The sequence below is a fragment of the Taudactylus pleione genome, unplaced genomic scaffold (assembly GCF_031769625.1).
Source record: "Taudactylus pleione unplaced genomic scaffold, aTauple2 ptg000381l, whole genome shotgun sequence".
Lineage (NCBI taxonomy): Eukaryota > Metazoa > Chordata > Amphibia > Anura > Myobatrachidae > Taudactylus > Taudactylus pleione.
This window is the reverse complement of record NW_028284782.1, coordinates 5540743-5612831: the sequence shown is the minus strand read 5'-3', so window position 1 is coordinate 5612831 and position 72089 is coordinate 5540743. Positions and strand designations below refer to the sequence as shown.

The 72089-nt window shown below is 43.3% G+C and overlaps 1 non-coding gene across 1 annotated transcript; it reads left to right on the top strand.

Annotated features, from left to right (window-relative positions):
- Nucleotides 1-36900: 36900 nt before the first annotated feature.
- On the top strand, nucleotides 36901-37007 carry LOC148507848 (U6 spliceosomal RNA). Its single transcript, XR_015869662.1, has one exon. It is a non-coding gene; the product is annotated as a U6 spliceosomal RNA (small nuclear RNA).
- The last annotated feature ends 35082 nt before the right edge of the window (nucleotides 37008-72089 follow it).

The window sequence follows — 72089 nt, the reverse complement described above, 5'->3', positions numbered from 1 at the left end:
GGTGTAATGTGTATAAGGGCTCTGCTGTCTGGAGTAATGTGTATAAGGGCTTTGCTGTCTGGCGTAATGTGTATAAAGACTTTGCTGTCTGGCGTAATCTGTATAAGGGCTCTGCTGTCTGGACAGCAACCGGTTCTAGATATTGTGGAGCTCAGGGCGAAAGTTCCCAGATGCGCCCCCCCCCCAAAAAAAAACACACGCTTCCGGAACGGGGGCGTGTCCTTGCGGTACACACCAATTCATCACACTTTGGGACATGCCCAGCACTTACAGAGGTGTTGGGCTTTCCCCAAGCTCTCCCATCAAGGTGAATAATTTCTGTGCGCAGTAATGCACCTTACACAGTATGTCTTACACAGTAATGCTCTTTATAACACATTATGCCACACGCAGTAATGCCCGGTATAACACATTATGCCACACTGTACTGCCCCATATGCACACATACACTCATATTATCCATAGGTACATATATTGTCAAAGCTGAATAATTGAGTGAGACAAGTTCAGTTTAAAATTTAATCGCAGCGACGTCATTTTGGAAATGAGATCACAAGACACCATTTTGTGTGGTCAGCATTAATTCAAGTTATAACCCATTAACTAAGAACAGATGGCAATGTTTTTGTTAACACCAAGGGCAACGGGAAAAACCAGCTTTCTAAGTAGATAAGGAGAGACAATGGGTATTTTTACATACAAATTGGGAATCCCGGGATGCAGATAAAATATAGTTGTGGCAATTGTAATATAATATCTACACAATTGGATTTGCCTGAATACTAGACAAGATGTCTCCTAATCCCATAGTTTGAGGTGATAATACATTTGCACTTCACACAAGTGTCTGTGAGAACAAAAGAGGTTTTGTTGTCCTTTGAACACAGCAGGTGGGGGCCTGCTGACAGAGGGCATGTGGAATTACAACCCTCAGCCATCCACACTGCTGGATGTTCACTTTGTGTATGAGAGATTATGCACTTAAATCTCACCCATTAATAACTAGCGTCCTTATATCAAACCCCGAATACCCACACACTACATATTCGCACATAAGGTTCCATAAGCATCAAAATGTATGATTCAAGTTGGTTAAGTTAGTTTAAATGCTAAGAAATAGAGGTTTTTGATATCTAAGGTATTATATATGATAAGCAAGGTATGTTTGATCTCGTTCTGATGCCTACGCTTTTTACAGAATCCCGGTGTTATCGGTGGAGAGATCGCATCATGCAAACTCAAGTTATGGATCGCAGAACTTATAAGCAACAAAATGTTTTAGTTGATGGAATGTTACAGGAGGCGTTACCAGAAAGACCCCGGCTGTTAGAGGCAGGAAAAGTCTATTTGAAACAACCTGTTAAATGTGTCGTTACATATGCTCCTCCTCTGGGAACCAATGAGATCAGCAGGAAGTTTCCCCTTTGTCCTGTTTCAGTCTGGGGGGGAATAAATACATGTGTCCAAACACTGGTTTGGCAGTTCATGCTGAATTTTGGTTGAGCTGAGGATATCTAGTGAGAAGTCTATCTCTGGATCCAGAGGCGCAGCGTATGTATAACCGTACTTGATCTGTATTATTTCCTTTTACGCCTAAATTATGTATGTATAGATTGCGTGTTACTGACTGTACTTTTACCTGAATAATACTTGTGCGTTGGAACCACAAGATTCCACTCCTGTCTTTATTTGCGGTCATACTGCGTACGCAATTAGCGTTGTCTTAGAGGTTTTTAGGCAGGGTTTTGTCTTAGTGGTTTTTAGGCAGGGTTTTGTCTTAGAGGTTCTAGGCAGGTGAATCTTAGAGGTTTATAGGAAGGAATATATTAAAAGGTTTATTTACGATTTAACATATATAGTTACAAATTTGCATAACTGTGCTGTACATACCATACTCGCATTGTAAACTGGCACCCCGGCATCTGGCTCCTAGAGGGGGGGAGGAGAAAGCAGGGGAGGAATGCTGGGAATGGGCGCTGCATTGGTATCACAGCAGAGCTCTCACTGTCACACACTGCTCGGTATAGGCTGCCTGTTACTGAGTCTCAGTGACAGGCAGTCTATACTGAGCAGCGTGTCACACAAACCCCTCTTCCCCAGCCCCTGTGTCTGATACACCTCCCCCTCTTCCCCAGCCCCTGTGTCTGATACACCTCCCCCTCTTCCACATCCCTTGTGTCTGATACACCTTCCCCTCTTCCCCAGCCCCTGTGTCTGATACACCTCCCCCTCTTCCACATCCCTTGTGTCTGATACACCTCCCCCTCTTCCCCAGCCCCTGTGTCTGATACACCTTCCCCTCTTCCCCATCCCCTGTGTCTCATTCACCTCCCCCCTCTTCCCCATCCCCTGTGTCTCATTCACCCCCCTCTTCCCCATCTCCTGTGTCTCATTCACCTCCCCCCTCTTCCCCCAGCCACTGTGTCTCATTCACCTCCCCCTCTTCCCCAGCCCCTGTGTCTGATACACCTTCCCCTCTTCCCCAGCCCCTGTGTCTGATACACCTCCCCCTCTTCCCCAGCCCCTGTGTCTGATACACCTCCCCCTCTTCCCCAGCCCCTGTGTCTCATTCACCTCCCCCCTCTTCCCCCAGCCACTGTGTCTCATTCACCTCCCCCTCTTCCCCCAGCCACTGTGTCTCATTCACCTCCCCCTCTTCCCCAGCCCCTGTGTCTGATACACCTTCTCCTCTTCCCCAGCCCCTGTGTCTGATACACCTTCCCCTCTTCCCCAGCCCCTGTGTCTCATTCACCTCCCCCCTCTTCCACTGCCCCTGTGTCTCATTCACCTCCCCCTCTTCCCCAGCCCCTGTGTCTGATACACCTCCCCCTCTTCCCCAGCCCCTGTGTATGATACACCTCCCCCTCTTCCCCAGCCCCTGTGTCTCATTCACCTCCCCCCTCTTCCCCACTCCTGTGTCTCAATCACCTCCACCCTCTTCCCCATCCCGTGTCTCATTCCCCTCCCCCCTCTTCCCCATCCCCTGTGTCTCATTCACCTCCCCCCTCTTCCCCATCCCCTGTGTCTCATTCACCTCCCCCCTCTTTCCCATCTCCTGTGTCTCATTCACCTCCTCCCTCTTCCCCATCCCCTGTGTCTCATTCACCTCCCCCTTCTTCCCCAGCCCCTGTGTCTGATACACCTCCCCCTCTTCCCCAGCTCCTGTGTCTGATACACCTCCCCCTCTTCCCCAGCCCCTGTGTCTGATACACCTCTTCCCCAGCCCCTGTGTTTGATACACCTTCCCCTCTTCCCCATCCCCTGTGTCTCATTCACCTCCCCCCTCTTCCCCACTGCTGTGTCTCAATCACCTCCACCCTCTTCCCCATCCCCTGTGTCTCATACACCTCCCCCCTATTCCCCAACCACTGTGTCTGATACACCCTCCCCCTCTTCCCCAGCCCCTGTGTCTGATACACCTCCCCCTCTTCCCCAGCCCCTGTGTCTGATACACCTCCCCCAGCCAACACTTACCTGCTGCGCTGGGCTGCCTGTGTTCCATCCTCAGCCTTCCCTGGCAGTGGCAGGTGGCTCTTAGACCTGGTGCGCCACTCCTCTAAATAATACTAGCAGTGGCGCGGTGTGATAATGTTACGCACGCTGCCTTGTCCCCATTGTCACTGCCATGACTCTGGAGGATCTCCTGTCACTGCAGTGACTCGTTGTGCTGCCGGGTGCCCTGCTGTGCGCAGGTGACAGAGGCAATGGGGACACGTGAACTGGGGACCCAAAATTCCAAGCCCTGATTCAGAGCGAGCACTCGCCAGCAGCGAGCGGCTCTGAATCGGACCCCATGTGTTTTTAGTTTTGTTTGTTAATTTAAAAAAAAAAAAAATTACAAAACCAAAGCCAGTCATCACAACATTTTGGCAAAACCAAAACCGGATGATGAATTGGAACCAAAACCGGATGATGAATTGGAACCAAAACTAAAACCAGCAAAAACGGTTTGGCGCAAATCTCTAGTACACACTATACGATGTGTATGATATATCTTTCCAATCCAAGTCGCAAAGATATATAGCTATGTATTGTATAGTGTGTACCCTCTTTATTGTGTGAAGAGTCACAGTGTTGGACACTCAAAGGCCAAGCAGCTCCCTTACTAGCTATATGCTAGTAAGGAGTGGCGTGCTCCTAGTCAGTTTGATGAAACATGCCAAGGAGCAGCAGATTCAACTTATTTATTTAGCACCTTTTAGAAGATAATAGATAGAATCTGATGGTTGCTATGGGCAACATTTCCAAGATATAAAAGAATAAAAAATGACTTATCTTATATAAGGGTACCCAGTCCTCTTTACATAACCAAGGATACAGAAAGCCTGGGTCTGCTTGCCTCAACGCGTTTCGTCCCTTCAGGACTTCCTCAGGAGTAGGGTGGGTCATTGGAGTCCCTTCTATTTATCCCCTGGATAGGGGGAGGTGTGCTGCTGCACTTTGGCGCCAAAAACGGCAACAAAAAAAAAGTTTTTTTCTTTCCTTTCTTTTTATGACATCGCGAATTCCCGCAAAAAACGGCAGATTGCCATGGAAGAAATGGCTCTACATACAATCGCTAGCCTGGCTAGGTATGTGTGTAGTGGAGACATTAAAAGGCAGGCTAGAAGGTCTAATTCCTTGTAGCGGCGGCCATTTTGTTGGTGGGACAGAAACTGTACCCACATGGCGGCGGCCATTTTAATAATGCAGAAAAACTGCATTTGAATAAGCAGTGGCCATCTTTTGGGTTAGAGAAAGCTAGTAAGATATAGAGACACACAGGCGGCCATTTTGTTAGTGGGATAGGATACCAAACTCACTATGTAGCAGTTAAATTGGTGCCAAAAATAATTAATGTATAGAAATCATACTTTAGGAAAAAAGGGGAATAATAACTGGTTGTTTACAGTCTAAACATAGCTAATACAGCACAAATATTAGGTACAGTAAAGCATAATCGCACTACCGTGGATTATGAATGCCATAATACATAATAACAAAGAATAAAAAAATAAAACATATAAATAAATGATACAGCAAACCACATATAAAGGGAACTTAAAGGAGAATATTGCCACCTCCTTATGTAAATGTACACTGTTATGGCAAATAGTTACAAGCCTTAAAACGTTCTGTTTAGTATGAGACCATAAAAACTTTAAAAGCAACAAAAAAGTAGTTATATCACATAAAACAGATACACATCATGTAAAATTAGAATAAAATTAGAATAAAAATTGCGGTTAAAATATTGATAGCCGTTAAAATATTAATAAAGTGAGCAATAAAACCAGGTTATAGGAATGGAGCTATTTCATAGCTATCATTTAGTCCATTAGGTTGCAGTGTATTGAGTTTGAAAATCCAAAACATTTCTCGCTGTGAGAGTTTTTTTGCGAGATTGCCACCTCTTGCGCCTACTTTCACAAGTTCAATACAGGTTGAACTTGTTTTTGCTACAGGTTCTGTTTTGGACATAGCTTTGGAAATGATGGATTCAGGGTATTTACGGTTCCTAAACCTCTCTGCATAGACTTTAAGCTTTTGTGAACATACTTCATCATTACTACAATTCCTTTTTATATGGTGAAACTGAGAGTAAGGAATGTTGTCTTTCCAGCTACTGACATGTCCACTACCATAGTTGAGATAGCTATTCGTGTCTACTGATTTAATAAAAGTGCTTGAGGAGATAGCATTCTGAGATCCTTCAAGGATAATGTCTAAAAATTCTATTTTGTTTCTTTGTAGGTTGGAAGTGAATTTTAAGTTAAAATCATTGACACTAATACAATCCATAAAATATTTAAAATCCTCTTCTGAACCTTTCCATATACTAATAATATCATCGATGTAGCGTTTATATAGATGTATTTTGTTTTTGAAAGGATTTTTATCAAAAATGAATTCTGATTCCCAGTTCCCCATAAAAAGATTCACATAACTAGGTGCAAAGATCGTGCCCATCACAGTACCACACATTTGTAAAAAAATTGATCAAAAAATTTAAAATAATTGTGAGTTAAAATAAATAAGATCAATTCACAAATAAAATGTTTGTGCTGGGTATCGATCAGGGGATCTTGATCTAGGAATTTTTTACAAGATTCAATACCTTTGGAATGTTTTATGCATGTATACAAAGACTGAACATCAATAGTGGCCCATATAAAATCATTACTCCAGTACATCCCTTGTATTAAATTTAAAAGACTTGTGGTGTCTTTTAGGTATGATGGCAGTTCTTTGACATATTTGTTTAAAAAAATATCAACATATTCTGAAGCATGTGAAGTTAATGAATCGATGCCAGCTATTATAGGTCTGCCAGGTGGATTTTTCATATCCTTGTTATTTTTTGGCAGGTGATAAAAGATTGGGATTACTGGGTTAGGTTGCATAAGATATTGGTATTCGTCTTTCGTTAGTATATTCATGTGTAAGCCCTTTACTAATGTATCCCTTAAGGAGTCTACAAAGTCCTCAGTTGGATCTCTAGTGAGGGGTTTATACGAATTCTGATCCCCCAAGAGCCATACAGCCTCTTTGGTGTAGTCAGATGTATTCATTACAACCAAACCTCCTCCTTTATCTGGTTGTTTCAGGACTATATCTTTATTAGTTTGGAGAGATTTTAGGGCCTGTTTCTCAGATTGTGTGAGATTATTCCTTAAGGGGATATCTGATTTAGTGTCAATTAAATCCTTCTTAACCATATCATAAAACATTGAAATGTTACTGCGCTTGGATTCTAATGGTAACATTTTGAAGCTGGTTTAAGACCAGATTTTGAGAATGGGATTTCATAGTTGGACATTACCGCTGTGTCTTTTCGCATGAAGTGTCTTTTCAGCGTGAGTTTTCTAACAAATATGTTCAGGTCTATATATGTCTGGAATTTGTTGCTTTTATGTACTGGGGCAAAATTTAAGCCCTTGCTGAGGAGAAAAATTTCTGCATTTGACAGTTGATGATCTGATATATTAAAAATGCCCTGTTTTTTGACTTGACAACTTAAAGTCTATGCAGAGAGGTTTAGGAACCGTAAATACCCTGAATCCATCATTTCCAAAGCTATGTCCAAAACAGAACCTGTAGCAAGGGAAGATCTCCTACAATATAAAGATGTAGATAATAAGAAAAAAGAGGATATGATCCCCTTCATCACTCAATTCAGTAATGAGGAGAGCAGGATTAGACAGGTCCTCAATAAACATTGGGGCATCTTACAAATGGACCCGGTTTTATCTAGTATTTTACCCCAAAAACCCATGATCATTTTTAAAAAAGCCAGAAACTTAAAGGACATTTTAGCTCCAAGTATGCTGAGACACACGGTCCCCACTAAACAAAACGTATTGAAATGTGTTGGATCATATAAGTGTGTAAAGTGCAATATGTGTAAGCATCTCCATCCTAATAGAAAAACTGTCATCAACCTTCAAAGCTCAAGAACTTACAAGATTAAAGATTTCATCAATTGTAACAGCTCTTCAGTTATCTATGTACTGGAATGTCCTTGCCAATTGAAATATGTGGGCAAAACTAAAAGAAATTTGAAACATAGAATCCAGGAGCACGTAAGGAACATAAGGAATAAGGTTGAAAGTCATTCAGTGTCCAAACATTTTAAAACGTGCCATGATTCGAATCCAGAACTCTTAACCTTTAAAGGTATTGAACTTGTGAAAGTAGGTGCAAGAGGTGGCAATCTCGCAAAAAAACTCTCACAGCGAGAAATGTTTTGGATTTTCAAACTCAATACACTGCAACCTAATGGACTAAATGATAGCTATGAAATAGCTCCATTCCTATAACCTGGTTTTATTGCTCACTTTATTAATATTTTAACGGCTATCAATTTTTTAACCGCAATTTTTTATTCTAATTTTATTCTAATTTTACATGATGTGTATCTGTTTTATGTGACATAACTACTTTTTTGTTGCTTTTAAAGTTTTTATGGTCTCATACTAAACAGAACGTTTTAAGGCTTGTAACTATTTGCCATAACAGTGTACATTTACATAAGGAGGTGGCAATATTCTCCTTTTAGTTCCCTTTATATGTGGTTTGCTGTATCATTTATTTATATGTTTTATTTTTTTATTCTTTGTTATTAAAATGCAGTTTTTCTGCATTATTAAAATGGCCGCCACCATGTTGGTACAGTTTCTGTCCCACCAACAAAATGGCCACCGCTACAAGGAATTAGACCTTCTAGCCTGCCTTTTAATGTCTCCACTACACATATACCTAGCCAGGCTAGCGATTTAGTCCCTGACAAGTATGTAGAGCCATTTCTTCCATGGCAATCTGCCGTTTTTTGCGGGAATTCACGATGTCACTGATGACATCATAAAAAGAAAGGAAAGAAACACTTTTTTTTTTTTTTGCCGTTTTTGGCGCCAAAGTGCAGCAGCACACCTCCTCCTATCCAGGGGATAAATAGAAGGCACTCCAATGACCCACACTACTCCTGAGGAAGTCCTGAAGGGACGAAAAGCACTGAGGCCAGCAGACCCAGGCTCTCTGTATCCTTGGTTATGTAAAGAGGACTGGGTACCCTTATATAAGATAAGTCATTTTTTATTCTTTTATATCTTGTTTTATGTTCCCCCATACCCTGTAAACCTAATAAAATCCCCTGTTTGGAATATACTGATGAGAGATTGCATATGTATTCAGCTCTCATACACTGAACATCCAAGCACCTAAGAGGGATTCCTAGAGGGTACTAGGCGGTCCCTGGAGTAGAACATACTACGGGCTATTTACTCAGCATTATCCGGTACGCAGCCTCTACTTATAATTATTACATCATTTGCAAAAATATACGACACTATATATACTCTCTCTCCCATGAGCTTATATAAGCTCCCCCTAAGGTGATCAAGTTGATGACATCCCATCTAAACTTCTCCAGTGTGGACTACTCATCCCTGGAACACAGATAAGCTTAAAAGTGTTTATTTTCGGTATGCACACGCACTCGGTACTATTCTTTTAAATACTACACTATCAGGCACATGTCTTCTTAAACCTTTTTTCCAGAACCACTTCACCCGCTAGCCAAAACGGATCCCAAGAGGACTGCAGCCACCTTTTAGTTAAGGATCAGTGACTTTGAATCAACTCTTTTACCGTTCACATATTGCACTAGTTACACATTCTTTTGTATTAATAAGGGAATCATCTTTTACTGTGCGCTACCCTCACACTCCTTTCACCATATATATATATATATATATATATATATATAATTATATATATGTTCTAAGGCATAAAGAATAGGGATGGTGTGCCTTGTTCCCCGCTCAGTGGTAGGGAAATAAGGCTACCCCATTAACTCCAGCATTTTAGCAGAAAAGCAGTGCAATAGGGAACTCTACTGTATCTTATCAATAGCTGCTGTGAACTTTATTTGACCACAACCTCCCCAGAGGCTACTGAGCATGTGCATCTCTAGGGGAGATAGTCTCAATCCCTGGACACCCATTGGTACAGAGGGTTGCAAGGCAGATGGGCCCGGAGGTGGGCTACTGCTGGGACCCTTAAGCCAGTTAAAGGAGCCAGAATCAGGAGAGTGAGGTGGGCCTACAGCGGAGCCTGTGGAGAAAAGTAGTAGCCAGGGAGGGAGAGGGGAGTTCACGGATGGGAATGTAACTGTGGAGCTGGTCCATCATGTAGCACCCCAGAGATCAGAGTGCCAGCGAAGAGTATGCCCAGTATTTAGGAGAAGGCAGTCTTTATCAGAGGTCTGAGGGGTCAGCGGCTGTGACACAGGAAGCAGCCACAGTAAAGAGAATACTAGCTGCATTTAGCTGGTGCTGAATGCTTGTCAGGACCCTGGCTATTATGTGTTGTCTGATCACTGGAGGGAGTGCTGCGGTCAGGCTGCTGTTGCTTACCTCTGGAAAATGTGCTGTTGCTGGATGCACAGGAGGTTCCTGCACACATCGTCTGCTTGCCCCAGACAGGGTGCTGCTGGTGATGACTGTGTCTGCTATTATTGACGGCTGCCAGTGAGTGTATCAAGTGACAGCAGCTGGAGAGGACATGGGTAAGGCAGATGGTGTGCTCTGCCCATGGGAGAAGAAACCAAGTGCTTCCTTGCTGAGGGCCAAGGAAAGGAATCTGGCCAGCAGCACTGCTGTGAAGGAGCTGAGAGCCTGCCTCCTGCTTAGTACAGATGCCACTGCAGATAGGACCTCTGCTGCCAGCCCAGAGGAGTCAGACACCAAGAAAACAGCCCGACAGTGAGGGAGCCAGGCATTGAAGACCGGTGAAGCTGAAACCTGCAGGTCCTGGGAACTATATCCATCACATCCCAGCAGGCACAGAGCATCAAGTCACAGCTGCGGAGAGGCCCCGTAGGGAGTGCCAGCCCGATGCAGTGCTCAGCATCCCGGGTGGCACTAAAGTTTATTGGAAGACAGCAGCGATCCGGACATGGCAGAAAAGTCTCTGCAAGGGGTGAGACTTAGAGACCATTCCCCTCGACAGTGCTTACTATTGCCCCCCCCTCCCTTGCCCTAAGCTAGTGCCTGGGGAGGTGGGAGGTATAACCGCCTTAGCTGTTAATGTTGTAAAAAGGGGGGCATTGGGAGGTGGTAGAGTTGGTCACCCTTGTCCACTGCATAAAAGTCACAGAAAGTGTTTGTAGTCTGTTCCTGGGGGGGGGGGGGTAGAGCCCCTTATCTGTCCTCTTTCTCTCACTCCCTCTCTATGCTGTTTGAGCATAGTCTGTCGGAGGACAGTAGTTGGTGTTGGTGTTCGAATTGACAGCTTAACCTCCATTCCCATTCTTTATGTTATGTTAAATGTGAACACTCATCCAGCCCCTGATTGCTGTATACCCCTATGTCCCCAAGATCAGAGTGGCCTTGTCTCAGGACGATGTTGTGGAGCATACTGCAGGCATTCATAATGTTCTGGCTTCATAAAGCAGGATCCCACCCAAACAATCCAAACAGCGGAACATGACCTTTATATATTCTGATGGTGACTTTGTCACTCTGCGGATGGCTATGAGAGCATTATTATAACTATACTGTGGAATGGATAATGGTTTGGCAGAGGTGTCATGAGCCAGAAAGCAGTTTACATATAGTACCTATATTACAGCAGGCATGATTAAGGTTGAACATTATTATTATTATTATTATTATTATTATTATCATCCTTTATTTATATGGCGCCACAAGGGTTCCGCAGCGCCTTACAAAGTACAGAAACAAATGAGCACACAAGACAACAGTTATTAACGGTGCAGACAATGCAGGACAAGTACATGATTTATAAACAATGCTGCATAACACCTAAATAAGCAGCAGGGTGTCAGTAACCAAGTTTTAGGTGCTATTGTAAATGAAAGTAAAAGTAAGGCAAGAAGAAGCACATGAGGGAAGAGGGCCCTGCTCGCGAGAGCTTACATTCTAAAGGGAAAGACCCTATAACATTTCACCCCTTGTTATTAAAATCTCTACATATAATTCTGTATTATGAAAAGGTAGATATCTTTGTGGTGTTTATTAAAAAAACATACACATTTGCTTTTCGCTCACTGTATTGATAACATTTTATTTGACATGTTACAAAAAAATTAATTATATTTTTTTAAAATGCAATGTCTTCTGAAAAAACAAAACAAAGGTATAATTTGTGTGAGTGCTGCTTAAAGAAACTAGTGATATTGATATTGAATCAGAGATGTGCGCCGACCCTCGTGTTTTGGTTTTGGATCTGGATCTCCCCTGGTTTTGGATCTGGATTGGTTTTGCCAAAACCTCACCTCCGTATTTTGTTTTCGTGTTTTGGTTTTGGATCTGGATTTTTTTCTTAAAAAATAAAATAACAGCTAAAATCACATAAAATGGGCCTTTTTTGTTCCTCCAGTATTAATAACCTCAATAACATTTATTTCCACTCAATGCCAGTCAATTTTGACCACCTCACAGCTCATAATATTGATTTGATCATCTAGTTTAGGCCCAAGATAGCTTGCTGACTAAGCTAAGCTGCAGCAGTGGGCAGCACAAACACATGGCAGTTCAACTTCAAACATGGCACATCAGGAAACATTTTTATTATTCAAGAGAGGCCTGAGGGAGTTGGAGTATGTATGTAGTTGAAGGTAGGTCAGGGACAAGAAGGGTTGTTTGGGTTGTTCGGTAGTAAATTTTATTTCATTTTTTGATTCAAAAGAAAATTTATGAGGGATAAGGGGAGGGGAGGAGGCATTTATAAAAAAATGTGATACAGTACATTTACATCAGTCCTTGCCACAGAAGAATCCTTGAGCATGGCTGCTGCTGCTGGGAGTTGATTTTTTTTCATCCCAGAAGGGTACCAGGAAGCATGCTTTCCAAAAATAAATAAAGAATTTACTTAAATAATGCTTTGGAAATCTTCTGTAAAGGCATTTTCCAACCTGTACAGGGACATAAAAAAATCATAGTTAGTGGCCTTCAAACTGCTGTTGTTCCCACTGTCCACTTAACCATATGAGATATGTGAACAAGCTGAACAGAGCAGCAAATGCAACATTTCAGACTTAAGGTTTAAGTCTTACGTTGTGTCTTTCTTGGGAATTCTTTCTTGAGCGCCATGCCTGCTTGCTGGGAGTTGATTTTTTCTCAAAACTCCAATCCAGTGGTAATTGATTTTATAAGCAACAGTCTTTTAGTAATCAACGGCAGCCAGTTACAGGGTAATAAAGTAGCAATGGCGAGTCCGGGTATAATTACCCAGCTCTTTCTCCACTCGAAAATCTGCAGAAGAGATGCTGGTCTGGAAACAGTGCTGGTCACACTCGTAGCATACCTGTTTAGAGAATAGAAGAGTGGAAACATTGAGAACCTGCATTTTTTCTAGTCATAGTATATTTCACTATCCAAGAGAGTTATTACCTATTATCTATTGCCTAATTGTCACCATATTGCAAAACTACTATGTGATATTTGCTACAGATCTGCCCATCTTGCGGTTCATGAGCTTTCATCTCTATGATCAATGTAGTATATAAGGGACCACGCGACGGATGCCATTTCACTCCGGCTGTGGAGACTGAACAGGGAGGGTGGGTAGTGTAGAGCTGGGAGACTGTGCTGTCTGCTGTGTCCATTTGGGCTGTTGCTGATCCATCTGGGCTGTCTGTGCTGTCTGCTGTGTCCTGGGCTGGTGGTGCTGATCCATTCTGGGCTGGTGCTTTGCTGTCTGCTGTGTCCATCTGTGCTGGTGCAGAACTGCAGATACATCTTGGCTGGTGCTGTGTCCATCTGGGCCCAAGTCCTGGACTCAAAAAAAAAGTCGGCAGCACTAGCTTGCGTTGCCGACTTGCTAGATCTTGTGCAGCTAAGCCTAACACGCACAGACACAGACAATTATTAGAAAAAAAGACAATTGATTTTCATTTTTTTTATGCTCCAGAACTTGGGCCCAGAGCACAGATTGATCATGACTGGAGTCGGGCAGCACTAGCTTGCGTAGCCGACTTGCTAGATCTTGTGCGGCTAAGCCTAACACGCACAGACACACAGATAATTATTAGAAAAATAGACAATTGATTTTAATTGTTTTTTGATAATCCAGAACTTGGGCCCAGAGCACAGATTGATGACGACTGGAGTCGGGCAGCACTTGCTTGCGTTGCCGACTTGCTAGATCTTGTGCGGCTAAGCCTAACACGCACAAACTCACAGACAATTATAAGAAAAAAAGACAATTGATTTACATTTTTTTTATGCTCCAGAACTTGGGCCCAGAGCACAGATTGATCACAACTGGAGTCGGGCAGCACTAGCTTGCGTTGCCGACTTGCTAGATCTTGTGCGGCTAAGCCTAACATGCACAGACACACAGACAATTATTAGAAAAAAAGACAATTGATTTACATTTTTTTCAGCTCCAGAACTTGGGCCCAGAGCACAGATTGATGATGACTGGAGTCAGGCAGCACTAGCTTGCATTGCTGACTTGCTAGATCTTGTGCGGCTAAGCCTAACACGCACAGACACACAGACAATTATTAGAAAAAAAGACAATTGATTAAAAAAAATTTATGATCCAGAACTTGGGCCCAGAGCACAGATTGATCATGACGGGAGTTGGGCAGCACTACTTGTTTGCTGGATCTTGGTAGGTACTGCGGTTAAGCCTAACACGCACACACACACAGACACAGAATAATATAATTCGACACTTATTTATGTTTTTTAGCATGACTCTAGTCGGGCAGCAGCACTACTTGCGTTGCTGGCTGGATCTTGTGCAGTACTGCGGTAAGTCTAACACGCACGCACACACACACACACAAAAATATAAAAGACACTTTGATTGATTTTTTTTTTACTATATATATATATATATATATATATATATATTTTAGTCCAGAACTTGGGCCCAGAAGTACACAGCACCAGCCAAGATGTATATGTACTTCTGCACCAGCCCAGATGGACACAGCAGACAGCACAGTCTCCCAGCCCTACACTACCCACCCTCCCTGTTCAGTCTCCACAGCCGGAGTGAAATGGCGTCCGTCACGTGGTCCCTTATATACTACATTGATCATAGAGACAAAAGCTCACGAACCGCGAGATTTCAGACTCTATAGTTTTGCCTCGGTTTGAGATTCGAGTCAGGTGGGAAAAATCGAGCCTGCTAGGATCCGACTCGGATCTGCTATATTCGGGTGGATTCATATCTCAGAGATCCAAATCCGCTCATCTCTAATTGAAATGTAATGAAAAAATAGCTTTGCACAGGACTGAGAAAACAGTCTGTAGCGAATGGGTTAAACAAGCATTTGATTGTGACCAATCAAAATGTTATATAGGACATGAATCAGGAGAGTCCTTCCCCACCCCCTTGACTCATAGGACCAAAGTTGTGCTGGCATAGTGGAGGGTGGCCAGGGGTTATGGTAAATGTAGTTCCTGGCATATTGGTTCTTCCTGTTGGTCAGTCTAACCCCAGTGACCAGCCACTCTATTAAATTTGTCAATACCTGACTGGCTTATTTCAGTATTTTCAGCCTAGATTAGGAATCTTAGACTAACAGACAGAGTGTAGAGGGCTTATTCCCTCTAACCCTCCATCTTTCACTTTGTAGTATGGTGTACTGGAATATTACTGTATTGTAATTTATATATGTATGGGTGGTACCCCTGGTGTTGGTGTGGGCACGGATGAGTAGATGGTACCCTACAGAAGAGACAATGGCTCCAGTGGATCTTTCTTCTTCTTTGGCAACAACTCCACAAGTTTTGACCTCCTCAGGCTCTAACAGAGAGGCTAGCCCTATACACACAGTAAAATGACATAAAGTAATAGCCTTGATAAATAGAATAATTAAGTAGATTTATCAAAGGGGGATAATAGGATGTAAGTCCAGTGCAGGTTACTGCATGAAGAAAATAATAATCACCATACAAATAACCGAAAATTACAGCACAAAAGGGATATACAGATGCACCCATTATGCTAGGGTGCATCCCCAATCACGGGAGTGCTTCTCCATTCAATCCTATGGAGACGATAGAGGACGGTTCTGTTCGCGGGAGTGCATCTCCCATTATATCCTATGGAGATGCGAATGTGTGACTCTGATCGCGGGAATCCGCCTTGCACCATGCATAGCGCAATTTGCTGCGCTATGGACAACAATGTAGCTGGGCAGATCTGTAGCAAATATCACATAGTAGTTTTGCAATATGGTGACAATTAGGCAATAGGTAATAGGTAATAACTATCTTGGATAGTGAAATATACTATGACTAGAAAAAATGCAGGTTCTCAATGTTTCCACTATTCAATTCTCTAAACAGGTATGCTGCGAGTGTGACCAGCATTGTTTCCGGACCAGCATCTCTTCTGCAGATTTTCGAGTGGAGAAAGAGCTGGGTAATTATATCGGGACTCACCATTGCTACTTTATTACCCTTTAACTGGCTGCCGTTGATTTCTAACAGACTGTGGCTTATAAAATCAATTACCACTGGTGTGGAGTTTTGCTATATAACCTGTATCTTCAGGAGGAATTATTATAACTTTTCAAATATTATTATTGGTTTATACAACCAGAGGCAATCAATTCTACTTGGAAATAACATAATTCTAAGGAGGCATTTCATTGAAGTGAACTTTCTTTAAAATATTAACAGATGATACAAATGTAACTAATTGCGTGGATTACAATAATACAGCTTTATAGTTGCTGATTTATATGACACCTTTTTTACATGTTTTTTATGTGATCTTAATAAATTGTGATATTATATATAAAATTGATGTTGCAGTCTACATTTAAGCACTCCCTAGAGGTGACCCATGTTTTGATTCATACTTTCATATTATGCACAGTTTCATCAGTTCAATTAGAGGCTGACAATTGGGTAGCAGCTTTATTACATCTTCATACAGATAATTGTTATTGTTATTTTTATTTAATTTAGCGCCCGGGTGTGGTTGTTGTTGTTATTCTCTAAATATGCAGCAATATTTACAAAACACAGATATAAGGTGATAGCAAAACAGATTAGCAAAAAAACTTAAACATCAGTCATTTATGTTTAAGCAAGCACAAACTTCTGTAGTTGGAGTTTCTGGATGGTAGGATTAGCATCTAATGCTGGCCTTTCCTGATTTCAGAGAAACAATAGCTTTGGCTTTCCAATGATAAGGAACACTGGGCCTGCTTCAGGTCCAGACGGTATTGCACAGACACATGGAAGTGGCTGTGTAATACCTTCCAGCATATTTTAAAATATTGCAAGAAGCACCTAAAGGAAGCAGTCGCCTCTTGACATTAATTGCAATCTGAGTTCAGAGTCTGACTATCGGTCAGCTTACACAGGATGGCAGCTTGCGAGGCCAGGAAATCTGTATACACCGACACAGACCCTAGCCTCTCCACTCTCAGAAAACAAGGGTGACGCAGCCCCATTTCTGGGAATGCTGCTCAGTAACATCAATCATGTAAATCGTGATGAGGTTTAGGGGATCTGTGAGTGAGAATGTAGGACAAATTCTGCACATGCATAGAATGGGTCCTGCACATGCACAGTTTTCCAATAATTGGAAAACTGTGGTAATACCCTCACTAGCATTCAGACCTGACTCAGGCCCTATTATTACAGTTCCACTTTCAATAGTACAGCTATCTTCAGCACTCACAGTATCAATCACTCTTTAATCAGCTTAAGATTCTCTCACAAAATGGCTTCCTCTCTTACTGAAACTCACTGAATTAATACCTGTTCAAACAAGGTATACATCATGTTTTCAGCACACAAAGATCTTTAGCTCAGTCTCTTGCTTAAGTTAGGATTACACACTACATTCAATATGCTTCTTAATTTACTTTCAATATCTTTCAATTGTTCTCAGTATCTCTCAATAGGGGTTAGTATCTCTCAGGAATGCTTAGTATCTCAGTAGCGCTTAACAGTTCTCAATACCTCAGTAGGTATGTCTCTGTTTACAGCTTTTACTCACACACAGCCTCCACTGATCTAAGATGCAGTCCCAGTGCCTACCTACCTTCCACTATATACTCTACCTCCATTTCCCTGTACTGCCCTTGGGCCTCTGAGCTAGTTCCCCTCATACTCAGACTCTCTGTTGTATCTCATAAATGTACTACAGGGGTTGTTACCCAATTAGTAATGAGGGAGGGGGTAGTATGTCCAGCTTGTCAGGAATCCACAAAAACATTGTATCCTTTATGACTTTTTCTCTTCTCATTGCTGCAAAACAGATCTCACTAGGCCACATTTGAAATTAAATCAATCAATCAATTAATTAATTAATCAATCAACCAACCAATCAATGCATCACCTGCCTTCCACTACATACTCTACTTCCATTTCCCTGTACTGCCCTTGGGCCTCTGAGCTAGTTCCCCTCATACTCAGACTCTCTGGTGCACCTCATAAATGTAGTACAGGGGTTGGTTGTTGCCCGTTTAGGAAGGGAGGGTAGGGAGGATGTAGTATGGCCAGTTTGTCTTGCAACCCTTGTCAGAAATCCTTGGGTATATTAACATTCTATTATTTTACTACCTTTTCTCTTCTTAGTTGCTGAAAAACAGATCTCGCAAGGCCACATTTCAAATGAAATTTTCTTAATTAATCAGCATCAGTTGCTTAGTTTAGCTAGCCAGCCTTTGGCCAATATGGGTGAAAACAATATTGGGAGCTGTGAGGTAGTCAAAATTGACTGAAAGTGACTCGAAATTAATGTTATTGAGGATAATAATGCTGTAGTAACAAAAATAGGCTCAAATTACACGATTTTAGCTGCTTTTATCAATTATTTATAAAAAATCCACATCCAAAACCAAAATACGCAAGAGTGGTTTTGGCTAAACCAAAACACGATGATGAAAAAGAACCAAAACATAGGGGTCCGTGCACTTCATTATAATGTTATGAGTGTAAAATTAATATGTGTGTGTGTAAAATGTTATGTACTGTATGTGATATGAATGTTATGTATGTGAAATGAATGTTATCTGTATGATATTATGATAGTTTTATGACTGTATCAACGTAATGTAAAGGGCAGTTTTCCAAGAGGTGTCTTCTGGAAAAAAACAAAGTAGAATTTGTGTGTGTATTGCATAAAAACATTACAGATAATGATGTTGGAAAGTGACAAGCCTGAAAAATGTAAAAATAGGCTCAGTGCAGTGGTTAGAAAAGACTCAATGGCGAAGGGGTTAAATTATTTGTGTACAGCTCTATATAATAAAGAGAACTGCTGAAACTTGCCACATAAAAAATGCAAAACATACAACATAGAATAATGAATTAGATTAAAATAAATACTCCCCAATCCCTTATTCGCCACATTAATGTACTCCTAATTAAGGTTTTTCATTTCTAATTTGTTTTTATTATTTTCCAGGTAAATCCATATGATTGAAAAAAAAATTCTGATAGACAATTCTAAAATGCTTGATGCAAAGGACAAGCCTGGGGCTAGTCTGCAAATAACCAATCCAATACAGTTTTTCTGATTAGAGTGTGAGAAAGCACATATTGAATCATGACATGACTGCAAAATAGTAATCAAAACACAAAACATTCAGCCATGTATAAAGAGAATATATATATACACAGTCAATTCACATTATTATGACCACTTCCTACATTTGATGTCGGCAGCGCGTAGCCCATGAAGTACAGCGCGTAGCCCATGAAGTACACCACCTGCCGTGCGCTGGCTTGGTGGGTATATAAGGTGTGCGAAAGGCTGTCTGCACACATATCACTCATTGCTGTCATTTGTAAAATGGACGATTTATCCTAGTTGCCAAAAGGGATGATTATTGGCTTTCAGGCCAAGGGTGGCAGTATTTTAGAAACAGTGTAGTTTATTGAACTGTTCGCGTGCTGCTGTGTTGAAGGTGTATCGTGACTGGACACATAGCACCATTGCAAATAACAGGCGTGGAAACTAAGGAGCACCACGTGCCATTAATGTGAGAGGTGAATATCAGATACGAATGGTGCACTTGGCTGACCGACATGCTACAGTGGAGCAGCTCACTATCAAAATGAACTTGGGGGCCACCAGACGTGTGTCTAAAACAACACTTCAGCAAACCCTGCTGCGTACGGGGCTCCAAAGCAAACGGATGGTCACTGCAACAATGCTAACAAAGGTGCATCGTCGGAAAGGGCTTCAATTTTCACGCCAGTATCGGAATTGAACCTCCGCTGATTGGCAAAGGGTTGCCTTCTCCGATGAGTCACGTTTTCTCCTTCATCACATGGAAGTATGTTGGCATTTCTGGTGAGAAACATCGGAAAACAAACATCCTGCAACCATTGCTGGAAGAACACAAGCTGCTGGTGGCAGCGTTATGGTCCTGGGAATGTTTTCATGACATTCTCTGGGCCCACACATCCATGTGGAAGGCACCCTCAACTGATTTGGTTATGAATCCATCCTTGCAGAGCACATACACCCATACATGCTGATTGTCTGATGAGATCTTCCAGCTAGACAATGCGACATGTCACACGGCTAGAAATGTCCGACAGTGGGTGAACGAGCACGACCAAGACTTCCAAGTGCTTGGGGCTTCCCTGGCCCCCTAGTATTTTGCTTAGTAGAGTGGTCAGCAATGCAGTATTTGGGTGCTCCAATATGGGACACCATATGCCTTTTCTGGGTTAAAACAAACAAAATGGTGCTTTACTGTGTTAGTGTCATCAACATACAGCAACAGAAAATAAGAAACAGCCTAGCCCCCAGGCAGGGCACTACCTCACCTCTTCTGCCCTAACTATCAAGTGCAGCCAGTCTGTGCACATAGTCACAGAGTCCTGCCTGCTTCTTGCGGGAATGGTCACAGACCTCCTGGTCTCCTTAACTCACTGGCCTCCTTGGCTGCCACAGCTCCACCTGGGCTTTATCCTCTGGGCAGCAGATAGGTGTGGCCACACCCCTTTTTAAACCTTGAGTTTGTGCCACCATCACAGCACAGTTTCAGTGGCTCACCAATGCCATCTAGTTTTACAATGTGTGCAAAATACAGCAAAAGTCTGGCACTAATTTCCCTACCTAATTCAAAGCACCTTCATAATGTTGAACAACAAAATGCATATTAGTTATACGGTATAAGATAGCTCATACCACACTCTTTTAAGGCTTTTGAAAAAAACACCTTAATTCCACTGTATTTTAAAGAAGTTTAGCTCTATTTACAGCAAATGTAACACTGCATCCAGATTGCAACTACTTTAAATTGTATGAAATAGTAAACAGTCTTTGCAGTTCATATTGTACTTGAAATACTAGACACAGAATCACCATTTCACTTGTAAGAATTAAGCATTTGTAAAACTGAAGTAGATGTTACCACTAGTATCATGCCAGACAATATATCAACAGACAAGAGAGAGACCCTGACTGCTCCCCACCCACTGGCCAACATTTCAGGATAGCTGTGCTTTATATTCTTCCAGGCTGCATACAGATCAAAAATCCTTCAGTATGGTGATACTGTGCGAAGTATTTCAATTACAACAAAAAGAGTCTTTGTACATAAAACATGTTGGCGGTTATAATGGACTGACCTGTGTCCATCTGCACTTACTGAGGACCACCTGTAGACACCTGGGCAGTTTTGCTGGAAGGGAGATTGGAGGAATCAGGAAACTCCCCATTTAAGTTCACTTTTAGCACCTATCCAGATGCTCATTACAGTATGGTTCCATCTTTATTATTTATCCATTATTTATAACAAAATTTGGGAATACTCTGTTTTTTAACTATATAATGCATCTATCTGTAATGTCAACTTTGTGGGCCTAATGCATGTATTTTTTGTTTTGTCAATAAATACCATTTGCTTTGAAATACTACACTATCCTTTGCCTTTCTTTCTCTTTTTGAATGCGGTTCGGTTTGGTAAAGGATCCATGCAAAAAGCAAGCACCTTTATAAAAGAAAAGACTATCCTCCACAATTGGGACATTATCAGAGCGTCTTGGAACTTTCTGCGACTTTATTGTTCCATTTGGGAATATTCAACTACTTATATAAACAGTAACTACAACCTCCATAATCCACTAAAAGATTCACCAAATAGAAGCTGCATGTATACAGATTAATTTGGTAAAAGGGCAAGCATAATAGATGTATTGGAGATGTGCATAATCAATTTGGGGCAAATTAGGACTTATCCCTGATCCAAGGCAAACTCCAAATTGCTATTGACATGCTGATATTCCATGTCTCTTTCTGAAAGTCCACACCGGTTTTGATTTCTGAAATTAGGTCTGTTGGGATACATGGGACTGTATGGGGTATATTTACTAAAGTGAGAGTTTTTAGAAATGGAGAATTTACCATCGGACCCATGCCCAGCGGTTGGAATCCCGACAGCGGCATCCCGGCAGAGGAGGAAACCCCGATCGCCCTAAGGTAAGTATTGACTAACCTAATTCTACCCTCTAACCCTAACTCTCTCTTAGGGGTGCTTAACCCTAACCTTCCTCCCCAGTGCCTAACCCTAATCCCCCCTCTAAGTGCCTAAACCTAACCCCCCCCTTCCCCGCTGCTTAAACCTAAGTCCCCCAGGGGGTGCCTAACCCTAAGTCCCCCCTGGGGGTGCCTAACCCTCCCTTCCCCTAGCCTAAAACTAACCTCCCAGGGGGATGCCTAACCCTAGTCCTCCCCAGGAGCCCTAAACCCCCCCCGCGGCTATCCACACTCGGCACCCCTTCGATCGGGATGCTGGGCGCCCCGGTCTCCCGGCATTGGTAAAATGACAGGCGTCTAGATTTAGACTCCTGTCATTTAACCCTCGCCGGGATTAAGCAGTCGGGAAGCCGGCTGTCGGGATTAGATCCACCGGCTTCCCGACTGCATACCGATGTTGCCCATAGCAACCAATCAGATTCTTATTATTATTTTCTAGAATGTGCTACTTAAATGTTAAGTAGAATCTGATTGGTTGCTATGGGCAACATCTCCATTTCTAAAAACTCTTACTTTAGTAAATATGTCTGCACAGCTATATTTGGGTTTGTGTCCATTTAAGTATAACATTACCAGGATAAGCTCTCTTAGAACCTTACTGTATGAGAGGGTTGAGAAAGAGCATAGAGGTTTTTTAACAAGTACAAAGGGAAGATTTGGATTACGCTGCTAATACCTGAACACATCAGGGTCCGGACCATCATTATCTGGTGGTATCACCTTATTGATATCTGTGTTCCTGCAAACCGCCTGCGGCATCCCCAAGGCCTGTGATCACTCAATTGTAAACGTGCAGCTCCTGGTGTTCTACATCATGAGTGCCACCATCTCTGACAGTATCACATGATCAGCACTGACAAACTCATCCCCAGCAACTTCAGTCACATGTTCTACCCAGCTTATCAGCACTTACAGTGTCCTATTTAATCCAGGAACTGCTGACAGCACATTGCCAGTACAACTTCTTTCCCTGAAGATCAGTACCTCTGCTTCTTGTTCTGCTTTCAACTCCTGCATTCTGTTCCAGTTAATGATTCACAGCATTCTGCATCTGTTCTTCTCTGGCTACTAATAATCTGCAAGAGTAATATCATTATTGAGCTTCGTTCACACTTCAGCCCATACAGCTAGCCCAAGGGGCCCCGACCCAAATCAACAAATCCCTACTGCTGTTACCGGTAACTTTATAAGTGATATATTTTCAATTTAAAAAATGCAGAAGTTTAGGCTTCACATGGTGCTCAGGGATATTGGCCTGTTTAACTCCTCAAATTCCAGCACTGGTGCAACCCGCCTACGCCCACTACAATAGACTTATCTATGCTCATCTTTGTAAAACCCAAATGTAAGAAAAGATTTACAAAATTATAAACCTGTTCCACTCACTAATTATTTTAACCTGTTAGAGCTACTGTACATTTTTCAATAATTTTTCAAAAAAGATCTTTGTTGCACAACTTAAGTCTTTGTTTATTTATTTTATACATTTACCAGGAACGACACATTGAAATGTATGTCTACTTCCAAGTATGCTCTGTTCATAAAAACTGATGAGGGAGTAACAGGCTCTGCGAACAAATCCAAAGAAAATATATTTACAGTACGTAAATGTACTTTTTATAAAAATATTCAGTCAAATTTGTGTTTGTATATTTATGTAGTAAGGTTTTATTACACTTCACAGCACATTCCTGTGCACTCAGTGGCATTGAGGCCCCAACAAAGAGTTGAGTTTTGCATATTCTTTTGTAGTTTGCATTACATTACATTCTGTATGAGATAATTTTATTTGGCTTGCACATATGGAACTTTTAGCCACCTTTTTAGAATTACAAATTGCTTAACAAAATTCTTCTTTAAGCTTTGTTATTTCTTTGCCTTGACTGACTTTTTGAAATAGTGTGCTAATAATGATGGAGCTATTCTGAGTGTTATGCTGGTTGGACTGATTTACTACTCTACTATCTCAACTCTTTTTCATTGTTATTAATAGGATAATTACCATACACATGTTAGAAAATAGAAATACTCATTTTTAAAGTGTCTCCCATCCAGCATAACCTTGTATTTTCCATGTCAAAAATACCCCAGTTTCTGATAAACTCTATTTCTGACACCTAGGGCTCCATTTGAGAATGAATCATAGCGTTAAATTTACTAAAAACCGTGTCTGGTCGAGATGTCAGTCACGGGTGTATTTGGCTATTTTTTACAGCTAGCAAATTTACTGAAGGCAAATTCAGGTGAAAAATCATGAAGCTCTCAGCGAAACACAGGTGAAAACACAAATGGAAACTTGCATGTACTTTCCATAGACAGGAATACAAAACGGAAATTACAAAGAATTGTGATTATAATCATGGGTGTAATTTTTTCCAACTCTGTCCAAAATAGAAGTTTTAAATTGACTACCTCCTGAGCTTCGTGTTTAGCAGAAACATACACAGATCAGTGTGATCGGTGTATGTTGCCTATAACTAACCAAATTAAGGGTTAATGTAAAAAAAATTATGTGGGGTTCTTCCCCCAAAAGCATAACCAGCCCCAGGCCTGTGAGCCAGTGCTGGCTCTGAAAATACAGGGGACAAAATGTGTAGGGGTCCTTCATATTTTATGAACAGCACTGGGCTCTGTAAGCTGGTCCTGGTTTTAAAATACGGGGGAAAAATTGCCAGAGGTTCTCTGTATTTTTAAAACCAGCATCAGGCTCAAATTAGTCAGAGTATAATGCCACAGCCAGGTGACCCTTTCACCAGGTCACCCCAGCCAAAGTATTAACACCCCAAACTAGTCAGCGCAGACCGGGGATCCCTGGAGAGATGGGGACCCCCTCTCCTGAGCAGCCCAGGCCGGGGCTGAAGCCCGGGGCTCTTCCTTGCACCCATGGATACAGGGGTAATAATCATAATCATAAATGTATACTATTTGGACTACAGGTGCCAGCATGCCTGTCCTATGCCTCTTGTGGAACTACAAGTGCCAGTAGGCAGCAAGCACTGGTACCCCCACTGTAAAAAAAAAATAGTAAAAAAATGACAGGACACACACATCGTACAAAGTATAAGTTTATTACACCCCAATACACACATACATACTTCCCTTATCACCAGTGATCGGTCCCACTCTCCAGTAGAAATTCCCAATTATCCCTAAGAAAAAAAAATACTCACCTACCTCCTGGCACAGGTCGGTCCTCTTCTCCAGTAAAGTTCCAGCCATACAAAATAACAAACCGACTTACCCGGACCAGGGATAGTGAAGAGATGTATGTGTTTCCACATATGTCTCTTCCCTGGCAAATGACGGAAACCTCATGGATTCTATCACTTGCTGGGTTTTGAGCCAATCAGAGGCCGCTCTAGAGTAATTGGCCGCTGATTGGCTGTAAGCCACGTGGCTCACAGCCAAGTTAAGAGATGTGATTAAAATAGACCAGAAATATTGTTGTGAGCTATTAAAGAGACTTATTTATTAAGATATTGAGCTATAATCACACTAATTAACTGGGTTTGATAAGTCATTACCTGGAATAGGAGTGACTTCTTTATTAATACGTGCTAGCAGGTTATAAACCATTTTGTAATAATAAATATTATTCCATTATTCCATATAGGAGACGCTAACACACGGGACAACTCTATTTTCTTGTAAGCAAAACTTTATTAATGAGGCATTCAAGTGGACAAATTAAATTTACTAAAGTTCAATTTTATTTTTGAGTGATTTGGTATTCAATTTGCATTCGATTTACATTCGATTTTGCATTTGGGTATTACTAAAGGCCAAATCGAATGTAAACATCTGTACTTTTACATAGACCAACACACAAATCCCTTATTTACTATTATTCGATTTTAAATCGAACACTAAATTGAACAATAAATTGAACTTCAAATCAAGCTTCAAATTCCCAAATGAATAGACCTGCTTCATGCTTTCGATTTGAGCATGAGCAGGCCGGATTGACACATGCATACATCAGTGACCTGCATGCATGTATCTTACTGTAAAAAGCTTAGAAAGAGTTATATTTAGAAAAAAAATGACGTGGGGTCTCCCCCTAAAAAAGAACCAGCACCGGTATTTCATAGCCAGTCCTGGTTGACTAAGTACAGGGGAAAAATTGCATAGGGTTCCACTATACTTGGGAAATTCATTATTCCTACCTGCTGCTATTCATGACAGTATACACGCTGCTGTGCTTTTACCCAGAAGCATAGTTATTTGCATGCTGTTGCACCATTGAGGTTACGCCACTTTCTGCTCAATAGAGATCCAGCATTTATGAGAATAGGGTGGTCCTAGTCACATTTGAGCCACATTTGGCAGGTCGCAAGTCAGCTCTGCTGGCCCCCTCATTATTACACATCTCAATATCTGGAGACCAGCAAGAGTGTATGCCGGAGGTATCAGGGGATACAATCGCATAGAAGTGTCATCTGGCAGGCCACATGCCAGCTCCGTTTACACCTTTAATACACCACAGTGGTCGGATACCGATGGTGAGTGACTGTATTGGAGCACATGGCAGGTCGCAAGCCAGCTCTATCAATCATTTTGCTTTTTTCTTACATTGCTCTTGACTGAACTTAGCAATCATTGAGCTAACTATGAATAGATTTTTTTTATATATTTGCACACAGATTGTTATACACACTGGTTGATGTAATTCTTATGTACACTGTATGTTTACAAATAAGTTTTTGTACAGGATGCTTATGATTATAGGTTAATTAATAAAACATTTTATATATTTTAAAATAAATAAGGTATTTTACTTATATGTATCTGTGATTAATTTACACCACTATAGCGCTGCTTATATTTTCCTTGTCTTCCACTGTACTTAGCACAACCAGCACTGGGCTCTGATCCAGTCCTGGTTCTGGAATTACAGGGGAAAAAAAATTGTTTAGGGTCCCCCTGTAATCTCCAGAACCAGCACCAGATCCTTTCTAGTGAGGGGCTGATGCCACAGAAAATGAGCATCTCCCTCCATTGAAGTCACTGGTGTGAACTGCAAAATAAACTTTAGTTACCCTGCGGCTCTCCATTGACTTCAATGGATGGAGCCATTCATTGGCTGAGAGAGACAGGGGCTGACCTCTCTCAGCCAATGAACACTCAGATACGGCTCTACAAAGGCTAGAGCTGTGTCTGAGCTCTTCATTCGGGAGATAACAACCATCATGGTTGTTATCTGTTGCATGGCTTGGTTTTATTTGTTTTTTTATTTTAAGAGGAGGACCTAGCCACGCATAGGAGAAGGTGAGTATGTTTTTTTTACACAGGTACCCTATGGATGATCTACTGGACAAGGGGATACATAGGTGAGTATGAGTACATATGTAAGTCCATGTATGTTTAATAAATTATACTGTGTACGGTGTGTGTGTCCTGTGTTTTTTTAATATTGCTTTTGCTATTTTACCAGCAGGCCCGTAATGCCCCAAATGCTGGTACTTGTGGTTCTTCCAGTGCCAGCATCTGGGGAGGTTTGCTGGGACTTGCAATTCTACTGGTAAAGACAATGTTGACACTTCTAATTTTATAATACATTACTACACTATCAACCTAGCACCCAACACCCATGGGTGCCGGGGATAGCCCTGGGCTATCAGCCTAGGCTAGGGGTGCCCTGGAGAGAGGGACCACTTTATTGGAGGGGTCCCCAACTCCACAGGGATCCCTGGCCTGGACTGACTAGTGGTCAGGGCTGATGCTGCGGCTGGAAGGCCCGGTGATAGGGCTCCCCTGGCTTAAGCATCAGTCCCCCACTAGAAAGGGTCCATTTCTGGCTCTGGAGATTACAGGGGGACCCTACGCAATTTTTTCCCCTGTAGTTCCAGAACCAGGACTGGTTCAGAGCCCAGTGCTGGTTATGCTAAGTACAGGGGGAAGCCTACGCAATTTTTTCCCCTGTACTTAGACAACAAGGATTGGCTTTGAAAAGTCTGGGGCTGGTTCTGTTTTAGGGGGGGAACCCACAAAATTTCTTCTAAAAAATTAACTGTTTCTAAGCTTGTTACAGTCAGATACATGCATGCATCTCACTGATGTATGCATGTATCTGTGTGAAAATGAACTGCTCATGCTGAAAGTCAAAGCATGAAGCATTTCTATTCAGTCTGGATTTGCTGCAAATTTTGGTACAAATTGACATGTGTGCTATACCCCCCTTCATTCGTGTTTGTTGATATGGAGAAAGATGAGCTGAGAGGAGAGCAGGAACATACTAGTGCTGGAGCTGCTTTCACCAGTGATGATACTAGTCTGTCAATGTAATCTACTAAAGCCTAGGAGGGCTTAAGTCTGGGCATTTAAAATCAAAGAAACAATCTTTAGCAGTGGTAAAGAAAAAAAAACAAAGGGAAAGTTAGCTGCAGAAAGACATAAAATTGGCAATATGCCTCTCACCACAAAAAGTGGCAAGGAAAGGCTAAGACCTTGGCCTCTATTTATGACTGGTGGTTCTGCCTCTTATGATGATGTAAACCCTTCTCCCTGTAGAAGTTTAAAAAAAATGTAAATCTTTAAGTCACAGGAACCAACTGTGTGCTCAGAAACATAACAAATCCCTGAGGAGAGTCTAAGTGTCTCAACGGGTGCCATGTGTGCGCCTGACCTTTCCAATACTGTACTCGAAGAGGAGCCTCCTTCCACCGTTTGTGTGCCCTCTGCAAATGTGGGGATAAGCAGCACAAGTCAACATGCTGACACAGAAATCAAGGATGCTGCTGTGGAAGTGCACCAGGATGAGGAGGATAATGATGATGAGGTTGTTGATGATGAGGATGTTGTTGAAGAGAATGTTGTTTGTGTAAATCAGGCCCCAGTGGAAACTGTTGTTGCCCATGATATGGAAAAGCCCATTATCATGCCTGGACATTAGACAAAAAATCCACTTCTCATTTGTGGAATTATTTCTACCCAAATCCAGACAACAATTGTCAAGCCATCTGTACCATTTGCAAAGCCAGAGTAAGTAGAGGTAGGGACCTTAACCATCTAGGACCCTCCTCCCAGTTACATAATTTGCAGCAAGTTCATGGAACATTTTAGGAAAATCAAAAACTGGTGCTAAAAAAATAACAACAGATAGTCCAGCTTCAGTTAACTCCCTTCCCTTAGCTAGATCCCAGCACCTGCAATCTCCACCGCCAACACCTTCATCATCAATATCTTCACTAATGATTGGAAGTAGTTCTGCATCCAGGATAAGGCTAGGTGACTCCTCCCTTATCCAGCATTCCTCAGGAGAATCCTTGAGAGCTAAGCCTGCTGCTGCTGCTGGGGGTGGATCTTCAGCCCAGAAAGGAACCAAGAAGACTACTAGTAGTAGTTTAAAAAAAATTAACTGTTAAACAATAATTTGATAGAGGAAACAAGTATAACAGCTATCACCCAGTTGCACATTGGATCGCTGACGCCATGACAGCTGTGCTAGTATTCCATTGTGAAATAAAAGAAATTGAGGATAACAGTGTGAAGGAAGTGCAAAATGAGGATGAGGGGGATATTTGTGTCCTATCTGATGCTAATGAAGATGTTGATGGTGAGGATGTTGTTTGTGTAAATCAGCCACCAGTGGCAGCAGTTCTTGCTCATGATAAAAAGAAAGATATTGTCATGCCTGGGCATAAGACCAGAACCACATCTTGGGTGTGGAATTATTTTAACCTAAATCCTGACAACAGTTGTGAAGGCATCTGTACCATTTGCGAAACCAAAGTTAGTAGAGGTAGGGACGGTAACCATCTAGGCATGTCCTCCCTGTTAGGTCATTTGCAGCGAGTTCATGCAATTTATTTAACAAAATTATAATAATTTGTAAATTCACTATAAGCAGTCCAGTATCAGCTACCAGCATTTTGGACCAGCATCTGCAATCTCCACCACCACCACTCTCATCATCAACCTCCTCCTTAATGATTGGAGGTAGTCCTTCCAAAAAATTGTTTTGTGGGGACCCAAACAAACTAAGGACTTCAGCCATAAAAGTGTGAGTCCGTGTCACTAAAGTGCTTGGTTTGTTAAACTGTGCATGTCCTTTTTAATATCCCACATAAGAGTGGATGGTAGAGCCCAAGGACAATTCCATCTTACACCTCTTTTCTTTACATTTTGCACAATTTGGGGCATTATTAACTCACATTTTTATAGTTTATTAAACTGCCATCCTATCTGCCACTGCTGTGTGGCAATGTTTCATAGATGTCCTAAATGTTTTTTAGACTGCTGTGCATTTGTGCCGCTGCTCTGTCACTTACTTTAGCCAGCCAGCTCGCTGCAGCCTTTGGCCTCTATTGGTGAAAAAAGCAGTGAAAACAATATTGTGAGCTGTGAGGTGGTTAATAATGACTGTAATTGCCTGAACATTATTGTTATTAAGGTTAATAATACTGTACGAACAAAAACAGTGATTTTAGCTGTTTTTATCATTTTTTTTATAAAAATACAGATCCAAAACCAAAACACGTAAGGTTGGTTTTGCAAAACCAAATCCAGATCCAAAACCTCGAAGGAGACACAGATCAAAAACACGGGGGTCGGTGCACATCTCTAGTAAGAAGTCTAAAGACTAAAGACTAGCAAATTGGTGTGTACCAACAAGTGTGCATGGGTGGCAATTAAGCTTACATATGCATTAAAAATCAATGTAAGCCTGCATTTTTATGTTCTGTAAATTACTTTTTATGACTAAATTACTGTTGAAAAGTATCAAAATGCTCAAAACAAGCTTTGCTGTCCATGTATTCATCTTTAAAGCCATTAATTTGTATAACGTGCTTGTTACCTAGGATACTGGGAACACTCCTGCCTCTGAAGATTTACATATCTGTCCAATAATACAATATCCTCCATACCTTATCCAATGTAACTTCTCTCACTCACCAGACCACTGTTCCCTAAAAACATACCACACCAACAGAACTACATCACATCCTGACACCATATGTAACCCTCTGGAACTCACCATCAATCCCTGATCCCACATCTCACTCACTTTATTACTCCTCACTCACCAGCATTACATGAAACTAGTAGGTTAGTATCCTCTACTCTCAACATTCTGCAGACACCAGTTTGACAGCAGGCCGAACAGGTTTTGCTAAATATAAGTTCATTAGATAATTCAAGAATTAGCTCAAAAATACACTGCTTTTTGCTGCTTATTCCCTTGAACAGAATGTGTGCATTACAACCAATCTTACAGTATAGATATTAATTGAAAATCACTAGACTTAGAAAAGTCTGTTTAGGAATCCTAGTATATGCCAAGTAGAGTTGGCAGGAAATGGGTTAAGTAGGCACTCGCATTTGTCTACAGAAGAGTTTAAAACAAATGAGAAATTGTCAGCAAAATGTTCAAGTGAGACAGTCAAATAAGCCATATCTAATTGTAAGTGGATTACACTGAGGATCTCATCTGTGTTTGTTTTGTAATATGGCAGCAGTGGAAAGTTAATGGAAAGACCTTCAAAACATGACATTCTGCTTTCTATAAAGAAAAACAACTGCACGTAGTCTGTGTAAGGAAAGAGAACATGAAAACAGCCCTTTATTCAGTGTGTGCACGAATATAGCAAAAGGGGGCAAAAGAGTAGCTTTCTCTAGAGCAATGGCGCTAACTCCAACTCACAAATTGTACATTTTGAGGTTCATGTAAGGTCCAATCCATTTGCAGCATTAACAGAAAAAGTGTATATATGTTCAGTATATATACTAGAGATGTGCTCAGACCGCTGTTATTTAGTTTTGGTTCTAAATCATATTTGTGTTTTGATTTTGGCAAAATCACCCTCAAGGTTTTGAATTTGGATTAAAAAATTATAAAAACAGCTAAAATCATGTAATTTGAGCTAGTTTTGGTTATTGGTCTTCAGCAAACTGTCTGGCTAAACTAAGCAACAGAGCAGCAGCACAAACACATGGCAGTTTAAAAGAACAGAGCACATTACCAGTATGAAACATAGTGGCACAGCAGTGGCAGACATGATGGCAGTTTAATAAACAATATGACCCTATAGATTGTTTTCATTAATCAAGAACTAATAGCCTAAAAGTAAAAGCTTAGGGCCCGATTCAGACCCGCTCGCTAGGCCGCAAGCCAGTCATTGCAATCGGGAAGCGATCGCTCCGAGTACACAGACGGTCTGATACTGTGAATGACAGAATGTGCCATTTGTGGGTGGTGACAGGGGAAGGACCAAGAAAATGGGGGAGTGGATGTACGAACGCAGGCATGTCAGAGCGTCAAAACGGCGTTCTTTGGGAGTGCATAATTAAAGTGGAGCATCATTGTACGTCACCTTGCTGTTATTTTGACTGAAGCACTCGTAGTGCTTGCGGTAGGGTAGGGTCAACCTTAAGCACTGCGTATGCCTCCGATGGTTCTCAATGTTACCTATTGTCGAATACCCTTCCTGGACATGTGTGTTTGCGAAGGGAAAGTGGGCGTCATTAGACCGGCATGCAATCACACTGCTGCCGCTCGTTAAGACATAGTGGGCGTCCTGAAACCGTGCTGTGTGATCACAGAATTTGCAATTGCTAGGCTAATACAATGTTACTTGAGTTATTGGAAATGACAAATCCTGAGGAGAGTCCTAGTGGGGTAAGCTATTTTGTTATCTCATCCATGAGTTTTTCCAAAAGATTGACACCAGTATGCTTCTTATTAAAGCCAGTGATAAAGAGAGTAGCCTTCAAGTGAAGGAGCTGATGTTGTGTAATAGATACGGCTGCTGAAGGTGATACACCAACCTGGTGGGCTGTCACAGTCATGTAATGTTTAGTTTGACCAGTTCTGTTTGTCCGCATATCTGTAGTGAATTGGATAATCAGTAAAATTGCAATTTCTAGGCAAAGAAGATCTTTTTGTTTATACATCCCGTTAAAGGTGAGGAATTTGGTGTTCTTGTAAAATAGAAATGAAATTGATTTTGGTAGGGTGAACATATGACCTCAACTAAAACCAAATGCATTGATGGCAGATGTTGGACACAGATCTAATGCTAACAGATATGGCTTCAATGATCTGCTGTGAAAGAGGAAGGCATACTTTAATAATTGTTTCACAGTCAATTGTTTGAAACTACTAGTTTTCTTGGTCCTCTCCTGTGATGCAGATTCACCACCAGCAGCAGCAGACCTTGCAAGAATTCTTCTTGGCAATCTTGGATATGGGAGGAGTTTGCCTTTCAAGTTGGATGCAGAACTACCTTCGATCATTAATGAGGAAGTTGGTGATGAACATGTTGGCGGTGGAGATTGCATGTGCTGGGATCTATCCATGCTACTGGCATCTGATGCTGGACTACTTGTTATTATTTTGTATGATTTTTCAGATTTTGATAAATAATTCAAATACATTTGCTGCAAATGATGTAACAGAGAGGAGGTGCCTAGATGGTTACCATCCCTAACTCTACTTAATTTGGCACTTCAAATGGCACAGATGCCTAGGCAAATGTTGTCAGGATATGGGTAAAAAAAATCCACACAGAAAAGTTGTTTTTTTGGTCTTTTGCCCAGGCATGATGTAGTGGGTATATATCAGATGACCATAGGAGACTGAAGTACTACAAAATAAGTAAGCTTTCATTCCAGCAAAAGAAAGGCAGAGTCAGTGCAATGGCTTCTTACAGTAGCAACTGAGAAACATATGTGCAGCTTCTCAAAAACAGCATTCCACAGGAGTATAGCATTCATAGGTAAGTCTGGGTCTGTGGCATCCAGCATTCAGTGGGGTGATAAATGTGCACACCCTCCGAACTTTCACCTTAGGGTTTTATACCTGAACTCCTATTAATTGAAGAAATGGCATGGTTCTCTCTTGATCCAAAGAATGTTAACCCTTTCTTCAGATGTGGGAGAGTTCCAACCTGCCACCCATAACAATGCACTTCTTGTCACTGGCAAGAGCTGCTGCCACTCGTCTTTGACACAAACAACATTATCCTCCTAAATTTTATCAAATTGTGTTGCATCCAACACATCTATCATCAACATCTCATTAGTTTTAGATACACAATTATCCTTCTCATCCAGTTGCATTTCCAAAGTAGCATCCTCAATTTGTATATCTAAACCATCATTATCATTACTTTTATTACTACTCATCCTCACATTTGCAGAGGGTTCAGAAATGATGTAAGGGAAGTTCTCTGGGATTAGAGTGTCAGAAATGTCAGACTCACACATAGCACTCGTGGACAGCTTTAGATTCTCCTGAGGAATCTGTGAAGTTTGTGAGCACACAGTTTGTTCTGCAGCCTTAGTGCTCTTTCTGTGCACTGATTTGTTTTAGAGGAGATACATCAACACTCAGAGTGAGAAGGTGTTGCATGCGAGGTTACAGAAGATGCCTGACTGTGTTTGGCCCTGGCTTGAGCAATAGGCATTCTAGTGCATGAGATAGCAGTAGAAGAACCACAACTTGCAAAGAAAGGCTATGGTCTGAGCCTTTCCTTGCCTCTGTGTGTGGTGTATGGCATGTTGGCAATTTTCCATTTTTCAGCAGTAACTTTTCCCTTCATAGTTAGAGGTGAAGTCTTATTCAAGATTGTCAAACAGTGTTTAGATTTGAAGTGTCCTTTCTTACACCTTCTTCTTACCCCTTGACCTTCTTTAAAAGTAGATTATGAAAAAGTACTTTGACTTCCAGCACTAGTACTGGGTTGCTCTTATTCTTCTATCAACTGATACATGATTCATTTTTACACCAGGATAGGAAAAAAAGCTACTGTAGTTGCAATTAACTGTCACCACATCAAGTGAACGGGGGTGGTTAAATAAATAAGATAACAAGACCTCTCATTGCATAAATTTATTCAACTGATACATATACGTATAATCAATAGTATGGCCTTGTTGCAGATCATTTTTCCACGTAATCCCCCTACTTGTCTGAACATCTGTTCAAACGGTAGACCAAGGCATCCATCCTGCCATAGGAAAAATCAGTGTCAACTGTCAAGTACCTGAAGCCAGGACATTACAGATCTCTGAGCTAAACTGTCAGTTGCATATCGCCTTCCACCCAGGTGCTTCTTCAATGGTCCAAAGAGATTGAAAACACTCAGTGCCAGGTCAGGGCTGTAGGGAGGATGGTCCAGTACCTTCCAATGGTAGTACCAGAACAACTCACGCATGCAGTTGGCTGAGTATTGCTTGGCCTTATCGTGCAGCAATTTGAAGCCTGTTTCCAGCAACCCAGGTTGTTTTCAACAACTTGCCCTCTGCAACCGGCTCAATGTGTCACAATAGTGGACACTATTCACAGTATCTCCCTTGGTGAAGAAATCAACAAGAAGCACGCCCTTGTGATCTTAAAACACAGTCGCCATGATGTTCTTTGCTGATGGAGTTGTTTTGAATTTCTTTGAAAGCAGGGATGATGCATGTTTCCAAGTCATGGATGCTTTCTTCATCTCCAATGCCACATGATGCACCCACATTTCATCACCTGTAACAATATGCTGCAGGAACTGTTTCCTCTCTTCATGGTACGGCGCCAAGTGCATGAGAAACAATCCCATGACACTGGTTTTGTGAACTTCTGTGAGTTGCTTTGGTACCCAAAGTGAACACTTTTTCCTGTATCCAATTTGCTCATGAAAGATGTTGTGCACAGTACCCACTGAGATGTTCAGTTCTTCAGAAATACTATATCACTAACATGAATGTCTCTGTTCTCCTTAATCAGACCTTCAATGTGGCACAAATTGTCATCTGTGGTGGACATGCTTGACCAGCTGGATTGCTGCTCATCTTGTCCTGCCGTTATCAAAGCCAGTGCACCAAATCCAAACCTGTTTCTTTGACATGATATTATAATTGTAAACCTCAACAAGTTGGCGATTAATTTCAGCCACTGATGTGCCTTTTATAGGCAGAAATCTGATCACACTGTGCACCTCAATGTTTGACCATGTTTTCGCCAGCCCAACCATCTTAATATTGATGTTGTGACAGTACGACTGATATGAGGTGTAGTCTAATGGCTCTGAGGGGAAGCAGTGGTTTACCCCCTCTGGCCTGGTGGGAGATTAGAATGAAATAGAGAACATTATACATGTGAGAGGTCTTGTTACCTTACTTATTGAATAACCCTTGTATAATGAGATAGGGAAACAAGGAACTGTTACCTTTACTATACAGTTTTATTAAAAGACTTGAGATTTTTTTTGAACACCAGAAAAAAATAACTTTTTGCACTTATAATTTTTGGGGTGTAGTTGACAGAGAAACCACACCCAGTAAGTACAGTAATATACACACAATATTCTTTTGAAATATGTTTTCAAGTGAGTCATAAAAGACTTGAGATTTTTTTTACAACAAATAAAATAAATTTTTTGCACTTATTATTTTTGTGGTGCATTTGATTGGGACACAACCACATCCAGTAGGTACAGTAATATGCGCTGCCTCTCTAAAACACACACTCTTGAAATATGATTTAAAGTGAATTATAAGGGACTTGAGATTTAAAAAAAAAAACTGGAAAATATGTCGTCTTTGGGATGCAGCTCACTCAGACGCAACCCAGTATTGTTTTGGATAGCTTAGCTTCAAATCACACTGTATCAGCCCTCATACACAAGTGACAATATATACTGCAGTATAGATAGATATCCTTGTGAATAACAATTGATACTACAGTAAGGGGCATATTCGATTGGCTGCAAGAATATAAAAAATTCTGCACCTGTGAGATTTTTCCTGTATGTGCAGGATTTTTGCTATTCAATAAGGTGCGTTTTTTTTTTTTGTGAGCCGGGAGGTTTTTTCCTCGCACCTCCAGAGCAAGTGTGATTTTATCCCAAATCGTTAATTTTAGGTAATATCAGTAGGACTTGCTCTAGTACCCCAGCGCCCCCCCCCCAAGGACTAATTAAGCAATTGGATGTTGTCCTCGCTTCGGCAGCACATATACTAAAATTGGAATGATACAGAGAAGATTAGCATGGCCCCTGCGCAAGGATGACACGCAAATTTGTGAAGCATTCCATATATTTCTCCAATAATATTTTAATTGATAGAGCCAAATCTACTTTGATCAAGTAATTAAGACACACACCCCTCCCTCCCCCCCTTTCTTTCCCTTATGTGTTATATGTTTTATGTTTGTTTGTCCTAGATGTTATTTACTGAATTTAAAGTTATATACAGTCTTAAGTAACAATACTGAAGGTCTTTACGACTATTAAGACTGAACTGTTGTATAATTGTGACTACATTGATGGTTCAATTGTCACTTTGCTTTTTTTCTTTCTCACTCATCATATTGCCAATTGTACTACAACTAAGGATATCAATTATATTGATATATATAATATGCTGGAGAAAATATTGATAAATGTATATTTCATGTTAATTTTTTGTTGAATATATAGAAAAATCAATAAAGATTACTTTAAAAAAAAAAGCAATTGGATGTTTCCAATTAGTTTAATTAGTCCATAATTACTTACCTTCTGCAGCGCTGTCTTCTGCATCCAGCGACGGGAGCTGGCTCTTTTGCAGCAGGGTGAGTATGTCAGTGTGTGTGGTGTCTATAAGTGTGTATGAGTGAGTGTGTGTATATGTGTGTGTATGAGTGTGTGCAGACATCTTTATCACTGTGTATGTTTTGTCAGAAACTAGCTAGCAGCAACTGCAATCTGCATGCAGAAAGGCTAATGTCACACATTAAATGGACCATCTTCGCGCATGCACTAAGACACCTTAGTGCTAGTTTGGTGCCACCACCCTTTGAATGTGCAGAGGAGGTATAGGCTTAGCTGCAAACACTATGTAGGTCACAATCTCCAAGTGAGAAACAGATGTGACCGGCAGGAATTTGTTGACTACAAAAAGGCAAAGGTGTTTGAGTACCAAGGGTGGATAGTACCAAGCTCTGGAACACAGAAAGATAGTATGGTTGATAGTGCTGGAAGCATGAGGCTGGACAGTAGTATGCATCAGGGCCAGATTAACATTGGGGCAGATAGAGCTATAGCTCCAGACCTCCACATAAAAACAGGCCAATAATCCTAATAACATGATGATGATCAGCCACCAGCTGGCCACATGGTCGGCCATAAATTTTAACTATTACAAACTGATTTCTATTTTCCTTACTTTAGTATCATTCCTACTTTTTGTACAATTGATTAGGGTTTTTTTTATTATTTAATTGCAATATTCACAAAAAAGTAACAAATCAAAATACAATTGGTTTGCTCACTTGGCTGCATTTAACTTTGGCAGTGTGTGGGTTAAACAAACACACCATTAAAACACTGATTAAAATGAATGATCCTGCTTTAATTACCAAGAAGGAAATTTAATATAACCTGTTCAGCCCATTCAACTAGATAAAAAGGCTGATAACATTCATCAGAGTAAAATCTGCTCCTGTCACTTTGAGTACTTTTTTATCTGGGAGTTGAGTAGCTCATTTGCTTTGTGCTACAGCTATGAGGCTGTAACCGGAGACAATCTTGGCTGGGTCCAGCAGGTGGATGAGTAACCTAAATATAAAAGTGTGGAGCACCTCTTTATATCCTAAAAACACAAAGAGAGTACGGTCTTTGTAATATGAGTGTGTCATATTTTCTTTCCATCTGCTTTGACAACCGTGACCCCAACATATGTCAACAGTAATGTGACTATTGTCTACTCTGTACAGATCTCCTCATGAGAGTCATTGGGGTAACAAAGCACAAATGTACAGTAACCCCTTAGCTGCTAGTCACAAGTTTATTTACAGGACTGGATTAAAGTTTGTTGGTGCCCCATGGCAATTTACTTGTGGGGCACCTACCAATAAAGTTGTCAATAATATATTATTGAGATGATATTAAAAAGTATAATGTGTAATGTGTAAATACTTCCAGCACCACAAATGTGTTAAACACAATGTAGTGCCCCCAGTTCACATTATGCCACACAGAAACCCCAGTTCACATATGCCACAGTGCTCCCACATTGGTGATGTAGCTATGTATGAGGCCACCCAGTGTGTGGGGGCCCCCGGGTGAACACCCCTGGTTGCCCTGTTGTTGTGGCTATTCTCTAGAATGAGTTCTTACAAATGTGTAAAGCTGTGCTTGCACAGTGATGTAAGATAGATGCGTACACATACACATACATATTTATATTTTAGCTAATATCCAAACTTGAGGCCAGGGGAGAAACAACTAAGCCAACTCCATAACAAAATATAGGGATGTACCAGGTGATGCCATCAGCGGCCATCGCTCTGCTCTCATAAGAGTAAATCTGAGCATGTATAGGTCCAGTACTCACTAAACAAAAATGGGGCCTCATTATGAATGTATCATACCCCCATATATCCAGAAAAACAAAAGGTAAGCAGGGCCAGTTTATCTATGGTACAAGTGATGGGGTGTGGTGGTGCAATATGTATTATCATGTCCCCACCCCCCAATGCTCAGAGCCACGATATGTGCTATCAAATCCTACCCCTGCCTACTTCAATAGGGAAGGTTTGGGATTGTGAAGGGCGGCCTATTCATCCTGGAGAACTTTCCAATATTCAAAAGCACCTTACCTTCCCCCTTTGATCCCCGAGGGCCCACCCGGTCTGCTAGTACAACATTAACTCCCCCATGTGACATGTGGTAGCAGCAGAGAATGAGGCTGATGCATAGAATGATTCAGGCCACAATGAAATTTTAGCACGACAGCCTCCTCTCTTCTTCAAATGCAGTACCTGACTGAAGCATTGGTCCTAGAGCTCTGCATGATGAGTTAAGCAGTATCAGGGTCCTATGAGTGACTAGAATGCTCACTGTGCAGTGACTGGGGTGCTCAATGTACCAAATGGCAGTCAATTGTATGCTCCATGTACTGTATTGCAGTCACTGGGATGCTTAATGTATGGTAATGTTGCTAGGGCTAACAGTTGGATAACCACACCAACATTTGTGTTGGGCCCTACCTACAATTGATTTAGTGCTACCTACATGGGGTCTCTTTCAGGAATTTTTCCATTGCAACTTTAAATTCCCAAACTACGTATGGGTGGGGGATTTTATGTATCAAGTATATGCATGACAATACTTCTAGTGCTTTTTATGGACTGTTACAGAGAAACTTCTTTGCATATCATAACATGGTGTAGAGATACCCAGATATTGTTTGCAATGCTGTAAAAGTTTCTTAACTCATTTATATAATGTGTGTGATACCATTGGCTCTATAGGAGCCAATGGACACTGTAATCTTGGAGGCTGCTACCAGGTGCAACTGCAGAGCACTAAAAACGGACAAGCTGAAAAAAAGAAAAGGATTTAGGGTCTGATTCAGAGGCGCTCGCTAGATGCAATCGCTCACTCCCAGCGAATACAAATTCAGCGCATGCCTAACAAGGCAAGCGATCTCACGCCAAGGCCTTAGCACACCCACTATGTCTTGGTGAGCGATCACTTTGTGTATGCAGACGCCCATCCACCATTCATAAGACGCCCACTTGTACACGTCATCTCCAGGAAGTGCATGAAAACATTGGTACATTGAGCACCATCACATGTGCTCGCAGCGCTTGAGGTTGACTATACCTTGCCGTAAGCACTGCAAGCACTTCAGTGTGAAATGCAACCAGGTGTGAAATACAACTATGATGCTACCTTTTAATTATGCACGCCACTGAAATGGCATTAAGATTCTCAGGCACACCTGCGTTCGCACCTCCACTCCCCCGTTTCCAGTGGCCTGCCCCTGTTACCACCCACAAACGGCCTCTCCTGTCACTCATTCCACTGAGCTGTCTTTGCTGGGTGAGCGAGCGCTTCCCGATCGCTTGAACTAGTTTGCGCACGCGCACTACATGCATACGCATTGCCAATTGCATAACATCGGCCAGCAACAAGCGAGCAGTGGCTTGCGAGAGGGTCTGAATTGGGTCCTTAGTGTAGAGATGGTGGGTCCTAGTCAATTCGGATTGCACCCCTCAATGGCCACCGCTGCGGTGGGCAATGGCGGGCCAATCAAAAACAGGGGGCGGGGCTAAGCTCCATCCCGTCGTAAAAAAAAATATATTGTCTCCCACTCTTCCATCGATTGTAAAAGTATTCAACATCAGCCATAAACCATCGATGATTTTGAATCATTGATGGTTGATGGCCATCCTTAATGTTGTGGTTGCACATGTGCAGTGGAGACTGAAAGATGCTGAGGAGTAGAGCAGGAGAGCAGGGTGCCATAAGTCCATGAGCCAGGATTGGGCAAGTCACAACAATGAAAGTGATGCCAAGTGCCACTAAATTCCAATGGTGTGCTAAGGAAGATCCAGCAAAATTGAGTCTGAGATACGGAGATAGTTTGACAGTGCTAGGAGCTGCAGCAGAGATTCATTCTGGCTGTGCGTAAAAACTGATAAAGGGAAATGTCCCTAGTGAAAGCATAGTGAACGCATATGGAAAGTATATTGAAAGTACTGAGTAACCCTGATATTTACAAGAGATTGAGCTAGATATCTGAATATGCTGAAAGTGTGTTATATGTCCTGTTTGAGATACTCTTCAACCATTGAAGGATAAGGTCACATGGCTCTTAAATTTTCTATCCACTGTGTTCTAAAGCGACATACTGTACTGTACGCTCACTTGGCCAGTACTTTGTGGCTGCATTCAAATGAATAAGATAACACAGGCTCAGCAGCAGTATTGCATTATAAAAAGTAATATGGGCCATACCACTGTTTTTATCAAAGTATACCAGACAGGGCCGACTCGAGTCACGATCGACCAGTGTGGTCGAACAGGGGCACCACCCCATAGAGGGCGCACCCCTCCCAATTTCAGCTTGACAGTCCGACTTTTTGGACACTTGTTCCAACTGTGGCCGAAGTGTCCCACGGATGGTCGGGAAGATGGGCACCACCGAAGCTGTGCGGTGGTGCTGGACTTCGGAGAAGCTGAATGGATCAGTGCAGGAAGAATGCTGGGGGCAGCCCAGCTACTGACGGAGTGCTGGGCTCACCCCCAACCTGACTGTAACGGGAGGCATGCCATACGGACATGCTTCAAATAATGTAATTTACAGGTGTGGTCTATGGTAATCAGGCCACACCCCCTTTTGGGGCGTGCGCGGTGAACCCTCACGCAAGGATAAGGAGCAACCTCTTCCTAGGTTGCTGCTCCTCCTGGGGCCGGCCCTGATATCAGAATAGTTTTAATCTCACAGGGTCACACGGCATTGGCTTTCATAAACTTTGGTACTATATGTGCGTGCGTGCGTGTGTGATATAATAATAAATAATAACTTCACTATTTAAAAACAGTTTTATATGAGTACAAAAATCTACTTTAAGCATAAAGTTTACCAAGAAAGAGAAATACTCAAGAAATGTAATATGTGCAGATAAGAGGAAAGTGACAAAGGTGAGGCATTAAACATTAAAGTAAATAAGGAGCTTGTTCAGACATCTTTTGACGGTGTGTTCTTTGAAATATACCTAATCCAAAAGAAAATGTATTTTTAAACTCAGTTTTTTCCAATGACTTTTGTATTTTATTTTGTTAAGGTAATTAAGGCAAGCAGATTTCCATGCTTAGTTCCAGAGACCCAGTATTTACCTATGCCACATTTCCATGTCAAAGCCCATTATTAAAAAAGTGTGAAATATGATTGACACATTGGGCTTGATTCAGAGTTAGGAGCAAATAAAAAAAAAAGATCAAAAACGGAGCAATTTGTACCTTGGTAAAACCATGTTGCAAGTGGGGCCGATTTAACATTTGCAGAAAGATTTTGGGCAAAATGAACTAGGGTGTGAGTTGTGAAAATGTATAGTCCTAAACTCGCACTTTTTTACCACTTGCACATGAAATAGGCTGCGAGAACATGCAAAATGTGTAGGGTTCCCTTGTATTTAATGAACCTGCATCCGGCCTGGTTCTAATAATACGGGGAACAAGTAGGAGTAGGAGTTCCCTGTATTTTTAGAACCAGCCTGGGCTCCACTAGGAGGGGGGTAATGCTACAGCCAATAAACACACTTGATGGGGTACCCTCGGACATAACATTTATACCCCCTAACTATTAAGCCCAGGCCTGGGATTCCTGGGGAAGTTGATTCCAGGAGCCAGGGATTCTCCTCTCTCAGCCAATAAACACTTCCCCCATTCACTTCAATGGTGTGAACTGCTCATGACTGCTAATAACCTTGCTGTTGATTGAAAGTGTGGCCGCACACAGCCAATCAGTGGGCTGCTTCTATGGAAGAGGCTGCTGATTGGCTGGCGGCTCGGCAAATGAGGAGAATCACATGGTTCCTGACATTTGCAGAGTGCAGCTATATGTGTATATTGCGTATATTGTGGTTCTTCAAGTACCAGCATCGGGGGAGGCTTGCTTGGACCTGTATTCCTTCTGTTAAAAACAATATTATTCTAACTGTTACACTGATTGCTATCAACTCGGCACCCACAGCCCAGAGGTGCCAGGGATAGCCCCGGGCTTCAGCCCTTCAGCCCAGGGCTTGGGTGCCCTGGAAAGAGGGGACACTTTATTGAGGGAGTCCCCACTTTCCCATGAATTTCCGGCCTGGGCTGACTAGTTAGGGGGGTGAATGTTATGGCTGGGAGTACTCCTGCTAGTGGAGCCCAGTGTTGATTCTAAAAATACAGGGGCCCCTACTCATTTTGTTCTTCATATTTTTAGAACCAGGACCAATCCAAGAGCCCAATGCTGGTTCATTAAATACAGGGGGAACCTATACATTTTTTCCCCTGTATTTTTTTAACAAGCGCTGGCTCAAAGAGCCCAGGGCTGGTTATACTTTTGGGAAGGACCCCACGCCAATTGTTTTCTGATTTTTAACGTTTTTTTTTTTTACTTTTACACACTCTCTGTATGTTTCTGTCAAGCTCACACCTTGCAACGAAACTCGCATTACAAGGTGCAAGTTTACCCGCAGATGAACTCGCATGCCAGTCAAACTCGCACCTGCAAACTCGCAGCCTATTACATTGTGTGAGGTGCGGAACAAACTCGCACCTACAAACTGTGCGAGTAGCTGTGAGTTTGATCTCTCAATGCAACTCGCACACTCTTAAAATGTAGCCCTTAAAGTTGGGACTAGTTGTATCGTAGCTTAATTCTAATTTTCAGTGTAAAACCTAAGATGCCCAGTATTTGTTTGCTACAGGATGCAGTCTGGATACCGGCAGGTGCTATTCTGCCCGCCGATATTCCGACACTGCAAGCCCGACATGGGACTAAAGATAGGCGTCTAAATCCTGACGCCTATCATTAGCCCCACTATGAAATCCCGACACCCGGCATACCAAACGAAGGTAAACCGGGCACCCCCCGGGAGGGTTAGGGTAGGGAAGGGGGGGGGGGTGAGGGATAGGCACCACAAGGGGGGGTTAGGGTCAGACATCCACCCCGGGAGGGTTAGGTTTAGGGTGTGGGGAGGGGGGTTAGGGTTAGGCACTAACAAGGGGGAGATTAGGGTTAGGCACTAGGGGGGGGGTTAGGGTTAGGCACCACTAAGGGAAGGTTAGGGTTAGAGTAGGGGGAAGGTTAGTGTCCTTACCAGCCCCAGTCGGGATTTGCCTCCTTCGGTCTTCTGGTGTCGGTATATGATCCGCATTACATGCCGATTTGGTTTGCTACATGGAAATGTAGCCAGTATTTTACTTGCATGCAAATAAATAAATAAATGCTTTGACACCCACAACATTGCAACATGGTTTGTTCAGGGAGCAAATTGCTCCTTTTTTATTTGCTCCTAACTCTGAATCAGGCCTATTATATTCTTACTGCAGAGTTTACAGGACAATACGTGGAGTGTATACTGCCCCCAGCATATATGAATAATGATATCATTCACAGTACAAGAAAAGATCTTACCTCGCAGGTGAAATTTTGTTTTTAAATGGCTTCGGTGAACAATGCAGTTAAGGATAAAATGTGAGAGGGAATACAAAGTTAAATTCCAGGAAAATGACTAGGGAAATTACTCGGTGCGCATGGTACATAAAGAATATAAAAGCAATTCAAGTGACAAAACCCAGAGGGCCGCGAAGAAGAGCTAAATCATAGTTTGCATTAAGCAGGCTTTGCCCTTAAACACACATGGTCAGCCACCCATGAGAGAGATGAACAGTGAAAAGACCAAATGAAGGAAGAAGGGCTTAAAAGCTCCATCTGTAATCTCCAGGGATAGGCATTGGATTATATCCAAGCACAATACTCCTGACTTGTTCTGCAGATCAGTCTCAAATAGGTGATGGCCTAGACTGTCCAGCCAATTTAAAAAAAACATTCAGAAACCATAGTCAAAGCAAAGATTACAGGGGCAAGGTGGTGCAGCAGACACATATATACCAACCGCATCAGTATACACGGATACAAAAGCAGGAGAAGTTGGCATTAATCTTGCAATAGAGGTAGTATAGTTCTCAGGGTCATCCGGTTTCCGAATTGGATCCACAGGGCGACTTAGGGGGTCACTTAGTTGGGTCAGGGCAGAATTCAAAATACGCAGTAGATGATTAAATCTGTCATCCAAATAGGACAGCAGCACATCTTGAAGCTCCCTCACCAATTGATTGCCAAAAATGCTTAGCTGTGGGAATCTGAGACACATCCCCCATCATTGATGGTGATACCAGAGCATGACCTGAAAGGGAGCAATTTCCAAACTCAGACTAGATATGTTGAAACTTGAGACAATGTTTCTATTGGTAAAAATGTAGGTGGAAAAGATCTCTGTGGCAAGAGCGCCCTAATACATATGCTTGGTTCATCATCATTATTAGCAGTGCATACTTTCACCAGCCATATCCCTGGTTCAAAAGATTTAGTCACGTGTACCTACAACTATAGCCTGCAGTCTGCATGTACCCTCACTGTGCCTACATGAGTAGCCCTTGTTGAGTGGAGAGGTGTTCGTCTTATATATATCTATAACTCTGCATCACCAAACAAAGACGCACAAGATATGCTCTGCAAATGAACTTACGTTCAGCTCTCCAATAGCCCCAGTGTGAATGACTGTGTGACGTCCCACTGTTCTTTTTTTGCTTGGATTTTTACATCCCTCCTTTCCAGCTGCATCTCCCATTGGGCTAAAGTAAAAGTAGGTAAGTATGACCAGAGAGGCTCCAGTTCTTGTTTGTCAGTTTACGGCAGGATGCCTAAGATTGCTTCTGCTTAGGTCCAGATTAATATTTGCTTGATATATACTTTTCTGTCACCCTACAAATAACTGGGCTGTTGCTGTACCCTCCTGTAATTGTATTGATTGTGTAATTCAGTGCACTGCTATTTTGCATTATATTGTCTGTATTCTTGTGATTTAGAGAATTACAGAATTGAATAAGTAGATAGGGTAGTGCACGTCACTTATCATGGTACTTGTACATCAGAAGTTAGTAACTGTTAGGGTCCATTTACTTTTGTTGTGTAGTTGAGGCTAGTGTTGGGAGGATACACTATCTGGCTAGTTGAGATATAGCCAGTGTGGAGGGTGGGTGTTGTTATTCTGTGCCGGTGCTGAGGCGCAGCGGAGCTACAATCCAGTGGCTTTCTACAAAATAAAGTATACCCAGTATTTGTGAAGGGGTGACATTTTTTGATTGGAAATGCAGCCCTCATAGCTTTGCCCCGATAGCAAAAGTGCCCATGTTGTTAGCATCCACAGTGAATGATGCAAGAGATGGGCATTGACTTCCCAACAACTCTACTTCACTGCCAGACAAATAGATGGGAAATAAATGTATATGATTCTTTGTTTGCAAAGGAGAATACCCGGGATAAATTAGCAATATTCAGTGCTAGTGCATAGTGGGCATATATTTATGGTGAGTTTTTAAGTTTAATTTTATTCTCCAGAAACAAGACAAAAAATGTAAAGTGAAGACTTTGGGCCTGATTCAGACCCACTCGCGAGCGGCTGTCCGCTCGCAAGTGGGTCGATGTTATGGACTGAGCATGCGCACGACGGAGGGAGCTCCGTCGTGCGCATGCGCCAGACGCGACGAGCGAAGGAAAGTCCTTCGCTCGTTGTGTCCGATCAAAGGGGGCGTGTTGTCAATGTTGATTGACAGCACGCCCCCTTTGGTGGGCGTGCCGGGGGCGTGCCTCCCTGACGGGGGTGTTCCCACGGGAACGCCTCCCGTCAGAAGCCGGCCCACTGACATCACTAGTGATGTCAGTGGGAGTGATTTTGGCTCTTATAGAGCCAAAATCACTCCGGAGCTTGCGGTTGAAAACCTCAACCGCAGGCTCCGGCTCGCAATTTCGATGGTCGCGATGGTCACGACCATCGCGGCCATCACAATGCACGGTCGTATAGCCTGTGGGTGGTGACCCACAGCTATACGAGCGTCCAGGAGGACGCTCCATTTTCATGGAGCCCGGCCCTCATTCAGAGCGTGCGCTCTGCTCAGAGCGTACGGCTCTGAATGAGGGCCTTTATTCCCCCTTTGCTCTATAATGGATTATGAAAAAAGTTTTTATTTGATATTTCATAAATTGGTGAACAATTGTTTATTAGGGGTAAATTTACAAAAAAAAATCGAGTTTGGTCGAGACTCGGAAGTACTATTCATGAAAAGATGCAGTTTGCAAATTTACTAAGATTTGAGATTTCAATCTCTGGTGAGATTAGAGCAAGCTCGCAGAGAAATTGAAGTTTCAAACACTCACCCTCCTGAGCTGCGAGTTTGCCAGAAACATACACAGATCATTGTGATTTGTGTATGTTTCTGCATGCGTACTTAATGTATAGTCTTCTTATATAAAAATACTGATGTTGGGTCCCCCCCAAAAGACATAACCAAAAGTTATGGGGAACAAAACGAGTAGGCTTACCCCGTGATTTAGGAACCAGCACCTTACTGCAGGGCCAGTGCTGGTTTTAAATACAGGGGAAAAAAATTGTGTAGGGGTCCCCCTATATTTAAAACCAGCACCAGACCCAAACCGACCGGGCTGTAATGCCACAGCCAGGGGACCCTATTACCAGGTCTCCATGGCCAAAGCATTCTAACCCCAAGCCGGTCAGGCCAAGCCAAAGATTTCAGGGGGATTGGGGACCCACCAAACCCCAGACTTGGTCTGAAATCTGGGACTCTTCCCCGCACCCCTGGGCTTTGGGTACGGGGGTAATAATGTGTAAAATAGTATTAAACTACTGTATTTTACAGTGGAAGTACAAGTGCCAGCATGCCTGCCCTTTTGCATTTGTGGAACTACAAGTGCCAGCACGCATACCCCCACTGTAAAATAAATAGATAAAAAAAGACAAAACACACACACCGTATATAGTAGAGCTTTATTACATACCTACCTCACTCACACATACTTACCTACTGCCAGATGTTCACGTTCACTAGTCCTCGTAGATCCTGTTTGGAGTACCTAAAAAATAGATCTTATACTCATCTCCATCCTCCCCCTGGTCCCCGTAGCATCCAGGTGTCTTGGCAAAAAAACAAACTGGCACCCAAACCATATACTTACATTATATGTGTGTGACCACATATACCGCTAACCGGCTCCTGACTGATCAGTGTGAGCTGTCAGGAGCTGCCAGCCAATCAGTGGCTGCTAACTGTAGAGTGGCCACTGATTGGCTCAGTCTCCTGACTCACTGACCAGCCCACGTGGGACCTGTCAGGAGCCGGAGCCAATCAGCAGCCACTCTACAGTTAGCGACAGCTGATTGGCTGGCGGCTCCTGACAGTTCACACTGATCAGTCAGCAACCGGTAAGCGGTGCACTTACCACGAATGTAAGTATATGGTTCGGGTGCCGGTTTGTATTTTTGCCAAGACCCCTGGATGCTACGGAGACAGCGCGAGGATGGAGGTGAGTATAAGATCTTTTTGTTCAGGTACTCCTAATGGGATCTTCGGGGACAAGTGGACGTGAACATGTGGTAGTAGGTAAGTATGTGTGAGTGAGGTAGGTATGTAATAAAGCTCTACTATATACTGTGTGTATTCTGTCTTTTTTTAACTATTTATTTTACAGTGGGGGTATGGGTGCTGGTCACCTGCTGGCACTTGTAGTTTCACAAGTGCAAAAGGGCAGGCATGCTGGCACCAGTAGTTCCACTGTAAAATACAATAGTTTAATACTATTTTACACATTATTACCCCCGTACCCACAGCCCAGGGGTGCGGGGAAGAGCCCCGGGCTTCAGACCAAGGCTGGGGTTTCAGAAGAGGAGGGACCCTTTTTTTGGTGGGTCCCCGCCTCCCCTGAGATCCCCGGCTCGGCTTGGGGTGAGAATGCTTTGGCCATGGAGACCCAGTAATAGGGTCATCTGGCTGTGGCATTACACCCCGGTTGGTTTGGGTCCAGTGCTGGTTTTAAATATAGGGGGACCCATATGCATTTTTTCCCCCTATATTTAAAACCAGCACTGGCCCTGCAGCCAGGTGCTGGTACCTAAATTACAGGGGAATCCTACTCGTTTTGTTCCCCATAATTCTTGGAACCAGGACTGGCCGACCAGTCTGGGGCTGGTTATGCTTTGGGGGGCCCTACGTAATTTTTTTTTTTTTTAAGATTTAACCCTTTTTTAACAGGTAAAAGATACAAGCAGCCTTCACATATCTCACTGATATGTGCAGGCTGCTAGCTCGGGATAGTTTTGCAGAGAGAAAACACTGCAATCTCGGGTGAGTAATCTCATCTAAACTTTCAACTCAGGGGAAATATCTTGATCTGCTTCACCATCGGAAAACTCACTTTCAGCTAAACACACTTCTTAGTTAATTTGCAAGATGAAAATTGGGAAAATCACCTGAGAGTTTGCGATGCATATCGAGATTAAAAAAAATAAACTCGACCAAACTCGATTCTTAGTAAATTTACCCCTTAGTGTAAAGTTTACCTGTATGTGTACATATTTTTTAAAATATTTTTTTTTATGTCTTGGGCACCAAAGCAAACTTCTTGGAATTAGAATCATGTCAGAACAGAATTCTTGGTGCTCCAAACAACCTTACATCCAGCTAAAGTGGAGAGGGGCCACAGCAGAACCATAGTTGCCGACTTTCTGGCTGCTCCTTTCGGGAGGGAGCAGCCAGATCGTCAGGGTAGCGGGGGGCGTGGCTGGAAAAGGGGGCGTGTCCGGACAGGTGCCTGACGTTTGGAGGCGTCATAGGGGCGGGGTCACGCGATTGTGTCATTTAGGCCGAGCACCCACTACAGAATGCCGATAATACAGGCATTGTGAAGCATGACGCGATTCAGCGCGAATCGCATCACTGGCTGCCCCCGCATTGGGGGTTAACAGTAAATTGCGGGGTGGGGTTGGGGGGATTGGCGGCCGCCAGGAGGCTTGCCTGCCTTTCCGGGGGGCCGGGAGCTTTACCCGATTATTGGGAGGCTCCCGGCCAAATCAGGAGGGTAGGCATCCCTGAGCAGAACCCTGTTTCACCTTTTACTCCAGGTGCAGGAATTGCATTCTGCCAGGTCTCTGACCCTCATTCAGAGTCGATCACAAGAAGCGATCGCCCACTCTGAATGAGGGCAGGTACTTCTTGTTTTGAAGTGCTGCCTCCAGGTCACAAGCTAAGCTGTGGGGTACCATCCATTAGCTTGCAATCAGGGTGATGGTCGCGATGGTCATCACCTGCGGACGATAAGGATTTTCAGCCGTGTCGGCCTGCCGCTGTTGGGATTTATGTATTCCCTGTGGAGGAATTTGGTTTTTATCTGCCATTAACACATGCTATCTTCCAGTCAGACGATTTTCACCTTAAATTCTATGCAGATTGTATATATAGGGATCTGCGCCGGACCATTTTTGCTGAATTTGGATTTGGTTCTAATTCATCGTCTGCCTTTGGATTTGGATTTGCCAAACTGCGGTGACTGGCTTTGGATTTGGATTTGGATTTTTTTACAAAAATTGACAAAAAAAGCTAAAATCACATAAATTGGTCCTTTTTTTCTTCTTAGAGTATCATTAACCTCAATAACATTAATTTCCAGTCATTTACAGTCAATATGACCACCACACAGCTTCTAATATTGTTTTCAACATTATTGGCCAAAGGTTGCAGTGAGCTGTCTGGTTACCAAGCGACAAAGCAGCGGCACAGACACCACAATTTAAAGCACATCTATGAAACATTGCCACACAGCAGTGGCAGAAATGAAAAGTAGTGCACCCACTCAGTGGGGTACGGCCAGCAGAATTACAGTACTTGTTTACAAAGTGGGCTACGAACCAAGGAGTCACAGTGCACAATCTTATTCACATTACACCGCACATAGTGTCCCTGATTCACATTACACCATAAAGTATTGTCTCTTATTTATGTTACGACACACAGTAGTGCCCCTTTCACACAATGCCCACAGTAGTGACCCTTTTACACAATGCCCACAGTAGTGATCCTTTTACACAATGCCCACAGTAGTGACCCTTATACACAAAGCCCACAGTAGTAATACCCCTTATACAATGCCCACAGTAGTAGAGCCACTTATACAATGGCCCCAGTAGTGGTGACCCCTATGCAGTCCCCTTAGTAGTAGGGCCCCCTATGCAGTGCCCCCAGTAGTAGTATGCCCCCCAGTAGTATCCGCCCCAGTAACAGTGCCCCCATTAGCATGCCCCCAGTAGTATGTCCCCCAGTAGCAGTGTCCCCATTAGCAGGCCCCCAGTAGTAGTATGCCCCCCTTAGCAGGCCCCCAGTAGTAGTATGCCCTCCATTAACAGGCCCCCAGTAGTAGTATGCCCCCCAGTAATGCCCCCTTACACACACACACATTAAAAAAAACTTAGCTGAATCCCTGCTCCCGCCGCCGTCCGCTCTGCTGTACAACGCGCGGAGGGAGCCGGAAGATGGAGCTCATGAGTGAGCTCCAGCCGGCTCCCTCCGTGCAGCAGCCAATGAGAGTCTGTGTGACTCTCATTGGCTGCTATTACAAACAGCGGTCTGCCCTACACTAGAGGAGCCCTGACGTCGGATTCTCTCACGAGAATCCGACATCAGGAGGCTGCGGCTCGGCCTCGAATGGGGATCTGAGTCAGGCAGGGAACACCTGAACAGCGTTCGGGTGGACTCGGATCCCCAATGTTCGGAGCGGTTCGGATTTCACAGAATCCGAACCGCTCATCTCTACTTTAAACTAGGGGTGTGCACCGGCCACTTTTCGTGTTTTGTGTTTTGGTTTTGGATCTGGATCTTTCTTCGTGTTTTGGATCTGGATTGGTTTTGCCAAAACCACCCTTCCGTGTTTTGGGTTCTGGGTTTTGTGTTTTGGATCTGTATTTTTTGAAAAAAAGCATAAAAACAGCTAAAATCACAGAATTTGTAGGTTTTTCTGCTCCTATGCTATTATTAACCTCAATAACCTTAATTTCCACTCATTTCCAGTCTATTCTGAACACCTCACACCTCACAATAGTGTTTTTATGTCCAAAAGGTTGCACCGAGGTAGCTGGATGACTATGCTAAGCGACACGAGTGGGCGGCACAAACACGTGACCCATCTAGGAGTGACACTGCAGTGGCAGACAGGATGGCAGTTAGAAAAACTAGGCCCCAAACTGTACATAATGCAAAGAAAAAAAAGAGGTGCAAGATGGAATTGTCCTTGGGCCCTCCCACCCACCCTTATGTTGTATAAACAGGACATGCACACTTTAACAAATCAATCATTTCAGCGCCAGGGTCTGCCACACAACTGTGGCTGAAATGATTGGTTCGTTTGGGCCCCCACAAAACAAGCTGGCAATTAATCTGTCCCTGCACAAACTGGCTCTACGGAGGCAAGATGTCATCCTCATCCTCCTCATCCACCGATTCCTCACCCTCTTCAGTGTGTACATCCTCATCCTCACAGAGTATTAACTCGTCCCCACTTGAATCCACCACCACAGGTCCCTCTGTACCTTCTGGAGGCTGGTCTTCCTGGAAGAGCTGATAATTCATTTTGATGAACATCATCTTCTCCACATTCTGTGGAAGCAACCTCCTACGCCTTTCGCTGACAAGGTTCCCGGCTGCACTAAACACTCTTTCGGAGTACACACTGGAGGGGGGGCAACTCAGGTAAAATAGAGCCAGTTTGTACAGGGGCCTCCAAATTGCCTCTTTTTCCTGCCAGTACAGGTATGGACTGTCTGACATGCCTACTTGGATGCTGTCACCGATGTAATCCTCCACCATTCTGTCAATGGTGACAGTATCATATGCAGTGACAGTAGACATGTCAGAAATTGTTGCCAGGTCCTTCAGTCCGGACCAGATGTCCAAACTTGGTCCTGCCTGCCCTGCATCACCGCCAGCGGGTTGCTTAGGATACCTAAGTTTTCTCCTGGCAGCCCCAGTTGCGGGAGAAAATGAAGAAGGAGCCGTTGACGTGTCACGTTCCGCTTCAGCTGACAGTGTGTTCACCAGCAGGTCTTTGCACCTCTGCAGGCTTGTGTCGGCCGGAAAGAGAGACACTACATAGGCTTTAAACCTAGGATCGAGCACGGTGGCCAAAACGTAGTGGTCTGATTTCAACAGATTGACCACCCTGGAATCCTGGCAAAGCGAATGAAGGGCTTCATCCACAAGTCCCACATGCCGAGCGGAATCGCTCCGTCTTAGCTCCTCCTTCACTTTCTCCAGCTGCTTCTGCAAAAGCCTGATGAGGGGAATGACCTGACTCAAGCTGGCAGTGTCTGAACTGACTTCACGTGTGGCAAGTTCGAAGGGCTGGAGAACCTTGCACAACACGGAAATCATTCTCCACTGCGCTTGAGTCAGGTGCATACCCCCTCCTTTGCCTATGTCATAGGTGGATGTATAGGCTTGTATGGCCTTTTGCTGCTCCTCCATCCTCTGAAGCATATAGAGGGTTGAGTTCCACCGCGTCACAACCTCTTGCTTCAGGTGATGGCGGGGCAGGTTCAAGAGTGTTTGCTGGCGCTCCAGTCTTCGGCACGCAGTCGCTGAATGGCGAAAGTGGCCAGAAATTTTTTGGGCCACCCAAAGCGTCTCCTGCACGCCCCTGTCGCTTTTCAGAAAATTCTGCACCACCAAGTTTATTGTGTGAGCAAAACATGGGACGTGCTGGAATTTGCCCAGATGTAATGCCCGCACAATATTGGTGGCGTTGTCAGATATCACAAATCCCCAGGAGAGTCTAAGTGGGGTAAGCCACTGGGCGATGATTTCCCTCAGTTTCTCTAAGAGGTTGTCGGCGGTGTGCCTCTTACTGAAACCGGTGATACACAGCGTAGCCTGCCTTGTAACGAGCTGGCATTTCTGAGATGCTGCTACTGGTGACGCTGCTGCTGTTGCTGCGTAAGGTGATACATCTACCCAGTGGGCTGTCACAGTCATATAGTCCTTAGTCTGCCCTGTTCCACTTGTCCACATGTCCGTGGTTAAGTGGACATTGTGTACAACGGCATTTTTCAGGACACTGAGGACACTTTTTCTGACGTTTCTGTACAGTCTCGGTATCGCCTGCCTAGTGAAGTGGAATCTAGACGGGATTTGGAACCGGGGACACACTACCTCCATCAATTGTCTAAATCCCACTGCACTAATGGCGGATACCGGACGCACGTCTAACACCAACATAGCAGTCAAGGCCTCAGTTATACGTTTTGCTTCAGGATGACTGCTGTCGTACTTCATCCTCCTCGCTAAGGACTGTTGGAGGGTCAATTGTTTAGTAAAAGTAGTGGTGTTCCTACTTCCTCTCTGGGATGATGAACGACTCCCAGCAGCAGCAACAGCAGCAGCGGCAGCAGTAGGCGTAGCAATGCAGGATCCTCCAGAGGAATCCCGGATAGGAGAGTCAGTCATGCCAGTGACATGGCCTGCAGGACTACTTCCGATCCTGACTAAGGAGGAAATTGACGAGGAGGGAGTTGACGGTGTGGTTTGCAGGCGCTTGGATACAACAGGACAACGGGATTTAGGTGTCCCTGGACTGCTTACGGTCTTAGCCAAAGTTTCTGAACTTGACAGTAACTTTTTATGAACGCGCTGCAGGTGCCGTATAAGGGAGGATGTTCCTAGGTGGTTGACGTCCCTACCCCTACTTATTTCACCTTTACATATGGTACATATGGCAAGACAGTTGTTGTCCGGATTTGGATAGAAATATTGCCAGACCAAAGAGGTGGAATGTTTGGTCTTCTGCCCAGGCATGACTGTGATGGGCTTTTTCATCCCACGGACAACAACTGTCTCCCCCGGAGCCTGATTTAAACAAACCACATCACCATCAGAATCCTCCTCGCCAACTTCCTCCTCAGCGCCAGCTACACCAGTATCCTCATCCTGTTGTACTTCAACAGTGACATCTTCAATTTGCATATCAGCAAGTGGACTGTGGGTGCTCCTTTCCGCACTTGCAGGGGGCGTGCAAATGGTGGAAAGAGCCACCTCTTCCCGTCCAGTGCTGGGAAGGTCAGGCATCGCAACCACCACCACACTTGGACTCTCCTTGGGGATTTGTGATATCTTCTTAGAAAGCACAGTTCTTCGCTGTGCTTTTGCCAGCTTAACTCTTTTGATTTTTTTAGTGGGAGGAGGGCTTCCATCGTCATGTGAAGCTGAACCACTAGTCATGAACATACTAGGGATCGACCTTAGCCGTTCCTTGCCACTCCGTGTCGTAAATGGCATATTGGCAAGTTTACGTTTCTCTTCAGCTGATTTAAATGTTTTTTTCAAGGTCATTTTCCTGAACTTTGTCATTTGGGATTGTATGTGCCCTCTATTATGACATTGGGCATCGGCCTTGGCAGACGACATTGATGGCATGTTATCGTCTATGTCATGACTAGTGGCAGCAGCTTCAGCACTAGGAGGAAGTGGTTCTTGATCTTTCTCTATTTTATTTTTATCGGAGAAAGTTTGGTCCTCCATTTATGTTATATCGATTTGATATATACGTGCGGCTAAACACAGAAAATAATTTTTTTTTTGGTTTGGACTGGAGTGTACTTTGTGGGTTACAGCACCCTTTAACGGTCAAGCCAGCCGGCCCTTTACTTATGACACAGGCGCACGCTTGGCACTACTTTGTTGATGCACGTGCGGCTACTGCGCACACAATTCACAAACACAGAAAATAATTTTTTTTTGGTTTGGACTGGAGTGTACTTTCGGGGGTTACAGCACCCTTTAACGGTCAAGCCAGCCGGCCCTTTACTTATGACACAGGCGCACGCTTGGCACTACTTTGTTGATGCACGTGCGGCTACTGCGCACACAATTCACAAACACAGAAAATAATTTTTTTTTGGTTTGGACTGGAGTGTACTTTCGGGGGTTACAGCACCCTTAACGGTCAAGCCAGCCGGCCCTTTACTTATGACACAGGCGCACGCTTGGCACTACTTTGTTGATGCACGTGCGGCTACTGCGCACACAATTCACAAACACAGAAAATAATTTTTTTTTTGGTTTGGACTGGAGTGTACTTTCGGGGGTTACAGCACCCTTAATGGTCAAGCCAGCCGGCCCTTTACTTATGACACAGGCGCACGCTTGGCACTACTTTGTTGATGCACGTGCGGCTACTGCGCACACAATTCACAAACACAGAAAATAATTTTTTTTTTGGTTTGGACTGGAGTGTACTTTCGGGGGTTACAGCACCCTTAACGGTCAAGCCAGCCGGCCCTTTACTTATGACACAGGCGCACGCTTGGCACTACTTTGTTGATGCACGTGCGGCTACTGCGCACACAATTCACAAACACAGAAAATAATTTTTTTTTTGGTTTGGACTGGAGTGTACTTTTGGGGGTTACAGCACCCTTAACGGTCAAGCCAGCCGGCCCTTCACTTATGACACAGGCGCACGCTTGGCACTACTTTGTTGATGCACGTGCGGCTACTGCGCACACAATTCACAAACACAGAAAATAATTTTTTTTTTGGTTTGGACTGGAGTGTACTTTCGGGGGTTACAGCACCCTTAACGGTCAAGCCAGCCGGCCCTTTACTTATGACACAGGCGCACGCTTGGCACTACTTTGTTGATGCACGTGCGGCTACTGCGCACACAATTCACAAACACAGAAAATAATTTTTTTTTTGGTTTGGACTGGAGTGTACTTTCGGGGGTTACAGCACCCTTAACGGTCAAGCCAGCCGGCCCTTTACTTATGACACAGGCGCACGCTTGGCACTACTTTGTTGATGCACATGCGGCTACTGCGCACACAATTCACAAACACAGAAAATAATTTTTTTTTTGGTTTGGACTGGAGTGTACTTTCAGGGGTTACAGCACCCTTAACGGTCAAGCCAGCCGGCCCTTTACTTATGACACAGGCGCACGCTTGGCACTACTTTGTTGATGCACGTGCGGCTACTGCGCACAAAATTCACAAACACAGAAAATAATTTTTTTTTTGCTTTGGACTGGAGTGTACTTTCGGGGGTTACAGCACCCTTAACGGTCAAGCCAGCCGGCCCTTTACTTATGACACAGGCGCACGCTTGGCACTACTTTGTTGATGCACGTGCGGCTACTGCGCACACAATTCACAAACACAGAAAATAATTTTTTTTTTGGTTTGGACTGGAGTGTACTTTCGGGGGTTACAGCACCCTTAACGGTCAAGCCAGCCGGCCCTTTACTTATGACACAGGCGCACGCTTGGCACTACTTTGTTGATGCACGTGCGGCTACTGCGCACACAATTCACAAACACAGAAAATAATTTTTTTTTTGGTTTGGACTGGAGTGTACTTTCGGGGGTTACAGCACCCTTAACGGTCAAGCCAGCCGGCCCTTTACTTATGACACAGGCGCACGCTTGGCACTACTTTGTTGATGCACGTGCGGCTACTGCGCACACAATTCACAAACACAGAAAATAATTTTTTTTTTGGTTTGGACTGGAGTGTACTTTCGGGGGTTACAGCACCCTTAACGGTCAAGCCAGCCGGCCCTTTACTTATGACACAGGCGCACGCTTGGCACTACTTTGTTGATGCACGTGCGGCTACTGCGCACACAATTCACAAACACAGAAAATAATTTTTTTTTTGGTTTGGACTGGAGTGTACTTTCGGGGGTTACAGCACCCTTAACGGTCAAGCCAGCCGGCCCTTTACTTATGACACAGGCGCACGCTTGGCACTACTTTGTTGATGCACGTGCGGCTACTGCGCACACAATTCACAAACACAGAAAATAATTTTTTTTTTGGTTTGGACTGGAGTGTACTTTCGGGGGTTACAGCACCCTTAACGGTCAAGCCAGCCGGCCCTTTACTTATGACACAGGCGCACGCTTGGCACTACTTTGTTGATGCACGTGCGGCTACTGCGCACACAATTCACAAACACAGAAAATAATTTTTTTTTTGGTTTGGACTGGAGTGTACTTTCGGGGGTTACAGCACCCTTAACGGTCAAGCCAGCCGGCCCTTTACTTATGACACAGGCGCACGCTTGGCACTACTTTGTTGATGCACGTGCGGCTACTGCGCACACAATTCACAAACACAGAAAATAATTTTTTTTTTGGTTTGGACTGGAGTGTACTTTCGGGGGTTACAGCACCCTTAACGGTCAAGCCAGCCGGCCCTTTACTTATGACACAGGCGCACGCTTGGCACTACTTTGTTGATGCACGTGCGGCTACTGCGCACACAATTCACAAACACAGAAAATAATTTTTTTTTGGTTTGGACTGGAGTGTACTTTCGGGGGTTACAGCACCCTTAACGGTCAAGCCAGCCGGCCCTTTACTTATGACACAGGCGCACGCTTGGCACTACTTTGTTGATGCACGTGCGGCTACTGCGCACACAATTCACAAACACAGAAAATAATTTTTTTTTTGGTTTGGACTGGAGTGTACTTTCGGGGGTTACAGCACCCTTAACGGTCAAGCCAGCCGGCCCTTTACTTATGACACAGGCGCACGCTTGGCACTACTTTGTTGATGCACGTGCGGCTTCTGCGCACACAATTCACAAACACAGAAAATATATTATTTTTTTAGCACTTGGGGGGAGCACCCCTGATGGACAGAGCACCCCCTGGACAACACTGCAGCACTCCTTTAGGACTGGGACACTGCACAGGACTTTGGAGTGGACACAGCCCCTATGGAGAACTGACTGCACAACACAGTCCAGCCAGCCCCTATGGACTTTGAAGTAGTGGACACAGCCCCTATTAACAACAGCAGCACAGCACAACACAGCCAGCCCCTATGGACTTTGAAGTAGTGGACAACAGCAGCACTACACTACACTACACTACACAGCCCTAACTCCCACCCTCCCTCTTCACTGTCCACAGCCGAGTGAGAAAATGGTGCCGACGTGGGTACCTTATATAGGATCCAAAACCCGCGAGACTCGGAAGGCGGGATGATGACGTTTTGCCTCGATTTCAGATCCGAGTCAGGCGGGAAAAGTCGAGCCTGATTCGGATCGGACTCGGATCGGGGGGGCTCGGGGGGGTTCGGATTTCAGAAATCCGAACCCGCTCACCCCTACTTTAAACCTGCTCTATAGAAGAACATCTAAAGAAAACAAAAATATAAGTGTTTATTGTTTAATAATGGAGCCACAGTGCTGGTGTTAAGTAGAATGATGTTAGTAAAAGCTTCTCCACAAATAAATGAAATGAAGTGAAATATATACAAATAAGAAAAAACACTGAATAGAAGTCAGAATTGGATATGATGTCAGATTCCAAATGCAGCAAAATAAAGTAAGTTAACAAAAAAATAAAAGGATCAAATATATTATGATGTCTCGTTTATAAGTGCTGGCATGAAAAGCTGCTAATAATCATGGTTCAGACAAAGCCGCGGTTTCTTCTCACCACAAATAGCAGGTATTGTTTCCTCTTGTGGATCCGGGAGCCATATCTTTCTGCGGGCTCCTACGCTATGGAAATATAAAATATAGCTGCAAAACATTTCAACCTGTTAAAAACACTAGTGGTGTATGGAATGCAAGACATGGCAATGAACTCCCAGCCTCACCACCACCACCATCAATTCATACTATCGATAAATTACACAAAGTAATTCACATAGATGGCACTTTATTATTGGGTGTAGGCTTCATACTTTTATTATGTTGTGGGAATGGACAGCTCCATCAGGAAGCCGTTACTGCTGGCAAGCAGGCGTGGCGACAGAGTGGTACAAGAGGACACCTCTACCAGGGCCAAGGTTCTAATGGGCCCCTATCTTGATTGGGCCCAAACACTTACTGCCTGCCCACTGCCTATACTTAGAAGATATATTAAATGTAGAAGTGTATCGGCCAGCTGCGCAAATATAAGTAAAAACGTAAACCCAAAAGTAACCCTCCCTGATTACCCCATCCACAGTGAGGAGGAACATATCATCAATACGTATGCAGCACAGTAATCAATGATACCACAGTGGCCACGTCATTACGCGCAGCACTTCTCCATTCCTGTCTCCCTGGATTCTGCCGCAGCATAAGATGAGCAGGATTTGGAGCCATCTCAGCCAAGGGAGCAAACACAGCTGCAGCATCCATTGGTGGATGATTTGCAGTTGGCGCACCAGGCATCACAGCAGCGGTACCAGCAGTACCTACGAACAGCACACTTGCATACTTATCAAGATGATAAAAGTACCAAAGGGGACTGAAACGTTGATGTAATGGGCTGATGGCTGTTCTCTGAATAAACTTTTCCTGCTGATTCAACGATAAGACTGGTGAGTGCACCTTTATTTTGCATATATATATATATATATCCAGATATTATTGAACGAGCCCCAAGATTTCTGTTTTCGGCCCTGCTTGCAGGTCAGTAGTGCAGCGACAGAGTGACCATTGGATCGGTGCTACTCTAACAGACAGAGCATCATCAGATCGGTGACACAGACAGTGTGAGTGTATGTTACATGTATTGGCACACACCAAGGTGAAGGAGGGGGGAAGGATACACAGGGATGTGGGGCGGGCAAGGGTTGAGAGCCATCAATGTAAAGGGCCCCAAGATTTCTGTTGCCGGCCCTGTTAGTAAGTGCCTCCTAATCCTATGATATCACATGGATAGCAGCTATAGATGTGTCTCTGAGCTTTCTGTGAGGAAATGATGTGAGCACCATTTTCTTGCGGTCTCCTCCTTATAGTTCACTAGTATTTTTTTCAGGCCTTCTTCAGTTTAGAATGTAAATTGTGCCTTATCTTTTTCTAAACATGCTACTCATGTTGACAAGCTCTAAAAGGCATATCATACTATCCATCAACAATGTGACTTGTTTAAAAATGACTTTATATTCTACAAATAAACTTGCAGAACTAACCACAGATCTTCTGTGGATGTAGGCTTGCTCAAATCCTTCCGTCTCTTCATGTAATCCCAGACAGATTCGATGATGTTGAGATCAGTGCTCTGTGGGGGCCATATCATCACTTCTAGGACTCCTTGTTCTTCTTTACGCTGAAGATAGTTCTTAATGACATTGGCTGTATGTTTGGGGTCATTGTCCTGCTGCAGAATAAATTTGGAGACAATCGGACACCACCCTGATGGTATTGCATAATGGATAAATACCTGCCTATTTTCTCAGCATTGAGGACACCATTAATCCTGACCAAATCCCCAACTCCATTTGCTGAAATGCAGCCCCAAACTTGCAAGGAACCTACACCATGCTTTAATGTTGCCTGCAGGCCCTCATTATTGTACCACTCTCCAACTCTTCTGCAAATAATCTGCCTTCTATTACAGCCAAATATTTAAATGTTGACTCATCAGTCCAGAGCACCTGCTGCCATTTTTTGGCACCCCAGTTCCTATGTTTTCGTGCATAATTGAGTCACTTGGCCTTTTTCCACATCAAAGGTATGGCTTTTGGCTGCAATTCTTCCATGAAGACCACGTCTGGCTAGTCTTCTCCAAACAGTAGATGGGTGTACCTGGGTCCCATTGGTTTCTGCCAGTTCTGTAATTGATGGCACTGCTGGACATATTCCAATTTCAAAGGGAAGTAAGCATGATGTGTCTTTCATCTGATGCACTAAGTTTCCTTGGCCCACCACTGTGTTGCCCATTTATTTAACCTCAACGTTGCCCATTTATTTGTGCTTCTTCAAAAGAGCTTGAACAGTGCATGTTGAAACCCCAGTCTACTTTGAAATCTTTGCCTGGGAGAGACCTTGCTGATGTAATATAACTACCTTCTTTCTTGTTGCTGTACTCAGTCTTGCCTTTGTGTATGACTTGTGACATGAAACTATCTTCCACAACCCTACCTTTGTAGCAGACTTTGGCTGTTCCCCACCCAGTTATAAGCATCCTACACAGCTGTTCTGTTTCAGTTAATGAAAATGTTTCATCCAACATATGAAACTGATAATCATTATCACCTGTTTGGTATGATTGGTTAATCATACACCAGACTATAATCCTACAAAATCCCTGACTTTGTACAAGCATACCTAAAAGAATTGAAGGGTGGTCACACCAAATATTGATTTGATTTAGATGTATCTGTTGTTCATTCACTTTGCATTTTGAAAAATTTATAAAAATAAACTATTAATACTTCTATTTTTTAAAGCATTCTTACTTTGCAGCATTTTTTCCACACCTGGCTAAAACTTTTGCACAGTACTATATATCTATAAATGCATACCGCTTACATATATATGCATCACTATCCACATGCATCAGCTGGTGCTCTGCATATTCCACTCAAGTTCTGCTCCATCCGGATACTGTGTGTATGTAACTGTACAAACATTCTGCTACACAATAAACCAAAGTCCTGGTTAAGTCTTGAGCTATCTAGGGTATCTGGAAAATCTGCTGGTGTATACTGTTTACTCTGCATATCATTGCCAAGTAGTACACACATATCAACATAAAAGACCAGCACTGAAAAGAGGTGGGGCTCTTAATGGATCCCCTGGCCTTGGGGTTATGGTGGTAAGAAAGATTGGCACAGTGATCTTAGTATATGGGACAGAGGTATATAACTATGTAAAAACAAAATATATATGTTCTTTATTTTAAATTTGATGGGCTATTAATTTGTAATTATAATCCATGGGAAATTGTAAATCATTGGAAATGTTAACTTGAAGTCCATGTAAAGTGAAAATCTTTTTAACTGTAACCCACAGTCCCCATCTGTAATCGCAATCCACTAGGAATTTTAATCCATGGAAAACCTTCATCTATAATTGTAAACCACAGGAAATTGTAATCCACTGGAAATCTTTTTATATTGTAATTCACAAGAAATTCACAGGAAATCTTTTTAAATTATAATCCACAGGAAATCTTTTTAAATCGTCTTGTAATCCATGGGAAATAAACAAATTATAAAATACATCACAAAGCGCTAGAAGAATTAATTATCATTACATGCTCAGCCAATAAAAATCAGCTTGCCAGGGTAGCTGCAACATGATTGGCTGCTTGTGAGGTGAGTCCTGGGGACTAATTGTATCTCTGTTGAGGTGAGAAAAAAACACTTAACAAGATGATTTGAATGGAGCTGTGGAGAAAGCCTATTCATGTCAGTGGAGTGAAATGGAATGTTCAGCTAAATAATAAAGATGGGAGCACTGGAAACTAGTGATGTGTGCAGACACCTGTGATTTGGTTTTGGATCTGTATCTCCTTTGTGTTTTGGATCTGGATTTGGTTTTGGCAAAACCACCCTTGCGTGTTTTTGTTTTGGCTTGGATATGTATTTTTTTTTTTTAAATCATAAAAACTGCTAAAATCACATAATTTGGGCCTGTTTTTGTTCCTACAGTATTATTAACCTCAATAATATTTATTTCCAGTCAATTTTGACCACCTCACAGCTCACAATGTTGATTTCATCTAGTTTAGGCCAAACGGTTGCATCCAGCTAGCTGGCTGACTAAGCTAAGTGACAGCAGTGGGCTGCACTAACATGTGGAAGTTCAGCTTCCAAAATGGCACATTGTGGCACTGCAGTGGTAGACAGGATGGCAGTTTAATAAACTAAAAAAATTAAAATGTTAGGTAGCACTGCCCCAAACAGTACATAATGCAAAGAAAAGAGGTGAAATTGTCCTTGGGCCCTCTCACCCACCCTTATGTTCTGTATATGAAACAAGATATTCACAGTTTAACAAACCAACCACTTCAGCGACAGGGACTGCCACTTGTGACTGAAATAATTGGTTTGTTTGGGCCTCCACAAAAAAAGCTGCCAATGTGCAGTGGCAATGATCTCTACATACACAAACTGGCTTTACAAGATCAGATGTCATCATTGTCATCATCATCCCCATCAGTGTGTGCATCCTCTTCTTCACACAATATTAACTTGTCCCCCCAGGAATCCACCATTAGAGGTGCCTCTGTATTTTTTTGACTTAATTGCTGGTAAAGGTCTTCCTCGTGGAATTTGTAATTCATTTGATTAACATCATCTTTTCCACATTTTGGGGAAGTAACCTCCTATGCCGATTGCTGACAAGGTTCTTGGCTGCACTGAAAACTCTTTCAGAGTACAAACTGGAGGGTGGACAATTTAAGTAAAGCAAAGCCAGTTTGTGTAAGGGACTCAAAATTGCCTCTTTTTCCTGCCTGTAGTAAAACGGACTGTCTGACATGCCTATTTGGATGCTATCCCTAAAATAATCATCAACCATTCTCTGAACAGTGACTGTATCAGACAAAGTCACAGTAGACATATCACTAATTGTAGCCCCGATCAGATGTCATTAGGTTTTGCTGACTGATCTGCATCACCAGCAGTGGGTCTCTTAGGAAAATTTACTTTTTTCCTGGCAGCCGCAGAAATTGAAGGGGGAGATGCTGCCATGACACATGCCGCTTGAGCTGACAATTTTTTCATCAACAGCTCTTTGCATCTGTTTAGATTTGTGTCAGTTGGAAAGAAAAACACAATGTATGACTTAAATCTAGGATCAAGTATGGTCGCCAAAATATAGCGATCTGATTTCAAGAGATTGATCACCCTTGGATCCTGGTGAAGCGAATGAAGGGCTTGATCTACAAATCCAACATACTTAGTGGAATCGCTCCGTTTCAGCTCCTCCTTTAGTTTCTCCAGCTGCTTTTGTAAAAGTCTGATTAGGGGAATGACCTGACTCAAGCTGGCAGTGTTAAAGAATCTTGCACAACATGGAAATGATTCTCCACTGCACTTGTGCACTTGACTAAGGTGCATTCCTGTTCCTTTCTCTATGTCATAGGCCATTGTGTAGCCTTGGATGGCCTTTTTCTGCTCCTCTATCCGCTGAAGCATATAGAGGATAGAATTCCACCTAGTTTCTACCTCTTGCTTCAGCTGATGGCAGGGCAAATTCAACAGTACTTGCTGGTGCTGCAATCTTCGACATGCAGTTGCTGAATGTCAAAAATGTCTCAGGCCACCAAGAGCATCTCCTGAATGCCCCTGTCATTTAAAAAAAAAATGTTGCTCCACCAAATTAATTGTGTGAGCAAAACATGGGACATGTTTGAATTTGCCCAGTTGTAATGCTCTCACAATATTGGTGGCATTGTCAGAAATCACAAATCCTGAGGAGAGTCCAAGCGGGGTAAGCCATTTTGTAATGATTTCCCTGAGTTTTTCTAATAGGTTCTCAGCGGTATACCTCTTAGTGAAACCAATGATACACAGAGTAGCCTGTCTCTAAATGAGCTGGCATTTGTTAGATGCTGGAGGCAATACACCCAATGGGCTGTCACAGTTATGTAATCTTTAGTTTGCCCTGTCCCACTTGTCCACATATCTGTGGTTAAGTGGACAGTGGGTACAACAGCATTTCGGAGGACACTAATAAGGTTTTTTTCAATCTCCTTGTACAGACTGGGAATCAGGGGTGTATCTAGGGATCCAAGCGCCCCTGGCAATGTATTGGACTGGCACCTTCTCCCTTCCCCCTATGCAGTGCCCCAGTAGTAATACCCCATATGCTGCATTGCCCCCAGTAGTAGTCCCCCCTATATAGTGCCCCCAGTAGTAGTCCACCCTATACAGTGCCCCCAGTAGTAGTCCCCCTATACAGTGCCCCAGTAGTAGCCCCCTATGCTGCACTGTCCCCAGTAGTATCCCCCCTATACAGTGCCCCCAGTAGTAGTCCTCCCTATGCTTCATTGCTTCCAGCAGTAGTCCCCCTATACAGTGCCCCCAGTAGTAGTCCCCCTATACAGTGCCCCAGTATTATTCCCCCTATGTTGCATTGCCCCAGTAGTAGTCCCCTCTATACAGTGCCCCCAGTAGTAGTCCCCCCTATGCTGCATTGCCCCCAGTAGTAGTCCCCTTATACAGTGCCCCCAGTGGTAGTCCCCAGTAGTAGTCCCCCCTATGTTGCATTGCCCCAGTAGTAGTCCTCCCATACAGTGCCCCCAGTAGTAATCCCCCCTATGCTGCATTGCCTCCAGTAGTAGTCCCCCTATACAGTGCCTCCAGTAGTAGTCCTCCTATACAGTGCTCCAAGTAGTTCCCCCTATACGGTGGCCCCAGTAGTAGACCCCCCTATACAGTGCCCCCAGTTGTAGTCCCTACTATACAGTGCCCCCAGTAGCAGCCACCCCCCCTAAATTGCCCCCAGTAGTGGCACCCCTATAAATTGCCCCCAGTAGTGGCCACCTCCTATACAGTGCCCCCCCTGCTATGCCAGGCTTACACATACACACAGAAGAGAAAAAAATACAACTTACCTGTTCCCCGCTCCTGACGCAACCGCCGCTGTCTGCTCCGAGTCCCGGCTCTTCTCTTGCACTATGGGAGAGACGTCATGACGTCTCTCCAATCACATTCTGTGAGGGGAGCCAGAAGACAGAGCTCATGAGTGAGCCCCAGCTGGCTCCCTCCATGGACGACGCAGCAACAAATGAGAGTCTGTCTGGCTCTGCTATAACTAACACACAGCTGCCACTGGCCAAAGTTTCTAAGTTTGAAAATACTTTTCAATTTGATGAATGCGCTGCGCGTTACACAATATGGAGGATGCTCTTAAATGGTTAAGGTCCTTGCCTCTACTCTCTTGTTTTGGCAAATGTTACAGATGGCTTGACAATTGTCTGGATTTGGGTGGAAATAATTCTACACGAGAGGTGGATTTTTTTGTATTTTGCTCTGGCATGGCAATGGGCTTTTTCATACCATGGGCAACAACTGCTTCCTGATTTACACAAACCACATTCTCGGCATCAACATCCTCATCATCCTTATTAGCGCCAACTACAGAAATATTCTCCTCATCCTCCTGGGGCAATTCCTCATAAGCATCCTCATTTTCTATGTCAGCATGTTGACTTGTGCTGCTCATCCTCACATTTGCAGAGGGCACACAAATGGTGGAAGGAGGATCTTCTTCAAGTACAGTATTGGAAAGGTCAGACTCACACATGGCAACCGCAGACACACTTGGACTCTCCTCTGGGACCTGAGCACACAGTTGGTTCATATGTCTTAGTGATTTAATTTTTTTTTGACAATTCTACAGGGAGAAGGGCTTACATCATAATAAGATGCAGAACCACCAGTCATATATAAAGGCCAAGGCCTTTTCCTTTCCTTGCCATTACATGTAGTAAATTGCATTTTGCCAATTTTTTGTTTCTCTGCAGCTAACTTACCTTTTGATTTTTTTTTCTTTAACACTGTAAGACATTGCTTGTTTGATTTTACATGCTCTGACTTAAGCCCTTGGGCATCGGCCTTCGTAGATGACATTGATGGCCTTGTATCGTCATCATGACTGCTGGCAGAACTAGTATGTGGTGCCTGCTCTCCTCTCATTTGATCATCCTCCATATTAAAAAACTTACACTGCTGTCTGATCGACAGTGTCACCAGACAAAAATAGCATAACTATTACGTAACACACACACAAAAAAAGTTCTTTTTATTTTTTTATTCTTTGTGGAATGCTAATTTATTTAACTTTTATTTTTTTTTACACTGGGGAGGAGCACCCCTGGATGAAACAGCAGCCCCTTGATGAACAACACAGCACCCCTTTATGAACAACAAAATACCCCTGCGGAGCAGCGGAGTGCGGATGGACCACCTGCAGAGTAAACAAATATGTGGATGTTAAACTGTGGTCTGGCTGGCAGTGCCACTGAACAATAATAGCGTAACTACTAACTAGCACACACACACAAAAAAAAGATCGTTTTCTTTTTTGTGTAAGGCTAATTTAACTTCTATTTTTTTTTTACACTGGGAGAGAGCTCCCATGGACAAGGCAGCAGCCCCTTGATGAACAACATAGCACCCCTTTATGGACAACAAATCACCTCTGTGGAGCAGCGCACTGTGGACGGACCACCTGCAGAGTCACAAATAAGTGGATGATAAACTGTTGTCTGGCCGGCAGTGTCACCGAATAATAGCGTAACTACTAACTAGCACACACACAAAAAAAAAGAACTTTTTATTTTTTGTGGAATGCTAATTTATTTAATTTTTATTTATTATTTTTCCCTGGGGAAGAGCACCTCTGGACGAGCAGCAGCCACTTGATGAACAACACCAGGGCCGGATTAAGGCTTGTGAGGGCCCTGGGGCAACTAAGTTTTGGGGGCCCCCACCAACCCACACAGAGCCTACCACCCCGGTCACATGGAGCCTACCCCTACCGCCCCCCCCCCCCCCTGCCCCTGATTACATATCTTCTGGCTCTGTGTTCTGAATGCAGCAGCAGAGTCAGTGCTGCTGCATAGAGAGTGTAGAGTGGCTCCTGAGGCCCGACGTCAGTGATCAGCGTCATGAACATGATGTGTAACGTGACACTGATGAGGGGACGCGCATGCCCAATAAAGACTGTGGTGGCCATCTTGGTAAATGTGGCTGCTAAGTTTCTATGCAGAAACAGTAGATAGAGCTGGAGAACATTCCTTTCTTACAACCTCTCGCTGCAGACTGTCTCTGGCTACTGAAAAAAATATTTACCTTAACTTATACACTTAACTTAACTTGTACCTCACCGGTAAATTAACTGTAACTGAAACAGGGGTTATGCATGAAAACATAAAGCATCAAAACATATCAACATGTCAAATATTTTTCAGTCCACATGTTCCTATGAACATATCTAGTAAATGTGATATTAGCCCCTTTGTGAACATATCAGCAGGATTATCTTCACTTGCTACAAAGGTAACACTAATAGCTCCACTCTCCATTAGCTCATAAGTGGTGTCCAATAGCAATGTGCTTGGACCTTCCATGGTGCTTGGTGCTGTAGGACAGATCAATTGCACCTTTGTTGTCACATAGTTTCATCTTGATCTAAATGAGTTAATTTGCACAAAGTCTCTTTATTATGATTTAGAACCAAAACACCTGGTTTGCATACATCTCTAGTTGGCATCATAGAAAGATTTCAAAGAGGAATTCCCAGATTTTAAAATTTCTAGCTTTAAGGAAGATGAACCTTTCAAGCATCTCAAGATTCTTTTAACTGCTGTCCAATGTTGCTTCCCTGGGTTGATAGCAATATAACTCACTCGGCTCATAGCATGTGTGATGTCTGTATGAGCTTCTACATTGTTATGCATTAAACTTCCAATAGTGCTTTGATAAGGTACATCTCTCATGTTTTCTAAAGGTGCCCATCCACTAGTCAATTAAGCTGAACGATTGAATGATAACAATATCGTTATCGTTCATAAATCATTCGCAAATCTTTTGCAAAAATGTCTAAAACGACCAGCGATGCGTGCTCCCGCTGGTTGTTTAGACATCTATCATCGGGAAAACATGCTGGACAACCTGACAATAACGTCAGGTTGAGCATGTTAGCAGATGATTGATGTGCCTACACTGAATGACTGCTCGTTCAGTGCAGGCTCATCACAGACTGACAAACAACACAATTACAATGTTGCAATCGTTCAGTCTTTTGCCTGTCTTCTAGTGGATGGGCACCTTTACTCTGCATCACTTGTGGGTGACATGGCTTTGGTTAGTTTAATGCACAGGTTCTCAAACTTGGTCCTCAGGACACCAAACAGGTCATGTTTTTCAGGTCTCCTCACAGAATCACAAGTGAAATAATTAGCTCCACCTGTGAATCTCTTAAAATGTGTCAGTGAGTAATGAGTACAGCTGTGCAGCTGCTACGTTACCTGGAAAACATGGCCTGTGTGGGCTCCTGAGGACCGAGTTTGAGAACCACTGGTTTAGCTTTGTCAATGGGAGTACTCATTGGTTTTGAATCTGGCAGCTTATACTTCTCAAGTATGGCTCAGTGTGATCAATAGTGATTGTTCCTGTCTCTAAGCTTTGTGAATTTCTCAGGTCTAACAGGTAATTTGCAGGTCCTAACTCTTTCAGTTTAAATTTTTGCTCTAACGGATGCTTGACACTTGTAATGTGCTGTGCTTGGCCTGCTAGTAACATATCATCCACATACACTACAATGATGAACAATTTCTGTTCTATGTACTCGTAGTAGAGACAATGATCAGTTTTTTTACATACAGGGTGGATGCATCGGGATGTGATGCATCACACCACTCTTCGCATGCATGCCGGCATTGGTAACACGGGTATGCATTAAGGAATGCAAAAAGGACCGCTTTCTCGATAAGAGTGGGCCTTTGTGAATGAGGGACTTCCGCGTCTAAGACCTTGAAACCCCTCTAGCGTCCTTCTGTGCATGCGCAGATTACTGACGGCACAATTGCAGGCATGTCACAGCTGTTTTGGGGCAGTGTCTCAGCATACTGCTGCGCTCTCATATGCAGAAAACTTGGCACCAGTGTCTTAGGCCCTCATTCAGAACCACTCGCTAGCGGCAGTACGCTCGTTCCGAGCGATGTTCGCACATCTGCGCATGCGTACGGTTTTTAGTACGCATGCGCGAACCAGTCAGTGCGGCCGAAGATCGTTGGAACGCAATATAGCGAGGGCCTGATATTTTGAGTGACAGAATGAGGCGTATGTGGGTGGTAACAGGGGAAGGTGCTTGAAAACGGGGAGTGGAGATCCGAACGCAGGCGTGCTTAAAGGTCAAAACGGGCGTTTTAAGGGAGTGCATAATTAATACAGCAGCGTCATTGACCACGTCACTTGGTTTTTTTTAACTCAGAACTGCTCGCAAAATAGTGGTTGAAAACACCAACCACAAGAATAGCGAGCAGTTCATACGCTGTACGATGTACTCGATTAATCTAATAAATAGCGGACATGACGTATGGTGCGTGCGGCCAGGAGGCGTTTTTATCAAATAAACGAGCGTATGTTTTGCTCGCTCGTTCAGACTTAGAGGTGGGAACAGACTGCAATTTGCGAACGGATCATTTGAATAGCCACCCCTTGTTTTTGAACGAACGACCACAAATAGCGAACGGCTCTGAATCAGGCCCTTAGTTCCCATGGCCATTCTGCGTGACCATAGGGTTATTCAGATGGTAGATAATTGAAGGATCTGTGACCACCGCTGCGTGTTTGTATGCAGTTGCTTGGATCTGTAAAGCCACCGGTGGGCTTCCAATACATTTCCAGGCGGCTGTATGCTATAACACATTATTGCATAGACGCTGCATATGGGATCTCAGCTGGGATTGCATTAGCTAAATTTATGAACTTAGGACCTCATTCAGACCGCTCGCAAGTGCTGAGTGCTCGCAAGTGGGTCGATGTTTAGGCCCTGCACAAGCGCAGCGGCCGCACTGCACGTGCGCAAGCCCCGGAGCGAGAGAGAAATTCTCTCGCTCCGCAGCTCACTACAAAAGAGGTGGCAGTAGATGTTGATCGACAGCTCGCCCCGTTTTGTAGGCATGGTGGGGGGGTGGTTTCACAAATGGAGGCGTTCCTTAAGGAATGCCTGCCGTTTTGTGGGCGGCCGCACTGACATCAGCAGTGATGTCAGTGTGGAGCTTCCTGCTCGATCAGAGCAGGAAGCTCTCTGGGGCTTGCAGTTGCCGAGACCCAACCTTAGGGTCTCGTTGCAAGCCCTGAAGGTCGTGATGGTCTTGACCATCGCGACCATCAACCTGGTCGGTCGCTAAAGCTGTGGGTGGTAACCCATAGCTTAGCCAGTGACCAGGAGGCCGCACTTGAAAACACAAGCGGCCGCCCACATTCAGAGCGACCACTCGCCTTAGTCTTTTAGTGTTTGTTAGTCTCATGGTTTTGCTTGGTTAATGGTAGCC